The sequence below is a fragment of the Quercus lobata genome, chromosome 7, assembly GCF_001633185.2.
Source record: "Quercus lobata isolate SW786 chromosome 7, ValleyOak3.0 Primary Assembly, whole genome shotgun sequence".
Taxonomy (NCBI): Eukaryota; Viridiplantae; Streptophyta; class Magnoliopsida; order Fagales; family Fagaceae; genus Quercus; species Quercus lobata.
The window spans coordinates 10,151,854-10,223,942 of record NC_044910.1 but is presented as its reverse complement, the minus strand read 5'-3'; the positions used below and the strand labels follow the sequence as shown (position 1 = coordinate 10,223,942).

The 72,089-nt window shown below is 33.4% G+C and overlaps 3 protein-coding genes across 3 annotated transcripts; 2 read left to right on the top strand and 1 right to left on the bottom strand.

Moving 5' to 3' along the window:
• Positions 1 to 39,720: 39,720 nt before the first annotated feature.
• LOC115953632 (syntaxin-52-like) lies at positions 39,721 to 41,191 on the bottom strand. The gene is made up of 4 exons (XM_031071369.1): positions 41,167 to 41,191; positions 40,381 to 40,584; positions 40,216 to 40,284; positions 39,721 to 40,058 (listed from the first exon to the last, which is right to left on the bottom strand). The coding sequence occupies exons 2-4, from the start codon at positions 40,442 to 40,444 to the stop codon at positions 39,958 to 39,960; spliced, it is 234 nt and encodes a 77-aa protein (XP_030927229.1). The 5' UTR covers positions 40,445 to 40,584; positions 41,167 to 41,191; the 3' UTR covers positions 39,721 to 39,957.
• Positions 41,192 to 46,644: 5,453 nt separating this feature from the next.
• Positions 46,645 to 49,044, top strand: LOC115953631 (pentatricopeptide repeat-containing protein At4g14050, mitochondrial-like). Its single transcript, XM_031071367.1, has one exon. The coding sequence runs from the start codon at positions 46,753 to 46,755 to the stop codon at positions 48,583 to 48,585; it is 1,833 nt and encodes a 610-aa protein (XP_030927227.1). The 5' UTR covers positions 46,645 to 46,752; the 3' UTR covers positions 48,586 to 49,044.
• Positions 49,045 to 57,683: 8,639 nt separating this feature from the next.
• On the top strand, positions 57,684 to 64,167 carry LOC115953558 (selenium-binding protein 1-like). Its single transcript, XM_031071290.1, has 7 exons — positions 57,684 to 57,941; positions 60,000 to 60,195; positions 61,458 to 61,685; positions 61,983 to 62,214; positions 62,359 to 62,466; positions 62,579 to 62,851; positions 63,687 to 64,167. Exons 1-7 carry the CDS (start codon positions 57,782 to 57,784, stop codon positions 63,966 to 63,968), a joined length of 1,479 nt encoding a protein of 492 aa, XP_030927150.1. The 5' UTR covers positions 57,684 to 57,781; the 3' UTR covers positions 63,969 to 64,167.
• Positions 64,168 to 72,089: the final 7,922 nt, after the last annotated feature.

Genomic DNA, 72,089 nt, shown 5'->3' with positions numbered 1-72,089 from the left:
ATAAGTATCCAAGACATATGTCAATGAGTCATGACAAACGAAGAGATCTACCATACCAGGAACTTCAAATTCATGTTCAGTTATTTAGTTTAAGAAGTCTACGGAACCAATTTTCTCAAATTATTCTAACGTCAAAAAAATAGATGTTGGTTTTTTAAAATGGTTATCCCCTACACTCGAGTTCTAGAGGTCAAAGTGTTAAAAATTTGGATGCTTTGGAACAAAACAAAATGAACGCTGCCAAGCACAGGGATTCAAGGTTGATAAGAGTGCAACAATAGTAATGGTGTAACCTGTAGGTGGGAATCTGTTGAGTCCAAGTTATCCAGCATATCGCAAAAGATGGAATAACATAAAGCTATGAGGCTGCAGAAGTCATAACCACAAATAGGATGGTGAACATCAGGAAAAAGAAAAACAAATGGAGACCATTTCAGTAAAAGACCCAACCAGAAGTAGTATGTAGGTGAAGTTTCTCACCGACTGCCAATGCAATGTGTTTTGTACTTGTTACTGTCTCCTCCAATTTTTCAAGATCTTCATCTTGTTCTACTTTAATTGATAGTATGTAACTCAGATTACAAATGTATATACTCTAATCCAAGTAGGATAAAGTAACATGCATCCAGGTAAGAATCACATACCTTTCGTAATTTGTTGGCTTTTGCCAGCAAAAGCCAACAAGACCATGGTTGTTCAAGCCATTTGTTCTGTTCATGATGTCATACTGCTTTATATTAGGCCCAAGCAAGCTATCTCTATTGTTGAAGCTCGACATGTTAAGACTAGCAGCCATCTGGTTGACTTTGGAACTCAAAACTTTTTAACGTGTCCTGACTTCAATTCATCTCTTTCAGGTTCTGTTCATCAGCAGAGGCAAGCATTAATGAGGATGTCAGGATAATGGTTAGGGCTTTAATGAGGTTGACAGGATAATGGCTCAGTGATTGAATTCACTCCCCACTAAAAACTTAAAACAATTGGGAAAATCAGTATTCATCTTAATATCAAAGAAAATGGTCCTAAATTCAAATTCTATCTCCACTCAACCTCCCATTTTAAAATTTTCAAATTCCCACATGTTGGACCTCAAGACTTTGGGCCCACATAAGCGGGGGGGTGCTAGGATAATGGTTAAGTGATTCTTTTCTATCAATTTAAGCTTTTAGGAGAATCAGTAATTAATCAAAAGGACAAGGTGAAAACAGTAAAAGAACAATTTGAATCTCATAGAAAAGAAGGTAACTGTTGCTTTATAAAAATTACTTACCTACAATTACATGTTGCACAGATTTCGCTATCATATGAATATAAATTAAAACCAAAAATCCTAAACCACTCCATCTCTAGTAAATTTTCAAGACTTTAAATACTAAGGTGAAGTCAGACTTTAAAACCTGATACCAGGAAATATGAATTTTGATGCAACGCTGGAGAAACAGCACATAACAACCAATTGCAGGAATGCATCATGTGGACAACAACAGCATGTATGCAAGGACATACGACAAGAGCAAGAGATGTCCTGCAGTCCATCACGAGATTGGAATTAAAACTTTTAAATACACTTACCAAAGCAAGCAAATAACAAATTCAATATCCCTTTCTAAGTAATGGTCATATGCCAATACTTAGAAAAACAAAGTATTTAAAACTGATGCAAGATAATATAGAGAAAAACAAAACAGTAATTTATTGTTCCAGAGACGAGATCTTCACCTTATCATGTAATTGAATCAATAAAGCTTATTTCACTTTAAAAAATCAATTGTCTTAAGTTTTCCAAGTTGCAAAATTGATTATAAAAACAAAATTAAAAAAAGTTCAGAAAATTTACAGCACAATTGCATTCACAAATAAAGTTGCAAAAAGGAAGTCAACACAAGTATAATCCAGTTTACCAACTCCACTTTGCAGGATTTCTTTGCTGCCTGTCATTAAATGAAACAGAAAATTCAATTGTGTAGCATCATTTATAAAAAATTATCACCTTATAGAGGAGCCTGGAATTAAACATTAGGGAACTGCTAAGAGTTAATAAGGAAAAAAAAAATCAACTCATATTTTGAGCAGAAAAGTTACTTTGCAGGATTTCTTTGGTGACTGTAATTCAACCTCAAAGAAAGAATTTTCACCGAATGAACAGCTCAAACAAATGAAAAGTGGGATCTGCTAACAGTTTAACATTTCACAATTTAAAAGCATAGAAGCAAAAACAAAGTAATGTTTTATCTAACAGTACCACTAAAAGAGAAAAGTAACCATATGCCAGAAAATCTAAGCACATTCCACTAGATGAAATCCAAATAGATAACTCCCCTTATATAGTCTTTATCCACTTTCGTTTTTTTTTTTTTTTTTTTTTTTCTTCATTATCTAAATTTATCAAACTTGTAAACTTTTTTCTTAAAAGTAAATGTTCATTTCATTTCTGATGAGATACGAGATATTAAACTAAGTTAAAATCTCCACATCAATAGCCAAACACTCCAGGATGAAAACTAATCTCACCAGAAGATTCTATAAGCATCTAAAAAGTCTCTTTACATGGAAAAATCTCATACAAGCATCTACCCCTGGTAATAAATAAAGTCTCTGCTAAAAATATATTATCAAGAAACAAATTCAACACTGAGAAAAAATATCCCAAACAATCCATTAATCCAGTCTGCGGTATAAACTATTTATGTAGCAAATATATTAACACATATAATCTCTAATTAATATTCAAAATAGGTATTAACTTCTGCACACAAAAAACCAATGAATCTTAAACCAACTATAGATCTGTAATTGACCAATCGAGATTGACCACATTTATTCTTCTTCACCATTCTATCCTATATAGTTCGGTTAATCAACAGTAATGTCGATTTTCATTAAATTGACAATATAGTCGATAAACCCAACCATATAGTTTCAAAAAATCCCCAAATTTTTCCCTAAGTAAGAATCATATGATGAAATTGACATAGCAAAGTGTATAAACCGTTTTATCAGCACTATCATTATCTCGAGTTGAAACTTTACATAGACTACAACGCCGACCTTCGGTCTTAACCTTCGCTGACTTCTCTTTCTCTACGAACCCACTCAATAAAAATCAAAATCAACCACATAATAAAACAACAAAAACACTTTCATTCATACAGAAATTTATACATACACATGGCGTACAAGATATAAAAGGGGAAAATAATAAATACCAAGCAAAGAATCAAAATCATTGGGAATATTATCGTCGTCTTCATTGACTATCGATGGCTTTGCTTCTCCTACTTCTATACAGCAAACTAATCAACATTTACTCTAAAACATTTCAAAAATATTTATCGGAAAAAAGTGAGGAGAGAGAAAGAGAGGAGTACTGACTACCGAGTAGAGGAGAATCGAAATCAATGATCCCTGAGAATTGGGGAATACCATCATCCTCTGCGAGAGACACAATATTCAATAATCAGGGTAAATTTTGAATAATTTATTAGACTGAGAGAGTGAGAGAGTGAGAGAGAGATGAAGGAGTGAGTATCAAAAGAGAGCTTGGAGGAGCGGAGAGGCCTTTGAGAAGACAGTAATGGCGATCATTGAGGCTCAGTGGTATCTTCCTGTGCCCTTCCTGTCCGCCATTTTCGAAGCAGAGAAGAGAAGCAAAGGAATATAAAAGCAAATTCTGTGTGTCTTTTGAAAATGTACTTTCTGACGAGTGTTACTTATACTAGATAGAAATATCAGTTAAGGATATAAGAATAGTGAGCATGTTAAAGGCAGAAGAACAAGTCACAAGAGAATCTGTAGAAGTTAAAATGAGAGGACACTATACAAACCTGTGTCAAGATATTCTCAATTAGACCTTTAAGGCCTGCATCAAAAGATCCAACAGTATAAATAAATGCGCTTGTATCTAAATTTAAAATAAAAACAATATGGCTGTTGAAATGGATCTCCAAGAATGCAATATAGGCTTGAGCCAGCTGGAAAGAAACAAAGAGAAAGGACAAGAAAAGATTAGATTTGCGTGAAACATGAATAATAAGAATGTTCAAAAATGGCCACTGAATATTCTGTACATGATGTCAACTTTGACCAAGTGCATGCAAAATTTGTTGTCAAGAGTTTTAACCTTAAACAATCCTTATAATCAGGCAATTCAAATAATTCTTTCACTTATCCAGCTGAGGAAGGAGATAACATAAGATAGAAAGCACACATACTAAAGCATCATTACTAAATGATCTATATTCATGACTCATAAATGCACCGTTCATTCAGTAAGATGAGATCAGGCACGTTACTCTGAGTATCCCTTAAGGATGTCTTGCTCTTAGGGTCACTCTTAGCAAATTTCTTTTTTGATAAGTCACTCAGAAAATTTCAGGCCCTATACAGCCTCCATTAGTCAGGCCATGCTTCAAATGATCATAATCTGTTCAATTATAAGCTAAAAGCAACCCCCTTCACCTATAAATAGCTACACAGCAAGTTTAATTAGGATCTTTTCTTCAGTAATTCAGTATTTTGAGGGGTCTAAGAGAATGTACCAGATCTTGAATCATACTCTGAAGAAGATTAAGTCCATGGAATCATTAATGCATCTCTTTGAGTACCTTATGACTGACACCAATACTTATAAAGTCTTTCAGAACTTCTTCACGTTCTCATTGAGCTACTTCATTCTCTGCAATCATTACTCCTTATCATGCCCCTTCCCAAAACCCATGTTCTTCCCCACAACAATCGTTAGCACTAAGAATTCAATTGGGCATCTTTCCTTTCATTCCCTACTTATTTTCTAGTCACTATAATCTTCCTATGCTATGGGTTTCCATGCGCTCTATCCTATCAACTTTATTTTTGATAAGTAACTTAAAAGTATATTGAAAGAACACAACCCCGTACATAGGAAATGTACTAAAAAGGCAAAAACATCAAGAAATCAAAGTACAATGATCAAGCAACCCAGAAAGGGAAATAAGAAAAAGAAGGTAAAACCAAACACCATTCGAGAAGAGTAGAAAAGAAAAAAACTTACAACTCAAGAATGGACCATTCACGATCCTCAAAGCTTCTTGAATTCCATTCCCGCCAGATACACCACATCAAACAGTGCGGCACAATCCTCCAAACAACTATATTACGATGTCGCCTAAAATTGCAAGACCAGCAATCCAACAAATCCGCTACCCGTTGAGGCATCACCCAACAAATACCAAACAAGCAGAAGATCATACTCCATATCTCAAATGCAATAGGACAGTGAAGGAAGAGATGATCTACAGATTCCCCACACCCTTTGCACATAAAACACCACTCAAGAACAACAAAGTGCCTCTTCTGAAGATTATCAATAGTTAAAATCTTGCCTAAAGCCGCAGTCCAAAAGAAAAAAGCAACCCGAGGAGGAACCTTCGATTGCCACACCATTTTCCAAGGGAAGGGAATGACAGTAGATGGGGAAAGAGAATGATAATACCCACTCACCTTGAAACCTCGATTGCAGGCTGACTTCCAACAAAGTTTGTCAGCACCAACACCCCGAACCTTTGTGGAATAGATCAAGACCAAAAACGAATCCAAAATTAGGAACGGGTTAATCTTCTTCCATTCAAAATTCTACATTGTTCAGGGCCCTGTGCGCAGGTTGGTTCAAGTTTAGTATGAATTTGTAATTAAAAAAGATTAACAATGAAATATCTCAGTGATGCAGGGAGACCAAACATTGAATGGAAGTGACCAGTAGGAATAGTTCTCTCAAAAACACAAACATATCACTGAAATTCTAAAGGAACAATATAACTAAAAGCTAAAGTTTATACCTTACGAAATTTCAATAGATCAGCCAAAGGAATAGACAATATCATTCGGAGAGCAACGTCTAGAGCATCAGCAAGTGATCTATCACCATAAATCTCAAACACACCAAAGTTCACATAGTTCCCAGCAAGAGCTGCCAAACAGAAATGAACCACATATAATGGTCAGCAGATATGGAACCATCTTTAGCAATATAAATATGCATACAGCGTAGAAATGTTTCTTTAGTCACTTTTCAATATTCTCCTGTGCCTCATGTTGCTTGGATACATGACATCCTTAATATATAAGACCTCCAATTATTTTAAAAAACTTCATATTACAAAGAAATACGAGATGATATCAAATTTGGTTGTCAGGAAACCAGTTCAAGCTGGGCATTCAAGTATATAGCAACTTTCAAAAACATGCTTCTCCTGGTCTAAAAGACCAAGAGACAGAAGAAATAATCCCCATACCTCTAGTAAGAATGGTCAAACAAATCCATACTCCCTTGTATTTGAAAGTGTACATATCTGCTGCATTGTGAAGGGGCAAAATCCTTGATACATAGGCTACAATCAGTTTGCTGACTTCTTGAAAAAGTAGTATGACATTAGGAGATTATGAATCAAAAGCCACTCTCAGATTATTCAGCACCAACTCGGAATTAAATTTCAACAATGGAGTTGTGACCTATACCATGGTTTTCTGTGGAAGAGTCATCGGAACAAATGAAGGAGAATTCAATTTCATCTAATTTAAGATGCACTTGATGAGATGACTAGGTCAGTTTATACACCCCTGAAACTATCCAAGTAAAACTATCCTCAATCTTGAACAAACAAGAAATAGAATCAGCTTCATTTCCTCCTTCATGCTTTACACCCTCCATAACAAAAGCACCCTACCAAAAGTTCAATAGTATAAAATACATCCAGACCAAAAAACAGAGATCCCCATAAGCTTTGGAGTAGGGATGAATAATTGGTTAATGGACTACACCTTAGCCTCCTATATAGATTAATGGCCAGAAAAGTGCTTACTGTCTTATATTTTGCTCACAACTAGTCCAAAGCCCAGAAAATGAGGATCATAGTAGGTTGACAGTCAACATAAAATGTAGTCACTTTATCATGAATGGATCCTAACCTCTTTCAAGCAAACCATATTAACTTTCCTGCTATGCAAAAAATAACTTAAAAAAAATTTAAAATCCTAGCAGGCTATTTGTCAGGATCATGAAGACCATGAACGTTATAAAAAATGTTATTATATAAAAAGTCCTATAATAACAACCTATCACAACGAGAAAAGAAATATGCCACAGGAGAATTTCATGGTATATATTTCCTAGAAGCAATCATTAAAATAAGAAGGGGGAAAAAAAAACAAAATCAAATGAAACAAAACCAAAAAAAAAAAAATTCATCACCTGGCATAAAAAGTTCATCGCCTATTTAATCACCTCTTTGAATCTATCACCATCAAGCCACCCAAACTTCGTAACACGACAAAGTAGTTGAATTAGGGATCCGACCACAAAAGGCTCCAACTCAGGTCCCTCTACAGGATAGAAGCCAGTCCTAGAAATTTCCTCCATAAGATATACAAATGCATAAATATCCACAAGCAAACAAGAATATTACAAATATCAAGACAAAGCTGCACAAAAAAACCAATAAATCTTAAACCAACTATAGATGTTTAACCAATTAATCAAGATTGCCCACACATATTCTTCTTCACTATTGTATCTATGAGATAAGACTATCACATTCACAACAAAAATCGACAACACAGTTGATAAATCCAACCATGTAGATTATTGATTAATGGAACCACATGATTGAATTCAATCGAATACCTAGGTACTATCCTCACAAATGTGTATTGGGCCCTAAGTGAGAATCTTATAAAATGTAAAAGAATATGCAATTCTAGCCTACAGAAATCATATAGCATCAGCATTACACAGTTGATGAAACAGAATTAGCAAATACATTGAGTGCGATAAAAAAATTTGTGAAAATTACACCAAACACAATCAAAGAACCGAGATAGAATTATCAGTTCGGGATTCGAATTCGCTAATCGGAACGACGCTTTCTTACTTGTAAAACAAGCAGGCTCTATATTCAAAATTAAAAAGGAAGTGTTCTAAGGGAGAGAGAGAGAGATTGAGTATAAATAAATAACAAGCTTGTAAGTTTTATGGTTACCCTCACAAACCACAGAATCTATGCTGAAGATGCCCTTTAAGATTAACCCCTCTACTCTCTCTTTTTTTTCTTGAATAAACCCTCAGTAATTATTTTCATCATCTCGATAAAATATAAATAAATATAAAAAAAATTTATATAAGTTTACTACGAATGAAATTTATTAAAATATTAAAAGTTTAGTAAAAAGACTAAACATATCCAAAAAAAAAAATTTCCTCACTTATTGTCCTTATGACGCATATTCAGTCTTTAATGGATTTTTTAATGTGCAAACAAAAAAAATAAATTAACATTTTTTCTAACTATTTTTTTGTAATACTTTTTTTAAAAAGATAAAAAAAAGGAAACACTCAAAAATAAAACTTGAATTATACAAAAATCTATTCATCATATAATTTTACAAAGTAAGAAAATAAAATAAATGTTATTTTGAGGGCATACTATTTTTTAGTGACTGGAAACTCCCACCGTAGATAACATCTAGTTTGGTCAAATTTTGGAGCAAGATAGGTAAATCAAAATAAAAATTTACTCATGTTTTATACAAATTCTAATATTAGTATCCAAGGCAAAGGTCAATGAGTCTTGTCTTTCAATTTTGTTTAAGAAGTCTACAGAACCTATTTTCTCAAATTATTTTAATACCAAAAAATTGTTGTTGGTTCCTTAACATTGTTACGCCCTATGCTCAATTTCTGAAGGTCAAAGCATTAAAAAGTTGGATGCTTTGGCACAAAGCAAAGTGAACACAGCCATGCACAGGGATTCAAGGTTGATACGAGTGCAACAATAGTAATGGTGTAACCTGTAGGTGGGAATCCGTTGACTCCACATGCTGGTCCAAGTTATCATGCATATTGCAAAAGATAGAAGAACATAAACTTATGAGGCTGCAGAAGTCATAAGCACAAATAGGATGGTGAACATCAAGAAAAGGAAAAAAATGGAGAACACATCAGTAAAAGACCCAACCAGAAGCCTAGTATGTAGGTTAAGTTCCTCATTGACAGCCAATGCAATGTGTTTTGAATTTGTTACTGTTTCCTCCAGTTTTTCAAAATCTTCTTATGGTTCTGCTTCGAATGATAGTATGTAACACAGATTACAAATGTATATACTCTAATCCAAGAAGCAGAAAAAGTAACATGCATCCAAGTAAGAATCACATACCTTTTATAATTTGCCACTGAAAGCCAACAGGACCATGCTTGTCCAAGCCAATTGTTCTATTCATTATGTCATCCTGCTTTAAATTACGCCCAAGCAAGTAATCTCTATTGTTAAAGCTGGATATATTAAAAGTTGCAGCCATCTGGTTGACTTTGGAACTCAAATGTTTTAGCATGTCTTGTCAGAAATTCATCTCTTTTCCAGTTCTATTCATCAGCAAAGGCAAGCTTTAATGAGGTTGATAGGATAATGGTTAGGGCGTTAATGAGGTTGTCAAGATAACAGTTAAGTGGTTAAGTGAGTCTTTTCTATCAATTTAAGCTTTTGGAAGAACCAGTAATTAATCAAGGTCAAGGTTAAAACAGTAAAAGAACAACTTGAATCTCATAGAAAAGAAGGTAACTGTTGCCTTATAAAAATTACTTACCTACAATTACATGTTGGACTCATTTGGTAATCGTATGAATATAAATTAAAATAAAAATCCTAAACCATTAAATCTCCAGTAAATTTTCAACACTTTAAATACTTTGGTGAACTCAGACTTTCAAACCTGATACCAGAAAACATGAATTTTGATATGATGCTGGAGGAACACCACATAAACCAACCACTGCAGGAATGCATCCTGTAGACAACAACAGCACGTAGGCAAGGACTTATGACAAGAGTAAGAGATGTGCTGCAGTCCATCAAGAGCTTGGAATTAAAACTTTTAAAATATACTTACCAAAGCAAGAACATAACAAATTCTTTCTTCCTATCTAAGAAAAAATCAAAAGGTTACCATCAAAAGAGAGCCTGCACATTGAGATATTATTGGCAACAGAATTAACATGAGGTTTTTTAGCAATAGTAAGTAGATTGTTGGGGAGGGGGGGGGGGGGGGGGGTGGGGGGGGGGGGAAGGTCATTGCAGAAAGAATGGAGGGAGTAATATAGTGATCACAGTAGTATAAGCAGTGGTGTGAATGGAGAAGGCAAGCAATAGGTGGTCAGAGTGGTTCAAAGTTTGCTACACAAATGTGGTTATCAGAGCAAAGATTCTAATAATGAGGAAGACAGTATAATTGGTAATATTTCCGAGACAGCATCTAACAGTTATTTTCTGCTTTCCATGGTATTTTCTGAATTCCCCTCACAGCAGAAAATAACAATTTATTTATGTTTAAATAGATGAAATCAACAGCTGGAAATTTGGACAAGAGAAACTATTAAACATGCGTCTCAAGGTAACAAACATACTTCAATCAATTAGTTGCGTACAAGTACCAACAGCTCAAGTTTGAAAATAGCATGCCCTCATATAGTGATAAGTACCAGTTATATCTGTCACACAGAAATGGAATGAATGTAGTTCTTCGAGGAAACAAGGCCTCCTAGATTAGAATCGTAGAGAAAGAGAGAGAGAGAGAACAAGGAAGAAGACAATCTGCTTAACATTTTCATTGATACCCTTCACATTCCTATAGGGCCGTTTATATACAATCACTCAGTGCAATCTGACATTCTGTTATTCCCTAACTAACTCAACTGCCCTTGGTGGTTAACAGCTAACTAACTGTTTACATCAGCTTCATTGGCACCTCCTCTGACAAACCCAACAAAAAGATGATAACTAAACCAACTAACTGATGATTGTAACTACTGCTAACCACTGCTCTACTATTGCAACTCTTATCATATAGCGTCAGTTTGTTCAATGACCAATAATGGCCAGTTTCGATTGAGAACATGCATCTCAAGCTAACAAACATACTTGAATCAACCTCTAGAAATTGCACAAACATCCGGCCAACTCTACTCCACTCACCCAAAATCCAAACTAGCCCTAACAGAACAGCAACTAGTGCATTAGTGTTCAACTATACATTAAACAGAATTCTTTTCAAACTGTGGAACCCTTACAACCTGCACCTACATTTCACGTCTTATTCTTTATTTTATTTTTTTTATCCTTAAAGATTAGCAAATGTGTGTTTCCATTAGAAACTTGGATGTATATAAAAACAACTTCTTTTGAGATGTGGTTCAAGACACATTGCAGCTTATTTTCCTATAATGATACAAATTCTACTAGAAAACTTACATTGGCTGCGTATTAGAAAGCGTTGACAGAAGTAACTCCAGAGTATCAAGTTTGGTACTTAATATTGTCATCTTTCTTCGAGCTGTTGAGAAATGCTGCTGTATTTCTGGTCCAGATGGAGACACTGAACTACTTCCAGCAATCATACCTTTAATATCCCCAGCTAATTTTGATGATTCATTGAATCCTCGCATCCATGAATCAGAAGCAGATGTTATTGCAGTTGAACCAAAAATGCATTGTTAGGTAATTGTGAATTTAATCATTTAGCTCTACCCAAAAGCATAAATTGCTAGGTAATTGTGAATTTAATCAATTAACTATTATTCTAACAGTCCTCCCACGTGTGTTTACGAGATTTTAAACTTCTTTAATTTTTTAAATGAGGTAGAGTGGAGAGTTACCATGATAAATTACCACTTGTCCTAACAACATAAGCTACTAGGAAATGAAATGTTTAGATTAATTATTTAACCATTATTCTAACAGCATGAATGTGGTCATCAAAAAAAATTCTATAAAGAAACAGAAATTAATAGCACCTTTGGTAGGAGGGACACTATAAATAAATTTTTATTAAAATAAAGAATAGCTGCAATAATTGTAGCGAGGCCAATCATATTTTATAATATTCAAAGACCTGTTGGCTGGTATTTCAGTCATACAAATTTGTTTCATAATACATTCTCTTTTCGAAGTCATGACACACACAACAGATTCCTAAGTGTCATTCTAGCAATACTTAAATGGATTAAAACGGAAGTGAAGAAAATCACCAAAGCCACAGGAACTGGTCACAAACTAGCAAGATTTTCTTTTTCTATTCTTTGCTGCTCGTCTTTGGGGACGGAGTAAAAAGACACATGGTGAAGACATTGCTGAGTCATTTACTTTAATCTCAGGAAACCCCACAAAATTAATTTGGATGGCGATGTTTCCGCTGGAACTCTTATGGATATCCTCACCTATGTCATATATAATAGTTTAACATTTCACACGTTGAAAACCAGTATGAAAGATCATAGTAACATATAATATAAAGACTACAACTTATAATACCACAAAAAATAACGCTGAAAATTAAATAAGTTAAGTTTGATCCCAAAACTAACAAAAGATTAAATCATATTTAAATTATTTTTGATTAAAATATATAAATAGTCAGATATGGTCCCAAAACAAAATAAAACAAATTAATCATTAAATAAAAAACAAATGTCAATTTGATCACTGCACAAGAATTACAAAGACAAAAACCAACTTTTGGTTACACTAGACAAAATGATAAAGATGTGCCTATACGAACAGATCTATTTATAAAGCTTATAGAGGATATCTTATGATAAAAAGATAAGAGCAAATTAAAACATAGATGGAGGAGAGCAGGAGGGAAACTATTCGTTTCAAACTTGACTCCAAAAAACCAGCCCAAAAATTGCAATTGTTATGCTGATAAAATTTGTATGGAATTCCTATGGAAAGTATTTATTAATAAAGGGATAAAATGATAAAATAAAAAGGGAAGAAATTCTTCATCACACTATGTGGCAGATGGTGAATAAACACGTGAGTAAGTACAGATAAAAGAGGACACTTGGACAGATTGTCAGCAACATGAGAAAAGCATGAATAGAAGTATACACAATTAGAAACGAAAGGTGTTCACCTATGGCATTCAGATCTGGATGGTTTTACTATAGCATTCTTTCAAGCTTGTTGGAGCCTAGTGAAAAATGACATTATGGATGTCTCAGTGAGCAGTATGAGCGAGTCCCCTCGACGTGAGAATCCAGAGGACTTCGCCCATGAGAAGATTCGAGGTGAGGTGACAGTGTTCAAATCAGAGCCAACCAGTGAGAAGTTTGCAGCAGAGTCAATAGGAAGAGAAAGAGAACCAGCAGTAGTAGTGGTGGAGCCTTGGTTGTGACGATCCACCTCGAATTCATGCCCAAGTGGCTGCCTCAGAACAAGCAACACATCAAGCCTGGGGTTCCTAGGGTCAGCACTCCTCCTAGCTTTGGCAGTGGTTGGATGCCTCCCTCAATGGTAGGAGGGTAGTTCAAGGGCAAGAGGTCAGAGGGCAGATGGCTCGATGGGGATGAAGATGTGGCTGATGGAGCACCTGTAGAGGAGGAAGTCTATTGGAAAAAAAAAAAACCCTGTTGTGGAGGAAGTGTTAGAGGTTACCCCTTTGAGCACCTCCTGTGATCTGAGGAGTATTCAGCCACCTCTCATGAGGAACCCTCAGAGAGGCTAATGAGAAGGATTAAGGGGTTTTAAAAAATCCTGGGGTTTATTTAAAGATGATGACAAGGAAGAAGATAAGACATTTGCGGAAATCGAGAGAAGGTGGCAAACTACTAGAACACGGAGAGGTTCCCTGCAGCAACACCACAGACGTGGGGAGAGAGGAGAAAGGAAGTTGAAAAGTATGGAGTGGTCAGTGAACTATAATTCTAAGACAAGAAACAACTGAGATAGTGGTAGGATGGACAGAGCTCTACCGTCAACCTTATGAAGCTAGAAATCTTGTCATGGAATGTTCAAGGATTAAACGATTATGATCGAATGTTAAGGGTCAGAAACTTCTAGAAGAAGTATAAAGGTGACACTGTGTGTTTGCAAGAAACAAAGTTGGAGATAGTTGTCAGGGCTAAGGTGAGAGGGCTCTTCAGTCAAACTTATGCAGCTAGAAATCTTGTCTTGGAATGTTCAAGGATTAAACGATTATGATCGAAGGTTATGGGTCAGAAACTCCTTGAAGAACTGGAAAGGTGATAATGTGTGTTTGCAAGAAACGAAATTGGACCTATGGTGAGAAGTGTATGGGGTAGTACTTTTGTTGATTGGGCCGTGTCAGAGGCAGAATATCCGTGGAGAATATCCATGTACGCGTCCATGTCCAGATTAAATAGGTCACTACATGGTCCAATAATAATTAGAGAACATTCATGTCCAGATTGGATTGGATTTTGATTTCCACTTGTTGGGAAGAGCATTTTTCCAGGATCCCACAAAGTTGTTTGCCTCAGACCATCTTGGATCATTTTCCTATTCTTTTTAATGGAGGTAAGACTCATTTCAAATTAAAAAAGAAGTGGTTATAGGCACAAAGGAAATGGCGAAGAGTTATACCTTTCAAGGCACACCTAGTTTCATTCTAGCCCAAAAACATCGAGCTTTGAAGAATGATTTGAAGTGGAATAGGGAGGAGATGGGGGGACGTTGGACACAAAAAAGAAAGAGCTAAAGAAATAATTGCAGAGCTGGAGGCACAGGAGGAGAATAACTGAAATATAATCCAAAAAATACAAAATTTTATAATTTGATAGAATCCTAAAAATTTCATTTTAATCCATATTTTTGGCGTCCAAATGTAAAAATTAAAAGTTCATTGATATATCTCCCGCACATGAATCATCTGTGAACACCTCTTTCAGGCATACCACTATGTAATAATAGTAAATGGGACTTAAAATGTCTAAAAGATTAGTCCCAACAAACAAACAACAACAAAATTTTAATTACAAATCAAAAAAAGTATTATAAGGAAAGCAAATTTAGATGCAGTAACAGGGTACAGTGTAAAGAACTTTGACAGCTTTAAAATAATTATTAAGAAAAAGGTTATCTTACAAAAGGGATATAATAAATACAAACCTCTTTCAAAAAATGGCTATGAGTGATTGCAAAAAAATCAAAAAAATATTTGACGCATTGAAGGATACTGAATAACTGACCAACAAGAAATTGGGATATGCACTCCGCAAGGCAACAATAGTTTCAACTAAAAAATACCAAAATAGAAAAACCATAAAAACGTTAATGAATCATATCAAAAACATTAGCCTCAAAAAAAGTAAAATGAACCTATACCAGACCAATCTCATCTGAACTTTCATCAAACGCTGTCCCCATCAAATCAAATGATAAAAATTCAAGGATGGTGAAAGAGACAATACCTGCAACTTGCTTCCAGCTTTTTTTTTTTTGAGATGGTTTTTGTGGGGAGGGGGGGGGGGGGGGGGGGGGGAGGGTGTTCACCAACAAAAAAAAATTCATATTCAATAAAATAAAACATTTTAAAGGAAAAAAGAATACGAAGATAACATTCTAATATGAAGATCAGTGTATTACCATCACTATAAGTTGGTGCAATGAAGTTAGAGATATCTGGAAAACCTAAAAAGTGACTGATCCTCGATAGAAATAGCTATCTTACGTTGAAGCATAGAAGGCAATCTAGAATTGGGCTGACAAATGATGAACCAAGATGACATATTTGTAATCAAAACATTGACAAAGAATCAGTATCTATTATGGAAAAAAAAAAAAAAAAAAATTATAACTAAAATAATTTATACTAAACCACAATCAGCAATTAAAGCCATGACCCTAATTAAAGAGAAACACAAGCTGCTTGTTCAAACAGAAAAATAACAAGAAGATACGTTCAAAGTCAAATGGAACTATGCCTGTGTGATATTACTAGTGTCCTAATCTTTATGCACATAAGGTACCAAGACCAAAGAAAAGTGGTGGGTGTGGTAAATCGATAGCTAGCATAAAACAAGTCACAATGCATGAATGAGAATCCTTGCACAAATGAGAGAGTGATTTAACTCAAGAGAGTATAACCTTCAATATGATATATGATAGGAAAAGTTGGGATTAATACCTGGTCAAATTGAGTTGAACTGAAACAATAATAAAATGACATCATTCAAGTGGTATAAACAGAATATCAAGACTATAAGCAAGTAAGCAACCAAAATTCATCTTCATTATTATTTACCATAATATTCAGAACAACCTTGTCAAAGTAAAGCCCAGCTATCACCTCAACACATTCATTTTACAAACTGGATACAACTGAAAATAGAGGACATTTAGAGCCCAATTCTAGAAGAAAACTTAACATAACAGAAGATAGGACAGAATTAGTTCTTTGGAAATTCAAGCATTCCTACACTCTCAATCAGTCAAGAACAGCCAACCAGACGAAAAGACAAGGACCCAATGAATATTAGATAAGATGCAGATTAGATTATGGAAGAAGAATCAGCCAAAAGAGGATATGAGCAACTCCTTTCAATAGATTTACATTGCTCAAAGCAACCTGCTTCCCCAATTAAAAGATCACATACATACCTATGCTTGCAAACGAATACACATACATACACACATAAAGGTATTGAATAAATTTATTAAAATATTAAGAGTTTAGTAAAAAGGTTAAACATATCAAAATAAAATAAACTGCTATCTTTTGTATATGTTCATATTACGCTTATTCAATCTTTAATGGGTTTTGTCACGTGCAAATAAAAAAAAAAATTAATATTTTCTCATACTTTTTTTTTGTACCCTTTCTTATATAAAAATAAAAATAAAAACTCAAAAACAAATTTTTAATTATACATAAATCTACTAGTCATATAATTCTACAAAATATAAAATAAAGTTAAATCACTTACAAAAAAAAACAACTAACTACTAAGTATGGATTTAGATTAGCTATTTGTTAGTGAGTGGAGACTCGCACCTTAGATAACATCTGGTTTGGTAAAATTTTAGAGCAAGAGAGGTAAATTCAAAATAAAAATTTAATCACGTTTTATACAATTTCTAATATTAGTATCCAAGACAAAGGTCAATACGTCATGACAAATGAAGAGATCTTCAATTCCTGGAACTTCAAATTCATGTTCAGTTATTTAGTTTAAGAAGTCTACAGAACCTATTTTCTCAAATTATTTTAATACCAAAAAAATTGATGTTGGTTTTTTAACATGGATATGCCCTAAGCTTAATTTCGGGAGGTCAAAGTATTAAAATGTGGGATGCTTTGTCGAAAAACAAAGTGAACGCAGCCATGCATATGGATTCAAGGTAGACAAGAGTGCAATAATAGAAATGGAGTAACCTGTAGGTGGGAATCCGTTGAGTCCACATGCTGGTCCAAGTTATCCTACATATTGCAAAAGATGTAAAACATAAAGATATGAGGCTGTAAAAGTCATAAGCACAAATAGGATGGTGAACATCAGGAAAAAGGAAAAAAAGAATGGAGAACACATCAGTAAAAGATGCAACCAGAAGCCTAGTATGTAGGTTAAGTTTCTCATTGACTGCCAATGCAATGTGTTTTGTACTTGTTATTGTCTCCTCCAATTTTTCAAGATCTTCATCTTGTTCTGCTTTGAATGACAGTATCTAACTCAGATTACAAATGCATATACTCTAATCCAAGTAGCATAAAAAGTAACATGCATCCAAGTAAGAATCAGAGACCTTGCATAATTTGCAACTAAAAACCAACAAGACCATGGTTTTTCAAGCCATTTGTTCTGCTTATGATGTCACCCTGGTTTATATTAGGCCCAAGCAAGCTATCTCTATTGTTGAAGCTGGAGAAGTTAGGAGTAGTAGCCATCTGGTTGACTTTGGAACCCAAATTTTTTAACCTATCCTGACATTGAATCATCCCTTTCCGGTTCTGTTCATCAGCAGAAGCAAGCTTTAATGAGGGGGTCAGGATAATATTTAAGGCTTTATTGAGGTTGTCAGGATAATGGTTAATTGATTAAATTCACTCCTACCTAACAACTTAAAGTTTTTGGGAAAATCAGTAATTCATCTTAATATCAAAGAAAATGGACCTAAATTCAAATTCTATCTCCACCGTACATCCCATTTTAAAATTTCAAAGTCCCACATATTAGACCTTAAGACTTTGGGCCCACACATGGGGAAGAGTGTTAGGATAATGATTAAGTGATTCTTTTATACCAATTAAGTTTTTGGGAGAATCAGTAATTAATCAAACGACAAGGTGAAAATAGTAAAAGAACAATTTCAATCTCAAAGAAAAGAAGATAACTGTTACTTTATAAAAATTACTTTCCTACAATTACATGTGGCACCAATTTGGCTATCATATGAATATAAATTAAAACCAAAAGTCCTAAACCACTCCACCTCCAGTAAATTTTCAACACTTTAAATACTTTGGTGAAGTCAGACTATAAAACCTGATACCAAAAAATATGAATTTTGATGCGAAGCGGGGAAAACACCACATAACAAGCAACCACAGCAGGAATGCATCATGTAGACAACAACAGCATGAATGCAAGGACATACGACAACAGCAAGAGATGTCCTGCAGTCCATCAAGAGCTTGGAATTAAAACATTTAAATACACTTACAAAAGCAATAAAATAACAACTTCTTTCTCCCTTTCTAAGTATTGGTCATATGCAAATACTTAGAGAAACAAAGTATTTAAAACAGATGCAAAATAATATAGAGAAAAAAAAATAAAAATAAAAATAATTAAAGTGGGAAAGTTGATTATAAAAATAAAATATAAAAAAAAAGTTCAAAAAATTTACAGCACAATTGCGTTCATAATTAAAGTTGAAAAAACAAAGTCAACACAAGTATAATCCAGTTTACCAACTCCACCTTGCCGGATTTCTTTGGTGCCTATCATTAAATGAGACAAAGACATCAATCACATAGCATCATTTATAAAAAAAGATCACCTTATAGAGGAGCCTGGAATCAAACATTAGGGAACTGCTAAGAGTTAGTAAGGAAAAAAAAAAATCAACTTACATTTTAAGCAGAAATGTTTCCTTGCAGGATATCTTTGGTGACAATAATTCAACCTCAAATACACTTACCAAAGCAATAAAATAACAACTTCTGTCTGCCTTTCTAAGTATTGGTCATAAGCAAATACTTAGAGAAACAAAGTGTTTAAAACAGATGCAAAATAATATAGAGAAAAAAAAACAAAAAAAACCAAAAAAAACAAAAAAAAAAACAAACAAACAAACAAACAAACAAAAAAACTGTTATTAATTGGTCCAGATACAAGAGATCTTCATCTCATCATGTAATTGAATCAATAAAGGTTATTTCACTTAAAAAATCAATTGTCTTAAGTTTACCAAGTTGGAAAGTTGATTATAAAAATAAAATTAAAAAAAAAGTTCAGAAAATTTAAAGCACAATTGCATTCATAATTGAAGTTGAAAAAAAAAAGTCAACACAAGTATAATCCAGTTTACCAACTCCACTTTGCCGGATTTCTTTGGTGACTATCATTAAATGAGACAAAGACATCAATCATGTAGCGTTATTTATAAAAAAAGATCACCTTATAAAGGAGCCTGGAATCAAACATTAGGGAACTGCTAAGAGTTAGTAAGGAAAAAAAAATCAACTCACATTTTGAGCAGAAAAGTTTCTTTGCAGGATTTCTTTGGTGACAATAATTCAACCTCAAAGACAGAATTTTCACCGAATGAACTGCTGAAACAAATCAAAAATGGGATTGCTAACTTTTTTAACATTTCACACTTGGGAAACCAGTATGAAAGATCATAGTAACAAATAATATAAAGACTATAACTTATAATACAACAACAACAGCAAAACAAAACAAAAAAAAAACAAAAAAAAAAAAGAAGCTAAAATTTAAATAAGTTAAGTTTGCTCCCAAAACTAACAAAAGATTAAATCATAACTAAATTATTTTTACTTAAAAATATAAATAGTCAGATGTGGTCCGCCAACAAAATAAAACAAATTAATCAATAATTTAAAAACAAATGTCAAATTGATCACTACACAAGAATTATGAAGACAAGAACCAACTTTAGGTTACACTAAACAAAATAATAAAGATGTGCTTATGATAAAATATTTAAAAAGCTTTTAGAGGATATCTTATAATAAAAAGATAAGAGCAAATTAAAACACAATAACATAGATGGAGGAGAGCTGGAGGGAAACTATTCTTTTAAAATTCGACTCTAAAAAACCAGCCCAAAAATTGCTATCATTATGCTTATAAAACTTGTCTGGAATTCCAATGGAAAGTCCTACTTAATAAAGGTATAAAATGACAAAATAACAAGGGCAGAAATTCTTCATCATACTATTTGACAGATAGTGAATAAAAACGTTAGCAAGTACAGAACAAAAAGGACACTTGGACAAATTGTTAGCAACATGAAAAAAGCATCAATAGAAGTATACACAATTAGAAATGAGAGGTGTCCACCTATGGCATTCAGATCTGGATGGTTTTAATATAGCATTCTTTCAATGCTGTTGGAGCATTTTGAAAAATGACATTATGGAAAGAGCAACAAGAAATAATTCCAGAGCTGGAGGCACAGGAGAATAATTGGAACTCAGTCCCAAAAATGCATAATTTGGTAATTTAGAAGAACCTTGATAATTTCATTCTAATACACATTTCAGGGGTCAAAATGTAACAAAAAAATGTTCATTGACATATCTCCCCGTTCCACCCCCCCCCCCCCCCCAACACATGAATCATCTCTGAACACCTCATTCAAGCATACCACTATGTAATAGTAAATGGAATTTAAAATGTCTAAAAGATTAGTCCCAACGAATTATTAACAACAAAATTTTAATTACATAGCAACAAAAGTATTATAATGAAAGTAAATTTAAACTACAGCAACAGCAGCATAAAGAACTTATCTCTCTAGGACACCTTTAAAATAATTATTAAGAAAAATGTTATCATACAAAAGGGATATAAAGAATACAGACCTCTTTGAAAAATGGCTTTGAGTGATTACATAATAATCAAAAAAATATTTGAAGTGTTGAGGGATCTTGAACAACTGGCCTACAAGAAATTGGAACATGTACTCCACAAGGAAACAATAGTTTTAACTAAAAAGTACCAAAATAGAAAAACCATAAACGGCTAATGAGTTATATCATGATCATTTGCCTCAATAACAGTTAAATGCACCAGTACTAATCTCATCTGAACTTTCATCAAACAATGTCCCATGAAATCAAATGATAAAAATTCAAGGATAGTGTAAGAGACAGTACCTGCAACTTGCTTCCAACTTCTTCTTCTTTTTGAGATTTGGGGGGTGGGGGGGTGGGGTGATCAAGAAAAAAAAAATTGATATTCAATCAAATAAAACTTTTTAAAGAAAAAAAATACGAAGATAACATTCTAATATAAAAATCAGTGTATTACCATCACTTAAAGTTGGTGCAATGAAGTTAGAGATATCTGGGAAACCTGAAAAAGTGACTAATCCTCTATAGAAAAAGCTATCTTACGTTGAAGCATAGAAGGCAAACCAGAATTGGGCTGACAATTGATGAACCAAGATGACATATTTGAAATCAAAACATTGACCAAGAATCATTATCTATTATGGAAAAAAGAAGAAAAATTTATTACTAAAACAATTTATACTAAAACCCGATCAGAAATTAAACCCGTGACCCTAATTAAACAGAAACACAAGCTGCTTATTCAAATAGAAAGATAACAAGAACAGGCGTTCAGAGTCAAATGGAACTCTGCCTGTGTGATATTCTTAGAGTACTAATCATTATACACAGCTGGTACCAAGCCCCAAAAAAAGTAGTTGGTACAGTAAATTGATAGCTCCCATAAAACTAGTAACAATGCATGAATGAGAATCCTTGCACAAATGAGAGTGATTTAACTCAAGAGAGTATAACCTTCAATTTGATATAATGATAGGAAAAGATATATATAGTCAACCATGAATAGTTGGGATTAATACTTGGTCAAGTTGAGTTGAACTGAAACTGTAATAAAATGACTTCTATCAAGTGGTATAAGCAGAATATCAAGACTATAAGCAAGTAAGCAACCAAAATTCATCTTCATTATTATTTTCAGTAATATTAAGAACAACCTTGTCAAAGTAAAGCCCAGCCATCACCTCAACACATTCATTTTACAAACTGGCTACAACTGAAAATAGAGGATATTAAGTGCCCAATTCTAGAAGAAAAATTATCACATAACAGAAGATAGGACAGAATTCGTTCTTTGGAAATTCAAGCATTCCTACACTCTCAATCAGTCAAGAACAGCCAACCAGATGGAAAGACAAGGACCCAATGAATATCAGATAAGATGCAGATTGGACAATGGACGAATAATCGGCCAAAGGAGGATCTGACCAACTCCTTTCAATAGATTTACATTGCTCAAAGCAACCTGCTTCCTCAATTAAAAGATCACATACATATCAATGCTTGCAAACGAATACACATACATACACACATAGAGGTATTGAATAAATATATTAAAATATTAAAAGTTTCGTAAAAAGGTTAAACATATCAAAATAAAATAAACCGCTAACTTCTTGTTCATATGACGCTTATTCAATCTTTAATGGGTTTTGTTGCGTGTAAACCAGAAAAAAAAATAATAATAATAATAATAATACTTTCTCTAACCTTTTTTTTTGTATCCTTTTTTATAAAAGGAAAAAAAAAACACTCAAAAACGAATTTTGAATTATACATAAATCTACTAGTCATATAATTCTACCAAATATAAAATAAAGTTAAATCACTTACAAAAAAAAATAATAATAATAACTAACTACTAAGTATGGGTTTAGATTAATTATTTGTTAGCAAGTGGAGACTCACACCATAGACAACATCTAGTTTGATAAAATTTTAGAGCAAGAGAGGTAAACTCAAAATAAAAATTCATTCATGTTTTATACAATTCCTAATATTAGTATCCAAGACAAAGGTCAATGAGTCGTGACAAACGAAGAAATCTACCATTCCTGGAACTTCAAATTCATGTTTAGCTGTTTAGTTTAAGAAGTCTACAGAACCTATTTTCCCAAATTATTTTAATACCAAAAAAATTGATGTTGGTTTTTCAACAGGGTTATGCTCAACGCACAATTTCAGGTGGTCAGTATTAAAAAAGTTGGATGCTTTGGCGCAAAACAAAGTGAACGCTGCCAAGCACAGGGATTCAAGGTTGATAAAAGTATAACAATATTAATGGTGTAACCTGTAGGTGGGAATCCATTAAGTCCACATGCTGGTCCAAGTTATCCTGCATATTGCAAAAGATGCAAAAACATAAAGTTATGAGGCTGCAGAAATCATAAGCACAAATAGGATGGAGAACAACTGAATATCAGGAAAAAGAAAAAATAAGGGAGACCACATCAGTAAAAGACCAAACCAAGTAGGCTAAGTTTCTCAGTGACTGCCAATGAAATGTGTTTTGTACTTGTTACTGTCTCCTCCAATTTTTCAAGACCTTCATCTTGTTCTGCTTTGAATGATAGTATGTAGCTCAGATTACAAATGTATATACTCTAATCCAAGTAGCATAAAAAGTAACATGCATCCAAGTAAGAATCACATACCTTTCATAATTTGCCACTGAAAGCCAACAAGGCCATGGTTGTTCAAGCCATTTGTTCTGTTCATGATGTCACCCTGCTTTATATTAGGCCCAAGCAAGCTATCTCTATTGTTGAAGCTGGACATGTTAAGAGTAGCAACCATCTGGTTGACTTTGGAACTCAAAACAACACATACTATTTATGTAATGATTTCCAATTTGTCCCTCCCTTTTATATTACTAATAACAAGTAGCAACCACTCAACTCAGGTTATAGTCTAAGTGGAAAAACAATTATATAATCACCATATGTCAAGTCCAAATAAATCTAATTAGTCTATAACCAAGGAGTTTATATATGACCTGGTAGTACATTATTGTAAAAATTTGGTCCTAACTACTCCAAAAAGGAAAACAGAAGTAACATTACAGGTATTTTACAATGCTAATCAAACCTCAAATCTTTTGAGTCTGACTGGCTACCATATATGAAATAACTATTTAATATAAACCTGCAACTCCTAAGTGCCTAATAAAAAGATGCCATGTTAATCTGTATAAAAACATGTATAAGAACAGGGGAAAAAATGGATATAAAATGCGACAACTACACACCATAAATACTGCATTTTCAAGTTGCACTGAAAATAATACGAACACTAAAAAAAAAAAAAAAAGAGTCAACTTGGTTTAATGACATACCTGACTGTAACCCACCCACTGTCTGTCACATTTATCAAAGGCCAAACGCGAGCTGAAAGTTCTGCCAAACACAACATGATAAGTATTGGGAGTTACAGAAAACGAATAATTTTCCCTTAAATTTTTAAGGGTGAGCTTTCCCAAGGCCCCTATTGCTTTAGCTGGATAAAAATTCCAGAAATATATATTTGGGGAAAAGATCATTGATTGGCTCAATAGTCTTGACTTATATTTATGAAGCTTTATGTAAATTCATCACATATTTTCCATTAGCTACAAAAAGGAGAATAACCAAGGAATTTATTCTTAAGAAAGAAATTTCCACCAAAGAAATAGCAGGGAAATAAAACATATCCAAAAAGAATCAACAATCAACACATCAGGGTTATTGTTGGAATGGTTTGTTTGCAAGCATACAGTAAGAATGACTTCTCTAATGAAATCAACAAGTATCTCCTCACAGTAATAAATTGGTCCAGATACAAGAGATATTCACCTTATGAAGTAATTGAATCAATAAAGGTTATTTCACTTTAAAAAATTAATTGTCTTAAGTTTTCCAAGTTGTAAAGTTGATTACAAAAATAAAATTAATAAAAGTTCCCAAAAATTAAAGAACAATTGCATTCACAAATAAAGTTGAAAAAAAGAAGTCAACACAAGTATAATCCAGTTTAGCAACTCCACTTCGCAGGATTTCTTTGGCACCTGTCATTAAATGAAACAGAAACTTCAATCGTGTAGCGTCATCGATAAAAATGATCACCTTATAGAGGAGCCTGGAATTAAACATTAGGGAACAACTAATAAAAATCAAAATCAAACACATAATAAAACAACAAAAACACTTTCATTCATGCAGAAATTTATACACACATGGCGTACAAGATATAAAAGGGGAAAATATATAAATACCGAGCAGAGAATCAGAATCATCGGGAATATTATAGTCATCTCTGTTGAGTATCGATGGCTTTGCTTCTCCTACTTCTATACAGTAAACTAATCAACATTTACTCTAAAACATTTCAAAAAAATTTATGGGAAAAAAGTGAGGAGAGTGAAACGGAGGAGTACCGACTACCGAGTGGAGGAGAATCAAAATCAATGATCCCTGAGAATTGGGGAATACCATCATCATCTGCAAGACACAATATTCAATAATCAGGGTAAATTTTGAATAATTTATTAGAGAGAGAGAGTGAAAGAGAGATGAAGGAATGAGTATCAAAAGAGTGCTCGGACGAGTGGAGAGGCCTTGGAGAAGACAGTAACGGTGATCTTTGAGGCTCAGTGGTATCTTCCTGTGCCCTTCCTGTCCACCATTTTGGAAGCAGAGAAGAGAAGAAATGAATATAAAAAGCAAATTCTGTGTGTCTTTTGAAAATGGACTTTCTGACGAGTGTCACTTATACTAGATAGAAATATCAGTTATGGATAAGGATAGTGCACATGTTAAAAGAAGAAAAACAAGTCACAAGAGAATCTGTAGAAGTTAAAATGAGTGAACACTATAAAAACTTGTGTCGAGATATTCTCAATTAGACCTTTAAGGCCTGCTTCAAAAGATCCAACAGTATAAATAAATGCGCTTGTATTTAAATTTAAAATAAAAGCCATATGGCTGTTGAAATGGATCTCCAAGAATGCAAAGTAGTCTTGAGCCAGCTGGAAAGAAACAAAGAGAAACGACAAGAAAAGATTAGATCTGCGTGAAACATGAATAATAAGAACATTCTAAAACGGCTAATGAATATTCTGTACATGATGTAAACTTTGACCAAGTGCATGCAAAATTTGTTATCAAGAGTTTTAACCTTCAACAATCCATATAATCGGGCAATTCAAATAATTCTTTCACTTATCTTGCTGAGGAAGAAGAAAACATAAGATAGAAAGCACACATGCTAAAGCATCATTACTAAATGATCTATATTCATGACTCATAAATGCACCGTTCATTCAGTAAGATGAGATCAGGCATGTTACTCTGAGTAGCCCTTAAGGACGTCTTGCTCTTAGGGTCACTCTCAGCAAATTTCTTTTTTGATCGGTCACTCAGAAAATTTCAGGCCCTATACAGCCTCCATTGGTCAGGACATGCTTCAAATGATCATAATCTGTTCAATAAGCTAAAAGCAACCCCCTTCACCTATAAATAGCTGCACAGCAAGTTTAGTTAGGATCTTTTCTTCAGTCATTCAGTATTTTGAGGGGTCTAAGAGAATGTACCAGATCTTGAATCATGCTTTGAAGGAGAACAAGCCCATGGAATCATTAATGCATCTCTGAGTACCTTGTGACTGAGCTACTTCATTCTCTGCAATCATTACTCCTTATCATGCCCCTTCCCAAAACCCATGTTCTTCCCCACAACAATCATTATTGGAGATGGTTCAAAAGTGCAGTTTTGGCTAGATCGTTGGTGTGGGACTTCCTCTCTCGCTGTCCACTATCCCGAATTATATAGGATTAGCTGTAGCAAAGAGGCAAGTGTGGCGGATCTAATGAGGTTCTCCAATGGAGTCCTTGATTGGGAGATTCAGTTTTGTAGGGAGGTGCATAATCGTGAATTGGAAGCTTTCAGGAGCTTCATCAATTCCATTTATTGCACTCCTATAAGGGGATTCGAGGAGGATAAGAGATATTGGCTGCCTTGTAAGAGTAAGGGGTTCACGGTTAATGCATACTACCATCTTCTTGTTGGCCATAGTGAGCAATTTTTCCCTTGGAAAAGCATTTGAAAGCAGAAGATCCCCTCTAGAGTGGCTTTTTTTGTCTGGACCGCAGCCTTGGAGAAATGTTTGACTATTGACAATCTAAAGAAAAGAAAGGTTTGCATTTTGGATTGGTGTTATATGTGCAAGTGTAATAGTGAAAGTGTCGACCATCTTTTCCTTCATTGCCCGGTTGCTTCGGAGTTATGGGATATGGTTTTTGGTTTATTTGGAGTGTGTTGGGTCATGCCTTTGTCTGTTGTTGGGCTCTTTGCTTGCTGGCAAGGTCGCTTTGGTCGCCACCGCAATGGAGTTATTTGGAAGGTCGTTCCTCTTTGTTTGATGTGGTGTATTTGGAAGGAGAGGAATAGTAGATGCTTTGAAGACTTTGAGCGTGCTATGCCTGACCTCAAGCTTCTTTTCATCCGAACCTTACTTGAATGGTTCTCTGTGTGGAGAAACCATCCTTTTTCTATTTTGGATTTACTTGACTTTTGTATTTTTCATTCTTGACTTGTTCATCCCTATATACTCCCTGTGTGCTTGGGTGTCTCTATTTTTATTATCAATGAATTCTTATTACTTATCAAAAAAAAAAACAATCATTAGCACTAAGAATTCGATTGGGCATCTTTTCTTTCCTTCCCTACTTATTTTCTGGTCACTATAATCTTCCAATGCTATGGGTTTCCATGCCCTATATCCTATCAACTAAAAAGTCTAAAATTTGGAATGGGTTAATCTTCTCCCATTCAAAATTATAAAGCATTCAGGGCCCTGTGTGCAGGTTGGTCCAAGTAAGTTTAGTATGAATTTGTAATAAAAAAAGATGAACAATGAAATATCTCAGTGATGCAGGGATATCATACATTGAATGGAAGTGACCAGTAGGAATAGTTCTCTCAAAAACACAAACACATCACTGAAATCCTAAAGGAACAATATAACACAGCTAAAGTTTATACCTTTCGAAATTTCAATAGATCAGCCAAAGGAATAGACAATATCATTCGGAGAGCAACGTCTAGAGCATCAGCAAGAGATCTATCACCATAAAGCTCAAACACATCAAAGTTCACATAGTTCCCAGCAAGTGCTGCCAAACAGAAATGAACCACATATAATGGTCAGCAGATATGGAACCATCTGTAGCAATATAAATATACATACAGCGTAGAAATGTTTCTTCAGTCACTTTTCAATATTCTCCTGTGTCTCGTGTTGCTTGGATACATGACATCCTTGATATATAAGACCTCCAATTATTTTAAAAACCTTGTTAAAAAACTTCATATTACAAAGAAATACGAGATGATATCAACTTTGGTTGTCAGGAAACCAGTTCAAGCTGGGCATTCAAGTATATAGCGACTTTCAAAAACAAGCTTCACCTGGTCTACAAGACCTAGAGACAGAAGAAATAATCCCCATACCTCTAGTATTTGAAAGTGAACATATCTGATGCATTGCGAAGGGGTAAAATCCTTGATACATAGGCTACAATCAGTTTGCTGACTTCTCGAATGGAGAAGGCAAGCAATAGTTAGTCATAGTGGTTCAAAGCGTAACTGCCTTTTGCTACACTAATGTGGTTATCAGAGCAAAGATTCTAATAATGAGCAAGACCGTATAATTGGTAATATTTCCGAGACAGCATCTAACAGTTATTTTCAGCTTTCCAAGGTATTTTCTGAATTTCCTTCACAGCAGAAAATAACAATTAATTTATGTTTAAATAGATAAAATCAACATCTGGAAATTTGGACGAGAAACTATTAAACATGCATCTCAATGTAACAAACATACTTCAATCAATTAGTTGTGTACAAGCACCACAGGTTCAAGTTTTAAATTAGCATGCCCTCATATAGTGAGAAGTACCAGTTACATCTATCACACAAAAATGGAATGAATGTAGTTCTTGGAGGAAACTAGGTCTCCTAGATTAGAATTGTAGAGAGAGAGAGAGAGAGAACAACAAGGAAGAAGACAATCTGCTTAACATTTTCATTGATACCTTTTACATTCCTTTACAGCTGTTTATATACAATCACTCAGTACAATCTGAGATTCTGTTATTCCCTAACTAACTCAACTGCCCTCAGTGGTGAACAACAGCTAACTAACTGCTTACATCAGCTTCATCAGCACCTCCTCTGACAAACCCAACCAAAAGATGATAACTAAACCAAATAACTGATGATTGTAACTACAGCTAACTACTGCTATACTATTGCAACTATTATCATATAGCATCAGTTTCTTCAATGACGAATAATGGCCAGTTTGGATTGAGAACATGCATCTCAAGCTAACAAACATACTTGAATCAACCTCTAGAAATTGCACCAGTTTCCGGCCAACTCTACTCCACTCACCCAAAATCCAAACTAGCCCTAACAGAACAGCAACTAGTGTATTAGTGTTCAATTACAACTTGCACCAACATTTCACATCTTATTCTTTTCTTTTCTTTTTCCTTAAAGATTGGCTAATGTGTGTTTCCATTAGAAACTTGGAAGTATACGAAACAACTTCTTTTGTGATTTGATTGAAGACACATTGCAGCTTATTTTCCCATAATGATACAAATTCCACTAGAAAACTTACATTGGCTGCGTATTAGAAAGCGTTGACAGAAGTAACTCCAGTGTCTCAAGTTTGGTCCTTAATATTGTCATCTTTCCCCAAGCAGTTGACAAATGCCACCGTGTTTCTGGTCCAGATGGAGACAGTGAACTACTTCCAGCAATCATACCTTTGATATCCTCAGCTAATTTTGACTCTTCATTGAATTCTCACATCCATGAATCAGAAGCAGATGTCATTGAAGTTGAACCAAAATAGCATTGTTAGGTAATTGTGAATATAATCATTTAGCTCTACCCAAAAGCATAAATTGCTTGGTAATTATGAATTTAATCATTTAACTATTATTCTAACAATCCTCCCATGTGTGTGTAGGGGATTTTAAACTTCTTTTAAATTTTAGAGCAAGAGAGGTTAATTCAAAATATAATTTTAATCACGTTTTATACAATTTCTGATATTAGTATCCAAGACAAAGGTCAATACGTCGTGACAAACGAAGAGAACTACCATTCCTAGAACTTTAAATGCATGTTCAGTTATTTAGTTTAAGAACTCTATAGAAACAATTTTCTCAAATTATTTTAATACCAAAAAAATTGATTTTGGTTTTTTAACATGGATATGCCCTACGCTCAATTTATGGACATCAAAGTATTAAAATGTTGGATGCTTTGTTGCAAAACAAAGTGAACGCTGCCATGCACATGGATTCAAGGTTGAGAAGAGTGTTGTTAAGGTTGATAAGAGTGCAACAACAGTAATGAAGTAACCTGTAGGTGGGAATCTGTTGAGTCCACATGCTGGTCCAAGTTATCCTTCATATTGCAAAAGATGGAAAAACATAAAGTTATGAGGCTGCAGAAAAAATAAGCACAAATAGGATGGTGAACATCAGGAAAAAGAAAAAAGAATGGAGAACACATCAGTAAAAGACCCAACTAGAAGCCTAGTATGTAGGTTAAGTTTCTCACTGACTGCCAATGCAATGTGCTTTGTACTTGTTACTGTCTCCTCCAATTTTTCAAGAACTTCATCTTGCTCTACTTTGAATGATAGTACGTGACTCAGATTACAAATGTATATACTCTGATCCAAGTAAGAATCACATACCTTTCATAATTTGCACCGAAAGCCAATAAGAACATGGTTGTTCAACCATTTGTTCTGTTCATGATGTCACACTTCGTTATATTAGGCCCAAGCAAGCTATCTCAATTGTCGAAGCTGGACATGTTAAGTGTAGCAGCCATCTGGTTTACTTTGGAACTCAATTTTTTTAACGTGTCCTGACGTCGATTCATCTCTTTCTGGTTCAGTTCATCAGCAGAGGCGAGCTTTAATGAGGATGTCAAGATAATGGTCAGGGCATTAATGATATTGTCAGGATAATGACTAAGTGATTGAATTCACTCCTTCCTAACAACTTAAACTATTGGTAAAATCAGTATTCATCTTAATATCGAAGAAAATGTTCCTAAATTCAAATTCTATCTCCACTCAACCTCTCATTTTAAAATTTTCAAAATCCCACATGTTGGACCTCAAAGACTTTGGGCACACACATGGGGGGGAGTGTTAGGATAATGGTTAAATGATTCTTTTCTATCAATTTAAGCTTTTAGGAGAATCAGTAATTAATCAAAGGACAAGGTGAAAACAGTAAACGAACAATTTAAATCTCATAGAAAAGAAGGAAATTGTTGCTTTATAAAAATTACTTACCTACAATTACATGTTGCACCGATTTGGCTATCATATGAATATAAAGTAAAACCAAAAATCCTAAAACACTCCATCTCTAGTAAATTTTCAACACTTTAAATACTTTGGTGAAGTCAGACTTTAAAACCGGATACCAGAAAATATGAATTTTGATGCGACGCTAGAGAAACATGACATAACAACAAACCACAGGAATGCATCATGTAGACAACAACAGCATGTATGCAAGGACATACGACAAGAGCAAGAGATGCCCTGCAGTCCATCAAGAGCTTGGAATTAAAACTTTTAAATACACTTGCCAAAGAGAGAACATAAAAAATTCTTTCTCCCAATAAAGGTTAAATAAAATCAAGCAACCACAGCAGGAATGCATCATGTAATTGAATAAATAAAGGTTATTTCACTTAAAAAATCAATAGTCTTAAGTTTAACAAGTTGGAAAGTTGATAATAAAGATAAAATTTTAAAAAAAAGTTCAGAAAATTTACAGCAGAATTGCATTCACAAATAAAGTTGAAAAAACAAAGCTAACACAAGTATAATCCAGTCTACCAACTCCAATTTGCAGGATTTCTTTGGTGCCTATCATTAAATGAGACAAAAACATCAATCGTGCAGCATCATTTATATAAAATGATCACCTTATAGAGGAGCCTGGAATCAAGCGTTAGGGAACTGCTAAGAGTTAGTAAGGAAAAAAATAAATCAAATCACATTTTGAGCAGAAAATTTACTTTGCAGGAGTTCTTTGGTGACAATAATTCAACCTCAAAGAAAGAAATTTCACCGAATGAACTGCTGAAACAATAAGTTCATTCTAATCCATATTTTAGGGGTCAAAATGTAACAATTAAATGTTCATTGACATATTCCCCCCACACATGAATCATCTCTGAACACCTCATTCAGGCATACAACTATGTAAAAGTAAATGGGATTTAAAATGTCTAAAAGATTAGTCCCAACAAATTGACATCAACAACAGTCTAATTACATATCAACAAAAGTATTATAATGAAAGTAAATTTAAATACAGCAACAGCAGCATAAAGAACCTATCTTTCTAGGACACCTTTAAAATAATTATTAAGAAAAAGGTTATCGTACAAAAGGGATATAAAGAATACAAACCTTTTTCAAAAAATGCCATTGAGTGATTACATAATAATCAAAAAATATTTAAAGTGTTGAGGAATCAAAAATAACTAGCCGACAAGAAATTGGAATATGTACTCCACAAGGCAACAATAGTTTTAACTAAAAAGTACCATAATAGAAAAACCATAAAAGGCTAATGAGTTATATCGTGATCATTTGCCTCAAAAACAATTAAATGCATCAGTACTAATCTCATATGAACTTTCATCAAATAATGTCCCCACAAAATCAAATGATAAAAATTCAAGGATAGTGAAAGACACAGTACCTACAACTTGCAACCAACTTTTTTTTTTTAAGATTTTTTTTTTTGGGGGGGGGGGGGGGTGATCAACAAAAAAAAAATTATATTCAATCAAATAAAACTTTTTAAAGAAATAAAAATACAAAGATAACATTCTAATATAAAAATCAGTGTATTACCATCACTTTAAGTTGGTGCATTGAAGTTAGAGATATATGGAAAACCAGAAAAAAGTGACTGATCCTTGATAGGAATAGCTATCTTACGTTGAAGCATAGAAGGCAATCCAGAATTGGGCTGACAATTGACGAACCAAGATGACATATTTGTAATCAAAACATTGACCAAGAATCATTATCTATTATGGAAAAAAGAAAACAAATTTAACTACAAGAATTTATACTAAAACCTGATCAGCAATTAAACCCGTGACCCTAATTAAAGAGAAACACAAGCTGCTTGTTCAAACAGAAAGATAACAAGATACATTCAGAGTCAAATGGAACTCTACCTATGTGATATTCTTAGCGTCCTAATCTTTAAACACAGCTGGTACCAAGCCCAAAGAAAAGTGGTTGGGGCAGTAAATTGATAGCTAGCAGAAAACTAGTCACAATTCAAGAATGAGAATCCTTGCACAAATGAGAGATTGATTTAACTCAAGAGAGTATATCCTTCAATGCGATATAATGATAGGAAAAGATATATATAGTCAACCATGAATAGCTGGGATTAATACTTGGTCAAGTTGAGTTGAACTGAAACTGAAATAAAATGACTTCTATCAAGTGGTATAAGCGGAATATCAAGACTATAAGCAAGTAAGCAACCAAAATTCACCTTCATTAATATTTACAGTAATATTAAGATCAACCTTGTCAAAGTAAAGCCCAACTATCACCTCAACACATTGATTTTACAAACTGGCTACAACTGAAAATAGAGGACATTAAATGCCCAATTCTAGAAGAAAAATTAGCACATAACAGAAGATAGGACAGAATTAGTTCTTTGGAAATTCAAGCATACCAACACTCTCAATCAGTCAAGAACAGCCAACCAGATGAAAAGACAAGGACCCAATGAATATCAGATAAGATGCAGATTGGAATATGGACGAAGAATCGGCCAAAAGAGGATCTGACCAACTCCTTTCAATAAATTTACATTCCTCAAAGAAACCTGCTTCCTAAATTAAAAGATCACATACACATCTATGCTTGCAAACGAATACACATACATACACACATAAAGGTATTGAAAAAATTTATTAAAATATTAAAATAAACTGCAAACTTCTTTTTCATATGACGCTTATTCAATCTTTAATGGGTTTTGTCAAGTGCAAACAAAAAAAAAAATTAATAATTTCTCTAACTTTTTCTTTGTATCCTGTTTTATAAAAGGAAAAAAAAAACACTCAAAACAAAATTTAAATTATACATAAATCTACTAGTCATATAATTCTACAAAATATAAAATAAAGTTAAATCACTTACAAAAAAAAAAAAAAAAAATACTAACTAACTACTAAGTATGGATTTAGATTAGTTATTTGTTAGTGAGTGGAGACTCAAACCATATATAACATCTGGTTTGGTAAAATTTTAGAGCAAGAGAGGTAAATTCAAAATAAAAATTTATTCATGTTTTATACAATTTCTAATATTAGTATCCAAGACAAAGGTCAATGAGTCGTGACAAACTAAGAGATCTACCATTCCTGGAACTTCAAATTCATGTTCAGTTATTTAGTTTTAGAAGTCTACAGAACCTATTTTCCCAAATTATTTTAATCCCATAAAATTGATGTTGGTTTTTTAACATGATTATGCCCAACGCTCAATTTCTGAAGGCCTATGTATTAAAAAGTTGGATGATTGACGCAAAACAAAGTGAACGCTGCCATGCACAGGGATTCAAGGCTGATAAGAGTATAACAATATTAATGGCGTAACCTATAGGTGGGAATCCGTAGAGTCCACATGCTAGTCCAAGTTATCCTGCTCATTGCAAAAGATGCAAAAACATAAAGTTATGTTGCTGCAGAAGTCATAAGCGCAAATAGGATGGTGAACAACTGAACATCAGGAAAAAGAAAAAACAATGGAGACCAGATCAGTAAAAAACCAAGCCAGAAGCCTAGTATGCAGGCTAAGTTTCTCATTGACAACCAATGAAATGTGTTTTGTACTTGTTACTGTCTCCTCCAATTTTTCAAGATCTTCATCTTGTTCTGCTTTGAATGATAGTATGTAGCTCAGATTACAAATGTATATACTCTAATCCAAGTAGCATAAAAAGTAACCGGCATCCAAGTAAGAATCACATACCTTTCATAATTTTCCACTGAAAGCCAACAAGGCCATGGTTGTTCAAGCCATTTGTTCTGTTCATGATGTCGCCCTGCTTTATATTAGGCCCAAGCAAACTATCTTTATTGTTGAAGCTGGACATGTTAAGAGTAGCAGCCATCTGGTTGACTTTCAAACTCAAAACAACACATACTATTTATGTAATGTTTTCTAATTTATCCCTCCCTTTTATATTACTAATAACAAGTAGCAACCAGATAACTCAAGCTATGGTCTAAGTATAAAAACAATTATATAATCGCCAAATGTCAAGTCCAAATCCAAATCTAGTTAATCTATAACCAAGAAGTTTATATATGACTTGGTAGTACATTATTGTAAAAGTTTGGTCCTAACTACTCCAAAAAGGAAAACAGAAGTAACATTACAGGTATTTTACAATGCTAATGAAATCTCAAATCTTACGAGTCAAATGGCTACCATATATGAAATAACTATTTAATATAAACCTGCAACTCCTAAGCTCCAAATACAAAGATGTCATGTTAATCTTTATAAAAACATGTATAAGAAGGGGAAAAAATGGATATAAAATGCAACAATGTCACACCATAAATACTGCATTTTCAAGTTCTACTGAAAATATATGAGCACTAAAAAAAAAGTCAACTTGGTTTAATGACATACCTGACTATGTAACCCACCCACTGTCTGTCACATTTATCAAATACCAAACACGAGCTGAAAGTTTTGCCAAACACGACATGGTAAGTATTGGGAGTTACAGAGAACAAATAATTTTTCTTTAAATTTTTATGGGTGAGCTTTCCCAAGGCCCCTATTGCTTAGCTAGATAAAATTCCAGAAATATATTTTTGGGAAAAGATCATTGGCTCAATAGTCTTGACTTATATTTATGAAGCTTTAAGTAAATTCATCACATAAATTCCATTAGCTACAAAAAGGAAAATAACCAATGAATTTATTCTTAAGTAAGAAATTTCCACCAAATAAATAGTAGGGAAACAAAACATATCCAAAAAGAATCAACAATCAAAACATCAGGGTTATTGTTGGAATGGTTTGTTTGCAAGCATACAGTATAATGAAATCAACAAGAATCTCCTCACAAGCAAGAAGCCTACATCCCACTTCCCCTAGAACAATCAAGAAGATCCAACAAACTAAATAACGAATGACCACCCATAGCAGCCATCCAATCGCACAAAGTGCGCAGAAAAATCAACTTCATTACCACAACAGGTTGTTCAATGCCTTTGAATGTCCCGTAATTCCTTTCCTTCCAAATGAACCATGTGACAGAAGAAGGAAAAGTCAGAAATGCACTTCTGTGATCAATTAAAAGGAAAAGTCAAAAAGCCGCATGTGTCAGCAAAATTAAAAGGATTCAAAAATTGTAACAAGCCAACAGTATGATTAAAAACATTGTGATCAATTTTTTCCTTGAATTCCGCAGCTCCTTTTATACATATAAGTATGAATTCTGTGGCGTTTCTTTTCTTATTAACCAGTTTGATTATAAGTGCTCAATATATGATCTGCCTTGTAGATAGGCAGTAGATACAATGACTAGGAATGACAAATATTAAATATTTTTTATTTGCTTGCTTTTCCTATTTACATCCCAATCAAGCAAGAACTAGCACATACTCAGTTACAACTCGTCTTCTGCAAGGGGAGACAGTACAGAAGACATGCATAATGATGTCCACCAGCATTGCTGCCCATGATCATTTCACTAAGTAAAAACTTACCATAGCCTGGGATACATGAAAGAAAAGAATAAAAAATAGCAACATCTCACCCAACATATTACTATATGTGACAAAAACTTCATTCATGTAGCGTCATTTATAAAAAATGATCAACTTATAGAAGAGCCTGGAATTAAACATGAGGGAACTGCTAAGAGTTGTTAGTAAGGGGAAAAAAAAAATCAACTCACATTTTTTGCCGAAATGTTACTTTGCAGGATTTCTTTGGTGACTATAATTCAACCTCAAAGAAAGAATTTTCACCAAATGAACTGCTAAAACAAATTAAAAAAGGGATCTGCTAACAGTTTAACATTACACACATTGGAAACCAGTATGAAAGATCATAGTAACATAAAATATAAAGACTATAACTTATAATACCACAACTATAACGTTGAAATTTAAATAAGTTAAGTTTGATCCCAAAACTAACAAAAGTATAAATCATAACTAAATTATTTTGACAAAAAAATATAAATAGTCATATATGGTCCCACAACAAAACAAAACAAATTAATCATTAATTTAAAAACAAATGTCAATTTGATCACTACACAAGAATTAAGAAGACAAGAACTGACTTTAGGTTACACTACACAAAATAATAAATGTGTGCTTATGATAAAATATTTATAAAGCTTTTAAAGGATATCTTATAATAAAAAAAATAGGAGCAAAATAAAACACAATAACATAGATGGAGGAGAGCTAGAGGGAAACTATTCTTTTAAAATTTGACTCCAAAAAACCAGCCCAAAAATTGCAATTGTTATGCTGATAAAACTTGTATGGAATTCCTATGGAAAGTCTTACTTAATAAGGGCTTAAAAAGACAAAATAACAAGAACAGAAATTCTTCATACTATATGGCAGATAGTGAATAAAAATATTAGCGAGTACAGAAAAAAGAGGACACTTGGACAGATTGTTAGCAACATGAGAAAAGCATGAATAGAAGTATACACAATTAGAAACGAGAGGTGTTCATCTATGGCATTCAGCTCCGGATGGTTTTACTGTAGCATTCTTTCAAGCTGTTGGAGCGTAGTGAAAAAATGACATTATGAATCATCTGTGAACACCTCATTCAGGCATACCACTATGTGATAGTAAATGAGATTTAAAATGTCACGAATTGACAACAACAAAAGTTTAATTACATATCAACAAAAGTTCTATAATGAAAGTAAATTTAGATACAGCAACAGGAAACAACATAAAGAACATATCTCTAGGACACCTTGAAAAAAATTATTAATAAAAAGATTATCTTAGAAAAGGGATATAATACATACGAACCTCTTTCAAAAAATGGCTTTGAGTGATTGCATAAAGCATAATAATTGAAAAATATTTGAAGTGTTGATAAAAATTCAAGGATAGTGAAAGAGACAGCTCCTGCAACTTGCTTCCAATTTTTTTTTTTTTTTAGAGTGGGGGAAGGGCTGGGTGGTCAACAAAAAATAAATTGATCCTACAATCAAATAAAACCTTTTAGCAAAAAAAAAATACAAAGACAAATATAAAAATCAGAGTATTATCATCACTTTTAAGTTGGTGGAGATATCTGGAAAACCTAAAAAACTGACTGATCCTTGAAAGTAAGAGCTATCTTATGTTGAAGCATAGAAGGTTATCCAGAATTGGGCTGACAATTGATGAAACAAGATGACACATTTGTAATTAAAACATTGACCAAGAATCATTATCTATGATGGAAAAAAGAAAAAAAAAATTAACTAAAAGAATTTATACTAAAACCTGATCAGCAATTAAACCCGTGACCATAATTAAAGAGAAATACAAGCTGCTTGTTCAAACAGAAAGATAACAAGATCCGTTCAGAGTCAAATGGAACTCAACCTATGTGATATTCTTAGTTTCCAAATCTTTCTACACAGCTGGTACCAAGACCAAAGAAAAGTGGCGGGTGCAGTAAATTGATAGCTGGCATAAAACTAGTCAAAATGCATGAATGAGAATCCTTGCCCAAAAAAGAGAGTGATTTAACTCAAGATAGTATAACCTTCAATACAATATAATGATAGGAAAAGATATAAACAGTCAACCATGAATAGTTGGGATTAAGACTTAGTCAAGTTGAGTTGAACTGAAACTATAATAAAAATGACATATGTCAAGTGGTATATGCAGAATATCAAGACTATAAGCAAGCAACCAAATTACATCTTAATTATTATTTTCAGTAATATTAAGAACAACCTTGTCAAAGTAAACCCAGCTATCACCTCAACATATTCATATTACAAATTGGCCACAACTGAAAATAGAGGACATTAGGAGCCCAATTCTAGAAGAAAAATTATCACATAACAGAACATAGGTCAAAATTAGTTCTTTGGAAATTCAAGCATTCCTACACTCTCAATCAGTCAAAAACAGCCAACCAGACAACAAGACTAGGACCCAATGAATATCAGATAAGAGGATCTGACCAACTCCTTTCAACAGATTTACATTGCTCAAAGCAACCTGCTTCCTCAATTAAAAGATCACATACATATCTATGCTTGCAAACGAATACACAAACATACACACATACAGGTATTGAAGAAATTTACTAAAATAATAAAAGTTTAGTAAAAGTTAAACATATCAAAATAAAATAAACTGCGAACTTTTGTTCATGACGCTTATTCAATCTTTAATGGGTTTTGTTGCGTGCAAACAAAAAAAAAATTAATATTTTCCCTAACTTTTTTCTTTTATCCTTTTTTATTAAAGGAAAAAAAAAAACACTCAAAAACAAAATTTGAATTATACATAAACCTACTAGTCATATAATTCTACAAAATATAAAATAAAGTTAAATACCTACCAAAAAAAAAAAAAAACTAAGTATGGATTTAGATTAGTTATTTGTTAGTGAGTGGAGACTCACACCATAGATAACATCTGGTTTGGTAAAATTTTAGAGAAAGAGAGGTAAAGTCAAAATAAAAATTTATTTATGCTTTATACAATTTCTAATATTAGTATCCAAGACAAAGGTCAATGAGTCGTGACAAACGAAGAGATCTACCATTCCTAGAACTTCAAATTCATGTTAAATTATTTAGTTTAAGAAGTCTACAGAGCCTATTTTCTCAAATTATTTTAATACCAAAAAAATAGATGTTGGTTTTTTAACATGGTTATCCCCTACACTCAAGTTCTGGAGGTCAAAGTGTTAAAAATTTGGATGCTTTGGTGCAAAAAAAAGTGAACACTACCATGCACAAGGATTCAAGGTTGATAAGAGTGCAACAATAGCAATGGTGTAACCTGTAGGTGGAAATCCGTTGAGTCCACATGCTGGTCCAAGGTATCCTGCTTATTGCAAAAGATGGAAAAACATAAAGTTATGAGGCTGCAGAAGTCATAAGCACAAATAGGATGGGGAACATCAAGGAAAAAGAAAAACAAATGGAGACCACATCAGTAAAAGACCCAACCAAAAGCCTAGTATGTAGGTTAAGTTTCTCACTGACTGCCAATGCAATGTGTTTTGTACTTGTTACTGTCTCCTCCAATTTTTCAAGATCTTCATTTTGTTCTGCTTTGAAAGATAGTATGTAACTCAGATTACAAATGTATATACTCTAATCCAAGTAGCATAAGAAGTACATGCATCCAAGTAAGAATCACATACCTTTCATAATTTGCCACCGAAAGCCAATAAGTCCGTGGTTGTTCAAGCCATTTGTTCTGTTCATGATGTCACACGGCTTTATATTAGGCCCAAGCAAGCTATCTCTATTGTTGAAGCTGGACGTGTTAAGAGTGCAGCCATCTGGTTGACTTTGGAACTCAATTTTTTTAACATGCCCTGCCGTCGATTCATCTCTTTCTAGTTCTGTTCATCAGCAGAGGAAAGTGTTAATAAGGATGTCAGGATAATGGTTAGGGCTTAGATGAGGTTGTCAGGATAATGGCTAAGTGATTGAATTCATTCCTTCTTAACAACTTAAACTATTGGGAAAATCAATACATCATCTTAGTATCAACGAAAATGGTCCTAAATTCAAATTCTATCTCCACTCAACTTCCCATTTTAAAATTTTCAAAATCCCACATGTTGGACCTCAAGACTTTGGGCCCACATATGGGGGGGAGTGTTAGGGATAATTGTTAAATGATTCTTTTCTATCAATTTAAGCTTTTAGGAGAATCAGTAATTAATCAAAGGATAAGGTGAAAACAGTAAAAGAACATTTTGAATTTCATAGAAAAGAAGGTAACTGTTGCTTTATAAAGATTACTTACCTACAATTACATGTTGCACCGATTTGGCTATCATATGAATATAAATTAAAACCAAAAATCCTAAACCACTCCATCCCAAGTAAATTTTCAACACTTTAAATACTTTGGTGAAGTGAGACTTTAAAACCTGATAGCAGAAAATATGAATTTTGATGCGATGCTGAAGAAATACCACATAACAACCAACCACTGCAGGAATGCATCATGTAGACAACAACAGCATGTATGCAAGGACAAACAACAAGAGCAAGAGATGTCCTGCAGTCCGTCAAGAGCTTGGAATTAAAACTTTTAAATACACATGCCAAAGCAAGAAAATAACAAATTCTTTCTCCCTTATGACCAATACTTAACAAAGTACTTAAAACTGATGCAACATAATATAGAGAAAAACAAAACAGTAATTAAATAAATGTTATTTCACTAAAGGTTATTTCACTTTAAAAAATCAATTGTCTTAAGTTTACCACGTTGCAAAGTTGATTATAAAAATAAAATTAAAAAAAGTTCAGAAAATTTACAACACAATTGCATTCACAAATAAAGTTGAAAAAAGGAAGTCAACACAAGTATAATCCAGTTTACCAACTCCACTTTGCAGGATTTCTTTGGTGCCTGTCATTAAATGAGACAAAAACTTCAATCGTGTAGCGTCAAATATAAAAAATGATCACCTTATAGAGGAGCCTGGAATTAAACATTAGGGAACTGCTAAGAGTTGTTAGTAAGGAAAAAAAAATCAACTCACATTTAGAGCAGAAAAGTTACTTTGCAGGATTTCTTTGGTGACTGTAATTCAACGTCAAAGAAAATATTTTCACCGAATGAACTGCTGAAACAGATGAAAAATGGGATCTGCTAACAGTTTAACATTTCACACTTTAAAAGCACAGGAGCAAAAACAAAGTAATGTTTTATCTAAAAGTAACACTAAAAGAGAAAAGTAACTATATGCCAGAAAATCCAAGCACATTCCACTAGATGAAATCCAAATAGATAACTCCCCTAATATAGTCTTCATCCACTTTCATTTTTTTTTTTTCTTCATTATCTAAATTTATCAAACTTGTAAACTTTTTTCTTAACAGTAAATGTTCATTTCATTTGTGACGAGATACGAGATATTAAACTAATCTCACCAGCAGATTCTATAAGTATCTAAACAGTCTCTTTACATGGGAAAATCTCGTACAAGCATCTACTCCTGCTAATAAAAAAAGCCTCTGCTAAAAATATATTATCAAGAAACAAATTCAATGCAGAGAAAAAATATTCCAAACAATCCATTAATCTAGTCTGCGGCATAAACTATTTATGTAGCAAATATATTAACACGTATAATCTCTAATTAATATTCAAAATAGGTATTAACTTCTGCACAAAAAAAAACCAATGAATCTTAAACTAACCATAGATCTTTAACCGACCAATCGAGATTGACCACATATTTATTCTTCTTCACCAATCTATCATATATAGTTGGGTTAATCGACAGTAATGCCGATTTTCATTAAATCGACAATGCGGTCGATAAACCCAACCATATAGTTTCACAAAATCCCCTAATTTTGCCCTAAGTGAGAATCATATAATGAAATTGACATAGAAAAGTGTATAAACTTTTTTATCAGCACTATCATTTATCAACCACATAATATAACAACAAAAACACTTTCATTCATACAGAAATTTATACATACACATGGCGTACAAGAATATTTATGGGGAAAAAAGTGAGGAGAGAGGAAGAGAGAAGTACCGGCTACCGAGTGGAGGAGAATCGAAATCGGTGATCCCTGAGGATTGGGGAATACCATCATCGTCTGCGAGAGACACAATATTCAATTATCAGGGTAAATTTTGAATAATTTCTTAAAGTGAGAGAGAGAGAGAGAGAGAGAGAGAGAGATATGAAGGAGTGAGTATCGAAAGAGTGCTTGGAGGAGCGGAGAGGCCTTGGAGAAGACGGTAATGGCGTCCTCCTGTGCCCTTTCTGTCCGCCATTTTTGAAGCAGGGAAAGAGAAGGAAGGAATATAAAAGCTAATTCTGTGTCTTTTGGAATGTGTACTTTCTGACTGAAGTGTTACTTTTATACTAGTTTTTTTCTAAAATCATTTTGCTGCTGAGTATACTTGTACCTTTTTGCCGCTGACTATACTTGTACAAGAAATTCAAAAAGTAAGAAAAGCGGGAAAAGAGATTTTAAAAAGTTTTATATCAAACTTAAATAGAAATGAAATATTTACAATATTTTTAAAATATTTTTATAAACAAATCATAAATAATAGATTGTTATTAGTTGTTATTATTGAAATAAAAAAGTAATCTTAAGGCCCGTTTGGATAGCGTTTGCACATTTCTGAGTTTTTCTTTTTTTTTCTTTAACCGGCGTCTCTTACAATGTTCATGGGACATGAACAGTGCATTAAGGTAAATGTACAATAACACAACACTAAACAACAATCGAAATTTTTTTTATTTTATTTTCAGTTTTCAGTAAAATAAGTGGTATTCAAATACATATTTAGTGTTAGGTTCAAATTTAAACCAATAACAACTAACCATTTATGATTTATTGTGAAAATGATGTAAAAATATTGTGAACATAGCAGCTCTCAAAGTTAAAAGTTAAGAGGCTCTTCCATTTTCTATATTTCACCAAAAAAGCTAAATTTCTTCATACTTGTAAGTATATTTGTGATTGAAAAATATAACAACTTCAAATAATGATGAATGAAAACTATTAATCTTTAAAATGAAAATAAATAAATAAAATAGAAGAATCATTGAACATTTGCTATTTTTTTTTCGGTGAAGTATAGAATCATTTAATATGATTCATGTATCCAAATTTTTATTTACACTTCTCTCCTTAATTAGTTATTAATTTTTTTAAATGATAATTATGATTTATTTATGATAGTTATCAACTTATTTTTAATCCTAAAATTCAATCATTTACTATACATTTATAACAAAAGTTAAAAAGAGCTTAAATTCGAGATTTAGCAACAACCCTTAAATTAAAATAAAAACTATACATAACATTTTTAATGTGGTAGTAAATTAGTAATTATCAAAAAAGAGTAAATTAATGTGGTAGTAAATTAGTAATTATCAAAAAACAATAAATTGAATCCAACGTAAAATTACACAAATGATAAATATAGTTTATTTTACAAAACAAATCTTTGACAACAATTTCTTAGATAACAACTACTTCATGTTGCTTGAATCGTACAACAATTTTTGTAAAGTCTCTCACCTGAACTTATCCAATATTCCAGTGAGAGATTAGATATATGCAGAGTTAATTTGATCTGTTTAGGCAAGCTATGCTTATATACACTATTGATTAGGTTTAGACAAGATATATACAAAGTTAATTCAACCTATTTCGTAAAAGAGATTGTTATGTGGCATTGTGGCAACCATTTATAGTAGACATTGTAGTCACACTCCATCAATTATTTTGTTTATGCTATTCTAGCAGAAGAAGCACAAGGAAAATCTCTATTAAAGAGATGGGTAGTGAGTGATTGCAATATAAAAAAATAAAATAAAAATGATATTCAATCAAATAAAACTTTTTAAATAAATTTAAAATAAAAAAGAAAAAAAAAAACGAAGATAACATTCTAATATAAAAATCAGTGTATAACCATCACTTTAAGTTGGTGCAATCAAGTTAGAGATATCTGGAAAACATGAAAAAGTGAATGATCCTCGATAGAAATAGCTATCTTACGTTGAAGCATAAAAGGCAATCCAAAATTGGGATGACAATTGATAAACCAAGATGACATATTTGTAATCAAAACATTGACCAAGAATCATTATCTATTATGGAAAAAAGAAGAAAATTTAACTAAAAGAATTTACTCTAAAACCTGACAGCAATTAAACTCGTGACCCTAATTAAAGAGAAACACAAGCCGCTTGTTCAAACAGAAAGATAACAAGAAAATATGTTCAAAGTCAAATAGAACTCAGTCTGCGTGATATTCTTCGTGTGAGTTTGGATAGCAATAAGAATGAAATTTTCAGCTGCGTTTGGCATTTTGTTTGGGTCTCCTGTACTATTCACGAGACCCACAAGTACGGATTTCAGCAACTTTTTCTTTAAAACTAGGTCTCACGGTACTATTCACACATTTAAAAATTATTTTGCTATAATATTTTTAATTTTCAGTTTTTAGCAATAAACGATATTCAAATAGACCCTCAGTGTCATAATCATTATATATAGACGGTGCAAAGCCCAAAGAAAAGTGGTGGGTGTGGTAAATTGATAACTAGCATAAAACTAGTCACAACACATGAATGAGAATCCTTGCACAAATGAGAGAGTGATTTAACTCAAGAGAGTATAACCTTCAATACGATATAATGATAGGAAAAGATATATATAGTTAACCAAGAAAAGTTGGGATGAATACTTGGTCAAGTTGAGTTGAACTGAAACAATAATAAAATGACATTTGTCAAGTGGTAAATGCAGAATATCAAGACTATAAGCAAGTAAGCAACTAAAATTCATCTTTATTATTTTCAACAATATTAAGAACAACCTTGTCAAAGTAATGCCCAGCTATCACCTCAACACATTCATTTTACAAACTGGCTACAACTGAAACTATAGGACATTAAGTGCCCAATTCTAGAAGAAAAATTAACATAACGGAAGATAGGATAGAATTAGTTCTTCGGAAATTCAAGCATTCCTACACTCTCAATCAGTCAAGAACAGCCAACCAAACGAAAAGACAAGGACCCAATGAATATCAGATAAGATGCAGATTGGATTATGGAAGAAGAATCGGCCAAAAATAGATCTAACCAACTCCTTTCAATAGATTTACATTGCTCAAAGCAACCTGCCTCAATTAAAAGATCACGTACATATCTATGCTTGCAAACAAATAAACATACATACACATGTATTGAGTGAGAGTTTAGATACAGCTAAATTTGGGTTTGCATTTGCGTTTGTGATTAAAACAGTAGGTCTCGTGCACTGTTCATGGGACCCGCAAGTATTTTTTTCATCAAAAACAATTTTAAAACTGGGTCCCACGACACCATTCGCACATTTAAAAATTATTTTGCTACTGTATTTTCATGTGACGCTTATTCAATCCTTAATGGGTTTTGTTGTGTGCAAACAAAAAAAAAAAAAAATATTTTTCTCTAACTTATTTTTTTTATCCTTTTTTTATAAAAGGCGAAAAAAATTGAATTATACATAAATCTACCAGTTATATTATTCTACAAAATATAAAATAAAGTTAAATCACTTACCAAAAATAAATAAAAATAAATAAAACTAACTACCAAGTATGGATTTAGATTGGTTATTTGTTAGTGAGTGGAGACACACCTTAGATAACATCTGGTTTGGTAAAATTTTAGAGCAAGAGAGGTAAATTCAGAATAAAAATTTAATCATGTTTTAATTGAAATATAGACTTATAATTTGAAGACTTTTCATAACTTATATGGATTTTAATTAATAACATACACGTGTGTATATAAAATAACGATAATCCCGAAACTTATCGAAATGGTACATTGAAATAGACCGATACTAAAATATTTCATTCTAATGAAGAGACTGAAACGGTTCGAAACGGTTTTAAGAACATTGGTCGCTGCCGCTAGTATTATATAACAGAAATTCTGCCCACTTTGGCTAACTAACGTTGGTCTCAAAAACAAAAATCCTTACCTGATAGATTTAGGCCGAAACGGTGATGAATGCTTATCTCTCACTATCTCCATCAACTCCAACTTTGTGTGAGGCGCCATACCCCACTTACTGCCAAAAACCTTCATGCCCAAATTATCAAAGCTGGCCTAGAGCACTGTGGTCCTTTGCCCAACACCCTCATAGACGGGTACGGTAAATGTGGTCTCATTCAAGATGCCCTTCACTTGTTCGACGAAATGCCCCACAGAGACCATGTCTCATGGGCCTCCATTCTCACTGCCCACAACCAGGCCAACCTCCCCCACCTAGCTCTTTCCATGTTCCCCTCCATGCTTAAGGATGATGAGTTAGGACCTGACCATTTTGTGCTTGCTAGCCTCGTTAAGGCATGTACTGCCTTGGGTGCTATTAGGAAAGGCAAGCAAGTGCATGCCCACTTTGTGTTGTCCCCATTTCGTGACGACAATGTTGTCAAGTCATCCTTAGTTGATATGTATGCCAAGTGTGGATTACTTGATAACGCACGTGGGGTTTTTGATTCAATTTCTTTGAAAAATTCAGTTTCTTGGGCTGCTATGATATCCGGGTATGCTCGACATGGAAGGAAATCGGAGGCTAGTGACCTGTTTCAGAGGGTACCAGTCAGGAATTTATTTTCTTGGACAGCCTTTATTTCAGGGTTGGTACAGAGTGGGAATGGGGTTGATGCGTTTTATTTATTTATTGAAATGCGAAGAGAAGGAGTCAACATAGTTGATCCATTAGTTCTTTCAAGCATTGTTGGTGCAACTGCTAATCTAGCAGTGCTGGAACTTGGGAAGCAGATTCATGGCCTAGTTATCACTCTTGGTTATGAGTCTTGCATATTTATAAGTAATGCCCTTGTAGATATGTATGCCAAATGTAGTGATATTCTGGCTGCAAAGGAAATTTTTGGTAGGATGCAACGAAGAGATGTAGTTTCTTGGACTTCTATAATCGTTGGGACAGCTCAGCATGGGCAAGCAAAGGAGGCATTGGCTATTTACGATGAGATGATTTATGCTGGAGTAAAGCCAAATGAAGTGACCTTTGTTGGATTGATTTATGCTTGTAGCCATGTTGGCTTAGTAAGTAAAGGCCGTTATCTATTCAAATCTATGAAGGAGGATTATGGGATTAATCCTTCTCTGCAGCACTACACATGCTTCTTGGATCTTCTTAGTCGGTCAGGACAGCTAGATGAGGCTGAGAATCTCATTAATGCAATGCCATTTAAGCCTGATGAACCTACTTGGGCAGCTTTACTAAGTTCCTGCAAGCACCATAATAATATTGAAATGGGAATTAGGGTTGCTGATCATCTATTAAGTTTAGAACCAGAAGATCCATCTACATATATACTGTTGTCTAATATTTATGCTAGAGCTGAATTGTGGGAAAAGGTTTCAAAGGTGAGAAAGTTGATGGCATTCATGGAAGTTAAAAAGCAACCGGGCTATAGTTGTATTGAATTGGGAAAGGAAAGTGAAGTTTTTTATGCTGGGGAGACCGCTCATTCTATGAAGGATGTGATTTTTGGTTTGCTTAAGAAGTTGGATGCAGAGATGAGGAGAAGGGGTTATGTTCCAGATATTAGTTCTGTTTTACATGACATGGAGTGGCAAGAGAAGGAAAGACAACTATTTTGGCATAGTGAGAGGTTGGCTGTGGCCTATGGGTTGCTTAAGGCTGTCCCGGGGACAGTTATTCGGGTAGTGAAGAATCTTCGTGTTTGTGGAGACTGTCACACAGTTTTAAAATTCATAAGCACCATTATGAAGAGGGAAATTGTTGTCAGAGATGCCAATAGATATCACCATTTCAAGGACGGGGAGTGTTCATGCAATGATTTTTGGTGATTTTGTGGCTCTGTGTCAGAATTTTTCCTTTGGTTTTTCATGTGTCTGCCATCTATTGATCATAGGTTCAAGTCTGAATCTGCTTATTCAAGCGTCTAGTAGTTAGCCTTTTCCTTTCATTTTGGTTTTTTTAATTTCTGAGGCTTGCTAATTTTATTGGAACATATATCGCCTAACCTGTGTTGTCAGCACCAATGGTTTAAATGACATTGATCTTATATTTTCAACCTCCAAGCCAAGGAAAACGTAGGCTTTACGGTGAAAGTGGTTGACGTTTACCTATAATTGTGGGTATTGCATTACCACTTCAGGGGATATGTATTCCTTGACGAATTTTTTTCTCTTATTTTTGCTTTTGGGAGATTTCTCTTTTAAATTTTGCTCTCTTTAGATAATGGATTTGAGCATCACTGGCTTGATGAAGCAGAATTTATATGAAGCATTGTGAGAAATTTCATATGCTTTGTTGTTTATTAATTGATCTTGAACTCTACGACACTAGAGGTCCTAGATGATAGTCGATCCTTCAAAGTAAAGGAGCATATTTGTTAATGGAATTTAGGCATTTACAATGTAAAGCCAAAGGCTCAGCAGAGGCTGCTCTTTTGGATCTGACTAAGAAATTTTTTTTTTTTTTTGCTGAATGGATCTGACTAAGACATTAACCAAGCAATGATCTGTAATACTGATCAAATCTCAATATTTAAGGACCTTAAGAATTAAGATAAAAGCAATTTGTTCGTTATTGTATTATCACTCTTATACAACCCAGTAATTAGAGGAATAATAAATTGCTTCCCATTAATATTTACCGGGAAAAACAAAAGTGCTTGGAAACTCAGAAATATTTAATTTAATAAATTATACCAACTTACTTGAGGTTTTACAAAGTGTCGGTTTGGAATTTTTTAGCTAGGTCTTTTTTTTTCCCCATTTTTTTTTTCTTGGCTTTCGACAAATAAATAGATATATTAGCTGTAGGGACAATGGGCCCAAAAATATATATTGGACCTTGGCCTTGGCCGAGGAGGCTCAGTGGTCCGAAGCTAGATCAATAGTAAGGAAGACGTAAGATTTTGAACTTCTCGAGCCAACTATGATTGTAAAGGTAGGCCGAGGAGGAGCATCTCATCAACTAAACGAATAAAAAGTTAGAAGGTGAGTTCTATTATTCAGAGTAATGTTCCAAGAAGTTCTGTTGATAAGGATATACACTTTGAATGTACAAGACAAAATGGGAGCTGAGAAATATCTGAGGAAAAACTGCTACCACTGCATTAAATAGAAGGAGTCAGAAGGTGAGTTCTATTATCCAAAGTAACATTCCAAGAAATTCTGTTGATAAGGATATACACTTTGAACGTACAGGACAAAATGAGAGTTGAGAAATATCTGGGGAAAAACTGCTACCACCGCATTAAATGCTCTATAGTTAACTCTCTGGCCGCATTAATGAGGAAGTAATATCTAAATAGTGTATTTCAGCTTTACAGCTACTCCCAAAAATTTCAGGAGGGTGCTGATGGGACAAGTATCAACACAAGCAATCTAATGTCCACATGGAGAGTAGAGATGAGAGAGGAGATATGATATAAAATAAGAAGAAGGTCCTAAGAGAAAGGGATCGAGAAATTAAGAGAAAAATACTGTAGCAATCAAGAATTGAACTTGTAATCAAACTTTAAAAAAATATATAAGAACTGATCTTCTCGGATTGTGCTGAGGACGATTTTATTTAGAATAAACTAGTCAATCTTCATTTTCTTGTCATCTGAATCCATTTTGCCTGTTGTCTGATTCATTAAAGTTCAATTTTCCAATCCATTCTCTACAAATTCATTGTATTGGGTTTTTTGGGTTTAAGTTCATTTATTATTTGGGTTAGGGACTCAAATTGCATCCTTACATTAGCCTTTTAAAGAAATTATTTAATTTATTTCCCTTTTTAATAAATAAGTTATAAAAAAATACGCAAGGTAAAATCGTTCAAAATGATTCGTTCTCCAAACTAAAATGGTGAGAGGATGGAAAAGTGGGATGATAGAAAAAATTTTAATTTCTCTTATTTTTGTTTGGTTGGGAGTCAAAAAGTGGGGGGATGGAAAAAATGAGTTTGTATAAATGTACTCATATAACCTTGTTAAAAAATTATGGTCAATTAAAACAAAAAAGTGACAAACAACCAAAAAAAGAAGAAGCAATTTATTAAAAAAAAATAATGTCCTAAAAAAATAATGTATAGTTATAAATAAATAGATAAATAAGAAAGAGAAACAAAACAACTATCACACCCACCACCCGGGAAATAAAAAAAATAAAAGAGAGAGAGAGAGAGAGAGAAAGGAGCTTGACGAATTGCTCGTGTGTAAGTGCAAATGGCCATTTTCATTCATTAAGCAGCCTCATTTTTTTCCTTTAGTTTTCTCTCCATTTTGGGAAGAAAACATTTTGGTGGACCCGATGAGAAAACACCTGGACCCCACTATTTATTTTCTTTCCTCCCCACCTAACCAAACACATTTAAAAAAGTTTTCCTTTTCATTTTCACTCTAAAGTTTTCCATCCACCTTATTTCATCTCCAAACAAATACATCCTTAGTCTTCAGTTTTTTTTATTGTTGTATGAGTATTTAAAGTAGAAGATAGGTGGGTTTCAGTTAGTTCAATTGGTAAAGTTTTTTATAGTTGAATAAGAGATATGAGGTTTAATCCCCGCCTATACTCAATCACTCATCTTAACACTTCACTACTGATTTTGACAACTCATATAAGATCATTTTAAATTTAAGCTCAAAGTTAAATGCACTTAATAACCTATGTGGACAATTTTTAGGCCATGGATTACAGGTCGGGTCAAATCTGAACCAATTAGTAATATCTTCCACCCATCCATACTAGGAACTATAGTCAGAAATGGATCCTCTCAATCTCTAATTCAATCCTTTCTTCATACAGACAATGAAGTGTGTAGGGTATGAGTATTATATTAAGTCATCATCTAAACTAACATAGTACATCACTCATCATATCTCATCTATGTCCCAAATTATTTTATCGCACTAGTTCAAGTTTCTTTAATACCCCATGAGTTCGAACTCAAAGCAACATTTGATCCCATAGCATATAATATGCTCATGATTATGTTGAAAAACAAAGATTCATCATAATCATTAGGACTATATGCCATAGAATGAATAGTGTTCTAAATAATCTTTGAGAGACATTCATGCTAATTCATTCACACTTGACTGTTTTCCTAGACATGCTCTATGAGATCGTATTTTATCATGGCCCTAAGATGACATGCTAAGTAGCGACATCAAGCCTTCATGACACAGTTCTAGGTCAAAAAGGGAATAAAATGGATCATGTAATGGTAAACGAAGCCTCATATAGTGACAATGTAGGGATTTATACAACCACTCTCTTAATTTGTTGACTACAACATTTATAGTATAATTTGTATGCTATGGCAGAGCTCCCACTCACTGCTCAAGATGATCACTTGCTTGCTTTCCAAAATGCCTAAGTGATCGCTACGTTTCATCCCGCTCACTACTCAAGCACCATGGTGATCATTCATGTGAGTAGATTAATCTAAGCATGGTGACATATTCTCAAATAATGTGCTCATTATGCAATATCAATCACATTAAACAAGAATTAAATTAATAACCTCATTATTGCATATGATATGAATAATCACAATGTCTATAATGTATCAAAAAGAACATATCAAATCCAACAAAATTCCAAACTCCTAAGATGAGTCAAAAACACATATTTAGCAGTGACCTTAGTAAGTGGATCAACTACCATCTTGCTAGTGGAGATATGTTGGATGATCAACTTTTCTTGTGTAATAACATTGCAAGTGTAGTAAAATAAAATGTTCATTTATTTGGTTCAGCAATAGCGTTTTGGATCCTTGGCATAAGTCATCATTGTTATTGCGATATCTTTTTTTTTTTTTTTTTAAAATCCAATTTGGTTCATGAGCTATCATTTTGAAGGGAATTCAATTTTCTACAACATGAGGTTAAATTAATCCTTATCGAATGGTCAAAGTTTTGGTCAAATTAGGGCCGAACCAGAATTAATCATGGACAAACTAAGTTAAACTTCTGACAAATGTTTAGAAATATTTTTTTTTTTGATGTGAAATAATGAAATTTAGCCATTGGGTGAATTTTTGAAGTCATTGATTGTGGGTCAACAATGGGCATTTTGGTCATTTTAAAACTACACTCATGAAATTGGTTAATTTGATGTTCGATTGAGATAAATTAAATAATTTTTAACATTCTCTTGATCCAAGGTCAAAATTGTAATTTGAAAACTTTTTAAAGAATAGTTATCTCTAAACTAGTTTAAAGAAAAACTCTTCAAACTCCTTATGTATCTTTTTATTAGATACAAATTTTAAAAATCTAACCATTTGATTTAATGTAGTTTATGTTATTAACATGCATGCTAAATTTTGTTCAAATCAAATGTTATTTACTATTCGATTAATAAAATTATATTTTATGCATAATTTTAGATTACAAAAACTTGAAATTTAAACATTTGTGATATAGTTATCTTCTTAAAACTTTGTAAGTATTGAGGATATAATAAGAACATGCAATTAAATTGTTAGATTTTCAAAATGCACATCCAATAAAACGATATCAGCAGAATTAAAATGGTTTGCAAAGAAACCTTTTCCTTTTTTAAAAGCCAAACTAGGATTTTTGGCACCCAAAACGAGGGTAAACAAAATACAATATTAACATTGTCAACCATCACTGAGAGAGAGAGAGTAACAATTGAGAACAGTGAGAAAAATGAGAAAATAAAATGATGGGTAAATTACCACCGCACACCATTGGTGCGATGGTCACCCCACAAGTATAAGTGCTTGTGGAGTGTGAGGGGCAATGGTCGAGGTTCAAGTCTCTAGGAGGGAGCTTCACACACATATACACTTAGATTAGGCTAGCGTAGAATTCTATCTTGTATTCGAAAAAAAAAAAAATTATGGATAAATTACAATAACCTACCTTGAGATATGGGATAATACCAAATACATCCAAAAGGTTTAGAAAATGACCAATTTGGTACTTAAACACTAACAACATTTGTGCACTATTTATTAAATCATTTATTTCATTTTTAAGTTTTCTCTTTCCTTTGCTCTGTCTCTTTGCTCTCTCTTCTTCACGCAAGGAAAACTCTCTCTCTCTCTCTCTCTCTCTCAGTCATAAGGTTTCAAACTCAACAAAGGACCAACAAACTCCGCCACCTAAATGGTTTCAGTACCTAAATACCCACAAATCTCACACCATACGCTATCGTTTAAAGTTGTGTGGTTTGGTCACTATCAAGGAGGATGGTGGACTGTGGCCCTAAGTCACGATGAGTGGTGACTAGTGGTTGCAAGATCACAATTTGGTGGAGCTCACCGTCATGGGTATAGGTTTTTTTATTTTTTTATTTTTTATTTTATTGTTAATTTGGGTTTGGGTTGTGAATCATATGATGTTGGATAGTTGGAACTGTTTGGATTTGAGGAGGATGAGTGGGAAGTGATAGGTGGTGTTATGGTGGATGGTGGTTACTGGTCTCTATTATGGGTTTGGTTTTTGTTTTGAAATATTTTCGATTTGGGTATGTTTGAAGTTTGATGGTGGATGGTTGTTTGGTTTAGTTGAACTATGTTTGATTGTCTTGTGTGATATTGGATCTAAATGGGTTGATCTTGATTTGATTATCGATGTAGTGAGATTTTTTTTTTTAATGTTCTATAAAAAAAAAATTAAAAAAAAAAAAATTCCCAAATGAGAATGTGTATGGTTTTGGAAAATGGATATTAATTTAATGAGAATTTTTGTTTTTTTGGAATGTTTCTTAACTATACGTTTGTGTATATCCTTTGGATACTGGTTTAAGCTTGAGAGTGAGTGAGAGACATGTGTTTATGTTATGGGCGAAGAAGAGAGAAAATGAGGAATACAAATGAACTAAAAAAAATATTTGGGAGATAATGAATAAATGGCATTACACGCCATTTGTATTTAAGGATCAAATTGGTCATATTTTAAAATTTGTAGATGTGTTTGGTATTACCCCAAACTTCAAGATAGATTACTGTAATTTACCCTAAAATTATTGTATTAGTTTTTTTTTTTTTTGAGAAGGGTAAATTATTATATTATTGAATGGTGAATATGAGTTGAGAAATAGATATAAAGTTTTGAAAACTAATTTGTACCGTAATTTTGAGAACAATTTTCTAAAAACAATTTTTTGAAAACGGTTTACAAAACAAAATAACACCGTAGCAAAATAATTTTTAAATGTGTGAATAATATCGTGGGACTCATTTTTAATGAAAAAGTTACTGAAAAGTGAGGTTTGTGGGTCTCGTGAACAGTGCACGGGATCTACTGATGTGCATTGCTCACACGAAAAAGTCAATAATCACCGCTAAAAAAAAGAAAAGAAAAAGAAGAAGGCTGAAACACAGATTGTAGATGTGTTTGGTATTACCCCAAACTTCAAGATAGATTACTGTAATTTACCCTAAAATTATTGTATTAGTTTTTTTTTTTTTGAGAAGGGTAAATTATTATATTATTGAATGGTGAATATGAGTTGAGAAATAGATATAAAGTTTTGAAAACTAATTTGTACCGTAATTTTGAGAACAATTTTCTAAAAACAATTTTTTGAAAACGGTTTACAAAACAAAATAACACTGTAGCAAAATAATTTTTAAATGTGTGAATAATATCGTGAGACTCATTTTTAATGAAAAAGTTACTGAAAAGTGAGGTTTGTGGGTCTCGTGAACAGTGCACGGGATCTACTGATGTGCATTGCTCACACGAAAAAGTCAATAATCACCGCTAAAAAAAAGAAAAGAAAAAGAAGAAGGCTGAAACACAGATGCAAAACGCACTGCGTTTCAGCTATCCAAATCCCACCTTAGTGGGACTCGCTGATTTGTGTATTTAAATCACCAAAACTTTTTTTTTTTTTTTTTTGAGAACATAACCAAAAAAATTTTAAAATAAGGTTATGTGTCCCTTTTTTTTTTTCCTGAAGTTACATGTCAAATTTCATGTGAAAGATAACCACTTTACTCATTTCACCAAATAAGTTGGACAGTGCATTAAAATTTAAAAATTTAGATTTTAATATTATTACGCCAAAAATTACTCCTATAGATTAATTAATGAGCAAGGATTTCCTGCACACATGTGCAGGAGTTGCTGCATACAGGAGCAGGTGGCAACATTCAAGGTGACACTTGTCTTAGGTGTGCATTGCACGTGACCTGAATTTTTAGTTAACTTTCTTCTGTTCTTACTTCTTAAACCATCAGATCCCTCTCTCTCGTTCATTTCCTTCGTTCATCCTTCTCTCTCTACCATCTCACGCAAAAAAAAAAAAAAAAAAAAAAAAAATCCCCATGACCATCTCACGCATTAAAACTAACCAAAGATGAATCTGTCTCTATCTCAAGAAGCTTTGAATTAGTTTTATTCATAAAAAAATACATAAAATTTCAGTATCAGCAAAGAAAATATAAATTAAAAAACAGTATTTCATATATGAGTTTTTTATTGGCATCCCAAATTCCCATAACCCAATTGATTTAGCACGAAATCTAAACCTCCATACCCAAACGATTTGCATAGATCGAAGCCAAATCCCCAAGAAAAGCCAAATCCCTATAACACAAATGATTTAGCACCAGATCTAAACTTCCATACCCAAACAATTTGCATGGATCAGAGCTAAAGTATGCGTTTTTGGAGGATTCATTGTTGCATGTTGGATTTCAAGTTTAGGTGGGATTAGCAGCAAGAGTTTTTTTATTTTATATTATTTATGGGATTAGGTGGTTGTGGTTTTTGATGAAAGGAATGAAAGAGGGAGGGAGGGAGTCTGATGGTTTTGAAGAGAGAGAGAGAGAGAGAAAGAGAGCTGCATTTGCCTTGCATGTTTGACATTTGAGAGAGAGAAAAAAAAAGTCACCTTGAACTGTTGCCACTTGCTCTTGTATGCAGCAACTCCTGCACGCATGCATGCAAGAAATCCTAGTTCTTAATTATAAGGTCTCAGAGTCCAGCTCACGCACGAAGTCTCACCTAGAAAGAGATATGTCCAGCTCACGCACGAAGTCTCACCAAGAAATAGAATATCTCTGTGTATCAAAAATATATGATACTTTATATGGCCTCTTCTTATCTGAAACATTATTTTATAATTCCAAGTTACAAAGTCCAATTTATCAGATGCTTATTTTTATCTCCTATCCAAAAAAAAAAAAAGAAGCTTTTTTTTATCATAAAAAATAAAAATAAAATAAAAATCCTTAATCTTGCTCTGATCTCCCCAGTAATATAATTATTATAATAATAATAATTCCGAATACTTTGCAAATATAATGATATCCGCAACAGCAACAGAGGTCCCACTTCCAGCTAAAATCCATTCACACAAAATCAGATGATTGGATTAAATCCTATCACGGATCAAGATCCCACAATATAAAACAATCCCATAATCCTATTGTTTACCAAACAAAAAAGAAAGGGCTTTATTTTACTGATCCATCATCCATCCACTACCGCCGCACCCGCCATACCCTTCAATACTTTTCAGAGTGAGGAAAGTCAACGAATAGAATTGAGACGAATATTTTAAGAATAATTTATCTCTTTCTTTATTTTAATACGTTTGGGATGGAAGGATTTAAGTAGCCCAAGTTTTTTTATGGCAGAAAATAGATAAAATGTAAAATTTATTGTCTATTTCATTTCAGTTTTTTAATTTTGTTTTCATCTATTTCAATTCTCTAAGTTTCAAAATCTATATTCAATTAAGCTCACTCTGTTTAAAATAACATAGTACTTGAGTCCAAGGAACTAGAGTGCAATCAACAAAGAAATCGAGCTCACGACCATCGAGTTCCGGGTGGCATTTTCACTAGACTAATCAGACGAAACACTAGATTAGATAATATATTACATATATAGAAGTGACACGTCAGGATACTGTGCCCCAGTCCTTATTATATAATAATACAAAGCGAGCTCATCAATTATACGACTCAGACAGACACAGAGAGATTCTTTTTTACACGCGACTCTGATTACTCTTTTTCTTTCATCTTCATCTTCTTGCTTGTCATTTCAAAAAAATGGCTACGGAGGCGAGTGTGTTGAAACATGGAGTGGTGGGGAATGAGAATATTGGGCACGCTGCTTGCCGCAACACGGGGGGACCTGGGTACGCAACTCCGCTGGAGGCCATGTCTGGTCCTAGAGAAGCTCTCATCTATGTCACTTGCGTTTACACTGGTACCTATATATATATATACTATCTTCATCTACTTTTTATTTTAATTCCTTTTCTTTTTCATAGCAATTCGACTTAAATATGCAGGGAATTTGCAGTTATTATTGAATTTTCTTTTGGGTCTGTTTTAAAAATGAAAAAAAAATCTGTTATATATATATATATATATATATAAAGGAGTGGGACAAGAGTATTTGTGGCCGATCGAAACATGAACATATTCTTATGTTAATATGGTTTCATGTTTAGTAAAGTTGTAATTTAGGAAGATTTTTGTTTTTTGATTACGTAGTTAAATTGAAGTTAGTGAAGGATTTATTGAAGGCATATGCAGGAGTCATGATGAGGTAGTGAAGCCTTCTTAATTGGATAAGCCCACTGCCAGGGCTGGCCCTACACATTTTGGGGCCAAGTGGAGAATTAAAATGGAGTATTCTTTATATTTATTTATTAATTAAATTAATATTTATTTAATATTTTTATATTATAATATATATATTTAATATAAAATTTATTTTTCTTGCCTTTTTAGATGTAAATTGACTAATTAAATTTTTGTATTCAAGTTCTTTTAATATCTCATTTTTTATCAATAATATAACTAATCCACTTAATCTTTTTTAGGACATTGTCGATTTTAGATATATTTTTGAAAATTTTGATTTTGAAAATTTTCTTTTTGTAGAAGCAATTGTAACCGGTATTGTTAGTAACATTTTATAAGCAATGCATGTATTTGAAAATGAATCTAACCTTTTTATATGATTTAGTATGTCAATTGGAGTATATTATTTTATTTGTAAAGTTTTTTTAAAAAATTTTAACTTTGAAAATAAATCTAAACCATCAATATCATAATAAACATCATGTTTGAGAAAAGATTCAAGATTAAAACAGTATTTTTGCAAACTATTAGTGATTTCAATTTTGTGAAGTTAAATAGAAAACCAAAAATATCTTTATATATTTGAAATTGTTCAAACCTATCATCAATCGAACTAATTGCTTCATCTACTATATATAAGAAATGGTAATATGAGTAAATTTTAGGGATTTGAGATTTTTGATTTGTTATTGTTTTGTGGTTAATTTTTTAGACCGGATTTGTATTTTATCTTTTTGAATTTTGGTTTGTCTAGAAGTTAAGGATGTTATTTTTGGGACAATTTATTTTGTTTAGACCAAATAATTTTTTGGGGTACCAATGTTTATCAGGATGTACCAATTTTTTTTTTCTTTGATCACAAGGTCACAAGGATGTATCGGATTTTTTGAGTTTCATTTGAAACTAATTTTTTTTTTTTTTTGGTCTCTACTGCCCCTTCTTTTCCAAAATTTTGGGGCCCCACTAGGGGGCCTTAGGCAATGGCCTAATTGGCCTAGTGGAAGGCCGGCCTTGCCCACTGCCCACACATTGTCTGATTGAGATGTATATATTAGATGCATGAGATAGTTATATACCAAAAAAGCCCCACCTTTTAAAAAATAATAGGTTTTCCTTGTCCGGTTAAATGAGTGAAATAAGGACTTGCTTCAATTTGAATGCTTAACACAATCATATTTATTTTAATTATTTTAATTATTATTATTATTATTATTATTATTATTTTTATAAGATAATATGGAAAGCAAATGATTCCTATTGAAAATCAGCCCTCAACTAAATTTTAAAATTTAGGATTTTGTTTTCCTGTTCTGCAGACTCTTGGATTTCAATGAAGCAGTTTCTTGCATCTCATTATTTATTTTGTGCAGTGCTATATATGGCCAGATTAGTTTCTTAATATGTTTTTGCCATCTTTATAATATATATTGTTGCTTTTAACCTTGAAGAGTTGAGACATATGTGTTGTGCCCTAGGCTTTATTCCTTTTTGTTCCTCACCTCCGAACTCTACCACTTAAAATCCTTTTCTATGTGTGGACTAGTTGATTTGAGCTGTTTTTCTATCTATAGCTTATTGCTTTTCTGCTGTTACGGAATCATTTTGGATTGTTTGTCTTAGTTGGGCATAATGTAATAAGTTACTCCTATAATATAATGGTTAATTGTATATACAGGAACAGGAAGAGAGAAGCCTGATTACTTGGCTACAGTGGACATAGATCCAAGCTCTCCTACTTATTCAAAAGTAATCCACAGGCTGCCTGTGCCTTATTTAGGTGATGAACTACATCATTCAGGGTGGAATTCATGTAGCTCTTGCCATGGAGATCCCTCAGCAGATCGACGCTTTTTGATCCTACCTTCACTAGTGTATGAGTAAATTTTATTTTGCATCAATGAATCTTTGCATACATAAATACATACGTAGGTTCATGTGTATATACATAAATACATGCGCACACACATTGTTTGGTTAAGCACTGACCATTTATTGATGAAAGGGGTAGAGAGGTGCTCCAACATAAAGAGGTAGAAAAATAATGTAAGCACAAGCTTTAGAGGCTACTTTAGTTGGAACTTGCTATGAAAATGCTGGTAAATTACCAGTCTAGAAACTGATTCATGCTTGCTAAATTGATTCTATAAATGTATTTGTGAATGAAAATTTGATTAATGTAGATAGGTTCTTGTTATTGAAATATTACTCAAATTATGAACTATTACATTTTGAACTCACAATTCAACAGTCTGAAGTCCACTTTATCTGTGGATGTGTTTGAAAAGATAAACACACATAAGATTATGGATAATGACTTTGTAGTTAGGCAAGCAGTCTAATTACATGTCTTGTCTTGACTTGTGCTTAGGTTTGATCTGGTGTTTGCAGCTCACTGATTTCATATTTAAAAAAAAAAAAAAAAAGTAAACTCACTATCCAATAAGATGGTAATTCCATTGCTAAATAGGTGTTTGCTAGTGACTTCATAGTAATCTCACGATGATTTCTTTATTTAATAACCTATTATTGGTTCTCCAGTGTTCCTTAATTTAGTTTCACTAGCAGTATCAAACTCTTGAACTTCACCGGTATAAGTGGATTAGAAAATTATGGCTCAGGTTTGATACTTCATATTTATTATTATTTATTTTTGCCCGCCACACCCAGGAGAAGGGGGGGGGGGGGTGGTTGACTTTTGATATGTAATAACTGGTTGCATTTTATGTTTTGGAATATCCCCACAAAAGAAACACGCAAGATAATCTGTTTCCTATTTAAGTCTTTTGTGTTTACCAAAAAGATCAAATTTATGGTTTAATGTAACGTGATATTTTTAACTTTTGAGAATTATTAACACCCTGCCTCCTAAGAAAGAAAGAAAATTGTCTGGTATTGTACTTTTTTGTGTTTTCTTCTACTTCCAATCGATTGGTGCTGTAAGATGGATATATGCCTTTAAAATGCCGAGGAAGCATTTTATAATGACTCCATTTCCGTAAGAGGCCTAATGTAGCCCTTTTGTAATTTCTGTTCTTTTTGTCAGAAGCTATGATTACTAGTATTGATGGTTCATCATTTGAAGAGGTGCATTAACTGTTGGTAATATATTCCTTAATAAGTCAAGCCTTTTCAGATCTGGTCGCATATACGTGATTGACACAAAAACCAATTCCAAGGCTCCATCACTGCATAAAGTTGTTGAGCCCGAAGATATTTTTCAGAAGACTGGTTTGGCTTATCCACACACATCCCATTGCCTTGCTTCTGGAGACTTACTGGTGTCATGCCTTGGTGATAAAGATGGAAATGCTGCAGGGAATGGCTTTCTTCTTCTTGATTCTGAGTTTAATGTCAAAGGAAGGTACTGTTCTAAGACATACAAATAAATCTAATCTTTTACTGTTAGCAAACTAGTCTTAAAAAATCATGTATCTATGTATCCAATTTTGGCGCAATTCGTTATATTGATTAATGGAAACAATATATCAAATTTAAAGACAAGATTGACAATACACAAGTAATATTGGAAATCTATTTAAATATTCACGGAGATGGTGACAGTTTAATAGCATGATTCAATTCCTGGCATTGTAAATTGAGCATGTTTACTGTAGATTTGATTACGATGTAACCTTAAAGCTCCCTTCACATCTACCAGGTGGGAGAAACCAGGGCACAGTCCACTTTTTGGCTATGATTTCTGGTACCAACCACGACACAAGACAATGATAAGCTCCTCATGGGGTGCCCCTGCTGCTTTCACTAAAGGTTTCAACCTTCAGCATGTTTCTGATGGTCTTTATGGGAGGCATCTGCATGTGTACAGCTGGCCAGGTGGTGAACTGAAACAAACATTGGATCTTGGCAGTACAGGGCTCTTACCTTTGGAGGTGAGTGCATAGACAATCTACAGTCTGGTTTCCTACATCTAGAGTATGGCCAACATGATTATTTGTTAATTTATATTTTTTTTTCTTTTAATCAGAACATAATAAGTCTGGATCTATTTTTGTCTCAATGTAACCCTTTTGCAGATAAGGTTCCTGCATGATCCTTCGAAAGATACAGGGTTTGTTGGTTGTGCCTTGACAAGTAACATGGTGCGATTTTTTCAGACCCAAGATGGCTCTTGGAGCCATGAGGTATGCACATAAGATATTTATATATGTCTGTATGTTAGTGTGCCATATTGTGTTCACCTTGTAATTTGCTCTGTATTGTCTTTTTATTTGAGGCATTGATCAATATTTGCAGATTGCAATATCAGTGAAGCCATTGAAGGTGCAAAATTGGATTCTTCCAGAAATGCCTGGTCTTATAACCGATTTTCTGATCTCTCTTGATGATCGTTTTCTGTACTTTGTGAACTGGCTGCATGGGGATGTGAGGCAGTATAACATTGAGGACCCTAAGAATCCTGTATTGACAGGCCAAGTATGGGTTGGGGGACTAATTCAAAAGGGAAGCCCAATAGTGGCCGAGGGAGAAGATGGAAAAACATGGCAATTTGATGTTCCAGAGATCCAGGTTTGTGTGAACTCCATTGTAAAAGTTAAAACTCTTTCTGAGCTATAGCTTATTTTTTGCCTAATTGATGATTGATTGGGTGCTTTTAGTAACAATTCCCTAAACAAGATAGGCTTGGTTGGGAATGCTGCTTATGTGCAATTTAGATATCGGTTAAAACAGTTCCTGCACTAGAAGTATTTCACACAGAGATGCATCAGATAATCTGTTTGGTTCTTTCTGCTTCTGATTTACATCATGATTCTATAAAAAAAGATGTATTATTAATCTACTGAATGCTTTATTCATTATCTGGTGAGCATCAATCATTATCATTTAGTAATAGATGCATACGGACCACCTAAACCTTGATGTGTTGACACTATACACTGTATGTGAGTGGCTAGACAACGTATAAGTGACCTGTTATATATTCATCACTCGAGTGCCTTTATCCCATATAGGTATATGCCTAGTTCAGCTAGACGCCTAGACCATTCATTTGATAGGCTGTAGAAAAATAATACTATTTGAGTATCTTCCTATCTTTGATGTTACATGTTAGTGCTCCATAACACTTTTTAACCCACACGTATTTTCACAGTACTTAAACAACGTTACTAGAAATCTCTTACCAAATGGGCTAATCGCTCATACTAAGATAGTACTTTTGCTCCATGTAGTTCCCTTAATTTAATATGTTGTTCATGTTAGTGTACACCAGTTTAATTATGTTTATGTGGTTTATGTGCATTGGTTTGGCACAAACTATTTAATCACTCAAACTAAGACAGTACTTTTGCTCTATGTAGTTCCCTTAATTTAATATGTTGTTCGCTTCATATTTTCCTTTCAGGGAAATCAGTTAAGAGGGGGGCCTCAAATGATCCAATTAAGTTTAGATGGGAAGAGACTCTATGTCACCAACTCACTCTTCAGTGCATGGGATCGTCAATTTTATCCTGATCTTGTGGAGAAAGGATCTCACATGTTGCAAATTGATGTTGATACAGAGAAAGGTGGTCTGAAAATAAACCCGAATTTTTTCGTGGATTTTGCTGCTGAACCTGATGGTCCTTCCCTAGCCCATGAGATGAGATATCCTGGTGGCGACTGCACCTCAGATATATGGATCTAAGCAACTTGAATCTATTTCTAGCAATAAACGCCAATATTTTAACATATAGTAGTGGATATAATGAACTTTCCAAATTAAGTTGTTGGTGATGACAGTATGTGAAGGAAACATGGGAATTTATGAATTATAAATAATATTTGTAATTTCTACCAATACATTGTCTAGACCTGAACTTATTAGCTCTCCTCTCGTTAGGTTATGACTTAGGAGTCTCTCTTTCTTGTCTTGGTTTGCCTAAGAGAGTTCCTTAGGGCTAGGAGTGTCTGCACATGCTTAGGCTGTTGAGATGGACTCGGAATTCATAGAGCAACTTTAGACGCTTCAAATCACGACAGATGAAGAAGAGGGGATTCATATCTCCACTTCAAAAAGCCTTAGAGCATTCACATTGGGTCTTGTAAATGCCATATGTTGGTAATATTTAGCATCAGAGCCCCAAAGCCCTCCATTACCCGGTCTTGCAAAGTTTTAGAATTGTAAAAAAAATTGCAATTATGCTACAGTGCCATCCTATTTTTATGATGGTACTGTAGCTCAATTGTAAAAATAAAATATTCAAATTTATTCCTCATCTCATTTTTTTAATCCATTTTATTCTTTCTCTCCTCTGTCTTTCTCTTTCTCTAATCTCAATCCATTTCTTTTTCACTCTCTCTTTCCTCACATCTCTAATGGTTGGGCCTCCACATTGACGAAGCAGAGATCTATTGGCTAAGGGGTATTGTGAGTCGGATCTGGTGGCGGAGTAGTGGTGGGTTGCTAATATTAGTATCCAAGACAAAGGTCAATGAGTCGTGACAAACGGAAAGATCTACCATTCCTAAAACTTCAAATTCATGTTCAGTTATTTAGTTTAAGAAGTCTACAGAACCTACTTTCTCAAATTATTTTAATACCAAAAAAATTGATGTTGGTTTTTTAACATGGATATGCCCTACGCTCAATTTCTGGAGGTCAAAGTATTAAAATGTTGGATGCTTTGTCAAAAAACAAAGTGAATGCTGCCATGCACAGGGATTCAAGGTTGATTAGAGTGCAACAATGGTAATGGAGTAACCTTAGGTGAGAATCCGTAAGTCCACATGCTGGTCCAAGTTATCCTGCATATTGCAAAAGATGGAAAAACATAAAGTTATGAGGCAGCAAAATTCATAACCACAAATAGGATGGTGAACATCAAGAAAAAGAAAAAAAATGGAGAACACATCAATAAAAGACCCAACCAGAAGCCTAGTATGTAGGTTAAGTTTCTCATTGACTGCCAATGAAATGTGTTTTGTACTTGTACTTGCCACTGAAAGCAAACTAGACCATGGTTGTTCAAGCCATTTGTTCTGCTTATGATGTCACCCTGCTTTATATTAGGCCCAAGTAAGTTATCTCTATTGTTAAAGCAGAACAAGTTAAGAGTACCGCCATCTGGTTGACTTTGGAACTCAAATTCTTTAACCTGTCCTGACGTCGATTCATCTCTTTCCGGTTTTGTTCATCAGCAGAGGGAAGCTTTAATGAGGAGTTCAGGATAATGGTTAGGGCTTTAATGAGGTTGTCAAGATAATGATTAATTGATTAAATTCACTCATTCCTAACAACTTAAACTTTTTATGAAATCAGTTATTCATCTTAATATCAAAATAAATGGTCTTAAATTCAAATTCTATCTACACTCAACATCCCATTTTAAAATTTCAAAATCCCACATGTTGGACCTCAAGACTTTGGGCCCACACATGTGGGGTAGTGTTAAGATAAATAGATAATGGTTAAGTGATTCTTTTCTATCAATTTTAGCCTTCGGAAGAATCAGTAATTAATCAAAGGACAAGGTGAAAATAGATAAAGAACAATTTGAATCTCATAGAAAAGAAGATAACTGTTCGTTTATACAAATTACTTACCTACAATTACATGTTGCACCGATTTGGCTATCATATGAATATAAATTAAAACCAAAAATCCTAAACCACTCCATCTCCAGGAAATTTTCAACACTTTAAATACTTTGGTGTAATCAGACTATAAAAACTGATACCAGAAAATATGAATTTTGATGAGAAGCAGGGAAAACACCACATAACAACCAACCACTGCAGGAAAACTTTTAAATACACTTACTAAGGCAAGAAAATAACAAATTCTTTCTCCCTTTCTAAGTATTGGTCATGTGCCAATACTTAGAGAAACAAAGTATTTAAAACTGATGCAAAATAATAGAGAGAAAAAAAAAAACAGTAATTAATTGGTCCAGATACAAGAGATCTTCACCTTATCATGTAATTGAATCAATAAAGGTTATTTCACTTAAAAAATCAATTGTATTAAGTTTACCAAGTTGCAAAGTTGATTATAAAAATAAAATTAAAAAACATTTCAGAAAATTTACAGAACAATTGCATTCACAAATAAAGTAGAAAAAACAACTCCACTTTGCAGGATTTCTTTGGTGCCTGTCATTAAATGAGACAAAAACTTCAATTGTGTAATGTCATTTATAAAAAATGATCACCTTGTAGAGGAGCCTGGAATCAAACATTAGGAAACTGCTAAGAGTTAGTAAGGAAAAAAAAATCAACTCACATTTTGAAAAAATAGTAAATTGAATCCCACGTAGATTAGTAATTATCAAAAAATAGTAAATTGAATCCCACGTAAAATTACACAAATAATAAATATAGTTTCCTTTACAAAACAGATCTTTAACAACAATTTCTTAGATAACAACAACTTCATGTGAGGCTTGAATCATACAACAATTTTTGTAAAGTCTCTCACCCAAACCTATCCAATATTCTGGTGAGAGGCTAGATATATACAAAGTTAATTCGACCTGTTTTGGCTGGCTGTGCTTATATACACTATGGATTAGGTTTAGACTGATAGAGTTAATTTGAACTGTTTTTTTTTTTTAAGAATTTGAAGGTTTAATTGGTCATATGCTGTAAATTGAAACAATGTGTCCATCTATTCTGCTACTCTTCAAAGAAGCTATATTTGTAGTTTTAACAAATTTCGTAAAAGAGATTGTTATGTGGCACTATGGCAATCATTTATAGTAGACACTGTAGTGACACTTCAGCAATTATTTTGTTTATGTTATTCTAGCAGAAGAAGCACAGGGAAAATCTTTGTTAAAGAGATGGGTGCATGGTGAGTGATTGCAAAGAGAACAAATCTTTATTAAAGAGTTGGCCACTAATGATTGATTCAAAATGTGATGGTTTTGTGAAGATTTAATGTTTGACAATGTTCCTAATAGCATCATGATGATATTTTTCTTCCTTTTTTTTTTTATATTAAAAAATAGGATGGCAACAAACTTAGTTATTAATTAAGGTTACAACTTCACTTGACATTTTTGTATTTGATGTAAATTTTGACAAATCCACCTTTAGATTACATTTTCTTTTTATATCTTTCATGCTTGCAAAATAATATCCGATTGGCATAAAATTTGACATGTGTTTTAAAAACATAAATTTGACATGTGTTTCAAAATATATAGCCATGTTAATTTGTTTAGTGAGAGTTGTAGCCTTAGACTACTATTGAGTTTGTAGCCAAACTCTGTTCTAAAGATAAATAAAAAATATTTCATGTTTGAAAAAAGGCTCTATTCTAAACCAACCATAAACTTTGCCACCGATCATATTCAATTTATGAGAAGAACATCAATCTAGGATCCGGCTAAACATAAGTTAAAGTCTTTCTAAATATGAAGGCTATGAATATACAAATTTAATATTTAGTATAGTTACTCATTTGTTTTAACTTCATTACTTATAAATGAATTGCATGAGGTTGATTATACTTTCAAGCAATATATATTACTTAACTATTCGATGCAATGCTCGGGTAAGCGACTATTTTATCTTATATTTGAAGTTAATGAAAAAAAAAGATTTTATTTTTGCTTTTAAAGAATTACTAATATACCTAACAACTCAAAAATTCCAAAATTTTCGGATTTCAAATAAAAAAAAGTAATAATAATTAGGGGCATCACATGGTGTTGTCCAAAATCTTAGTGGAAAGTGTGGATGCTTAGCTCATATATTCTCAAGGTTAGTACAACCCTAATTTTGTCATTGTTGGACTTGGACATAAAAAAAGTATAATTTTTTCACGAGCTCAACAAAATTATTTTATTTCTCTTTTTTTTTTTCTTTTTTTTTTTTAATCTTGATGACTTCTGGATGGTATATCATTAATCATAAAATTGTGTAATGCATGGAAATGTTAAATCATTATTGATAAATAAAGATTCAATCAAAAAATTTATAGAAAAGAACATATGTAATTCAATTAGAATTTTTTTTTTTTATAGAGAAATCAAATCTAATCGTATTAAAATTTGTTTACCTGTTAAGTTACTTTAAGTTATGGTACTAGTAATTTTAAAACCAATTTCAATAACATATACCATAATCCTGACATGTAAAAGTGTGGGTTTTCAATTTTTTTGACAAAGTTAATTAGAATAAGTCAATCAAAAATAAAAAATTTCTATCCCTACGATGCAAAGAAAAATTAACAAGATATATATATTTTTCAAATATAAAATTTAATAATTAATTAGGTAATTATTAAAATTTACTATTTATTATGATTAGAGATGTGCATGGGGTCAAGTTGAAGAGTTTTTTCCAACACAACCTGGTCTTGTTGAAATGAGAAATTAATTCCCAATCCAATCCAACCAACATGGGTTGGGTTGGGTGGGTTGGGTTAGGTAAATGAGTTGTGCTTACATGTTTTGCGTTGTCAAAAATTGGGTTTTCATCAAGTATTCAAATATATTTCAATAAATTATTACAATTCATATAATATGCTTTAATTATATTCAAAAAATTCAAATTCATCCAAACTTACTCTCAAAATACCAAAATCAAACGAACTAAAAAACATTAAAATATGGGTAATCAAGTAAACTTATGTACTTAGTGGGTTGGGTTGGCTCATATGAGTTGAAAAAACTATCAATCCAAGGCAGGGATCAAAATAAAATTTTAACCCACAAAAATCAACTTGAAGCGTAGGTTGGTTTGGTTGGGTTGGTTTCGTCAAATTGGCGAGTTTGATGCACACTCTTAATTCTAATTGTGTTTATATATAAAATTATGTATTATACTATTTAAAGAAATTATGTATGGTGAAATTCGAATGTAGTGCATAATATAGGATGTTTTATAGGGCATTATTATTTTAAGGTCTCCGCTCCATGATGATTGTCTTTTCAAATTAGGCTAAGACATCAATTGATTTTGGTGTGGGTTGAAACCCCATATATCTTATTTGATGACAAAATACTTTACTAGTTAGAAGTTAGAACCGAAAAATAAAGAAGTCTCTTGAGTTGTGAACAACTTTTATGGAAATATATATATTTAGGGTATGTTTGGTAGACTATAATAGACACTGTAATGTAATAGTTATTCTTATAGTTTAGCTATTCAATAGTTTGGTTATGTTTTTATTATAGAGAATAGGCATTCATTATAAATAGTTATTCTTTAAAATAAGAAATAACTATTCCTCTCTAAAAGGGTTGTATTAGTTAGGGTTGTCCACAACCCGCTCAAACTTGAGAAACCGCTTGGAACCCGATCATCTTCACCCGAAACCGCTCGATCAAAGCTTGGTTACGGTCGGATGCGGGTCGCCGGCGCAAGCACCCGAGACCATCAATTTGAGTTACGGGTTGGCTATCTGAGAAACTGACGAACCCGACCTGCCTGATAAGTTGTTCTTCCCTAGTTGGAAATCACAAACTCGGCCAAAAACCGGTAAGTCCAAACCCTTAAGTCCGACGATATAGGCTGATTTCGGCTAGATCCATCAAGATCTCAACCCAATCTTTATAGATATAGGGAAATATCGGCCAAATCTCGTTAGATCCAACCAGATCTGACGAGATTCAACAATATTTTGGCCAAAATCCCGCCAAATTTCGCTTCACTCTGGCAAACCCGAAATCGATATGACCCGAACCGGCAAACCCAAAACTCGAACAAGGTCGATTGCAGGTTAAACTTTTTCCCACCCGATGCATTCAAGTCAAGGCCGGGTTAGGCACAAACCCAACCCGACCTGACCCATGGACAGCCCTAGTAATAGCTATTCCTTAGTAAGTATATTAATTTCTAAAATTAATATGTTCTCAAATAAATAAACTTTTCACATGCACATAACAATTATGAGAATAAAAAATCATAAAAAATAACTAATCTCTCTTTCAATTTTTTTAAAAATATTATTTTTTAGAAAATATAATTATATGAGTAAGATATTTCCTAAAATATTCTTTAAGTTTTATTCTAATGATATAAAGACAATTTGATTTAAGGGTTCTATTCTTGTATTGTCACCAAACAAATAAATAGTAATTGGTATTACATTACAACATCTTATATTTCTTGTAATAACTATTCATATTCCTATGTAATCACCATTTCAGTCTACCAAACATGTCTTTAGAAATGAGAAATCTCAAAAGTGTGTAAATTTGAACTCAAGAGTCCGTGAATATGTCCAAGACAAAAGCTACAACCAAAAACATTCTCTTTTTTTTCTTTTTTCTTTTTAGGGAAGGAACAAACATTCGAGAAAGAAAAACAAAGAGACAGGTGTTGCCAACCCAAAAACACTTTCATTTTCATTTTAGTCAGTGATATTTATTTATTGGTCCTTAATGTTTGGACTTGTTCTTAATGTCTCCCTTCTATCCATTCTTGTTGATGACGGCATACAATATCTACAGTTAGTGCAACTAAAATATGCCACATTATTTTATTTTTTTTGAAGGGGAAATATTCATTCAATTATAATGATAAGGAGTCATGATACAAGGCTTTTAAGGCTAGTGGGGGAGAATCCTCCATCCAATACAAATTTGCATCTAAAGAATTTCTAGCATATTGAGCTAATGCATGAGCTACCTTATTTGCTCCTCTCCTAATATAACAAACTCTAGCCCACTGTAACCCCACAACAAGTGTATGATATCACTTACAACATTCCCAAGCAGTGAAAAGTTTTCTAAAGAAGAAGAGATGGATTGGATCACATTACTATTATCTCCCTCGATAATCAACCTAGAGAACCCAACATCCACGGCAAACTCAATAGCTCTTCGACAAGCAAGTAATTTGGCCTCATCACTTGTACTCACCCTCGGACCACTCACGGACATAGCAGCCATCACTTCACCCTTGTCATTCCTAATTATAGCACCAAAGCCTGATCTGTCCAAGCCTGAAAAAATCGCTGCATCAAAGTTCAGTTTGTACTCCGAATGTGAGGGAGGTTGCCAAACGTCTCCACTCTGTTGCAGCCGAGTCAGAACAGAGAGATTATTTCGGGCCTGTTTAAATTCAGTAACATACTCCTCAGCTCTTTTGTTCAAACCACTCGGATCCTTCATTCTACCTCCATGAACTACACAATTCCTTTTATTCCAGATAAACCACGCTTGTGCCCAGAACAAGTCCATCTTATCTGATGTTAACCGCTACAATAAATCCACCATCAGTTGCTTCATGTCTTGTTGCTCGTGCCTGGTCTTCTGCAACTTTCGGATGCTGCCATACCAAATATCTTGGATTGCTACACAATCCCAGAAGGCATGGACTGTTGATTCCTCCTCCCTCATTCATAATTGGCATTTATTTTCTTGAACAACTTTCCTCCTGAACAGATTCCTAGCTGTCGGTAATATTTCATGACAGGCCCACCATCTGAAGATTTTAATTTTGTTTGGAAGTTTTAGCTTCCAAATCGTAGCCCATACCTTCCATTCAGCATAGCCCCCTGAAGTTCCTGTCTGATCCCCCAAATTCCTAGCCACATGATACACCGATTTGACGCTGAACTCTCCCTTAGAATTGTGCAACCAGATGATAGTATCATTAACGTCTCTACGGCTCAATGGAATTTGGCAAATAGCTCCTGCCTCCTCCCTGGGAAACATAGCCACGATTTCTTCAGTCCTCCAAATATGCAAGTCCGGATTAATCAGATCAACCACCCTCATTCCCTCCACATCTTCATGAACTGGGTGTAATATGCTATTAGATGGATAATTGGGGATCCACCTATCTTTGAGAACATTAATTGAGAGGCCAT

Excerpts from the sequence above, each read along its gene's own strand:
- LOC115953632 (XM_031071369.1), bottom strand. The coding sequence starts at position 40,444 with ATGAACAGAACAAATGGCTTGAACAACCACGGACTTATTGGCTTTCGG. Across the intron at positions 40,285-40,380 it reads TCGGTGGCAAATTATGAAAG|AACAAAATGAAGATCTTGAA; the intron begins GTATGTGATTCT and ends CTTTCAAAGCAG. Across the intron at positions 40,059-40,215 it reads ACACATTGCATTGGCAGTCA|GATACCTTGGACCAGCATGT; the intron begins GTGAGAAACTTA and ends TGCAATAAGCAG.
- LOC115953631 (XM_031071367.1), top strand. The coding sequence starts at position 46,753 with ATGCTTATCTCTCACTATCTCCATCAACTCCAACTTTGTGTGAGGCGC.
- LOC115953558 (XM_031071290.1), top strand. The coding sequence starts at position 57,782 with ATGGCTACGGAGGCGAGTGTGTTGAAACATGGAGTGGTGGGGAATGAG. Across the intron at positions 61,686-61,982 it reads GAGTTTAATGTCAAAGGAAG|GTGGGAGAAACCAGGGCACA; the intron begins GTACTGTTCTAA and ends CACATCTACCAG. Across the intron at positions 62,467-62,578 it reads ATGGCTCTTGGAGCCATGAG|ATTGCAATATCAGTGAAGCC; the intron begins GTATGCACATAA and ends CAATATTTGCAG.